Raw genomic sequence first — 71,941 nt, forward strand, 5'->3', positions numbered from 1 at the left:
TTTTAAGGAGGTATTTCCATGAAAGCAAAAGTATGGAGAAAATAGGAGCAATGATTTCGGAGGAGTAGGGCCAAGAAATAAGGATTGCCCCTGGTACATAGGGATTGCCCCAGGTAAATGGGGGCAGTTAGAGTGAGAATGCTTATCTAGTGATCTCCCTTGCTATGGAAGCCTTCAACTTATCAGGGACTGCAGGTGCCTTGGTGTTGTGTCATCATCCCTGGACAATGACGACAGAACATAAGGAGGAGTTGTGACACCTTAAAGACTTCATCATAGCATAAACTTTGGTGGATTGCAGCCCGTTTCATCTGATGCATGGACTGTAATCCACAGTTGTCCAGTGGGAAAAGGAATGGAAAGGCTGGAGTCAGATGGCAATGGAATGCCAAAGGCACAGTCTGCAACAATTCAATTAGAGCTTAAATATATGCAAAATCACCCTTCACAGTCACTGTAGTGCATGAAAGCTTGTTGTTGTTGTCCAGTCGTTAAGTCATGTCCGACCCTTCGTGACCCCATGGACCACAGCACGCCAGGCCCTCCTGTCCTCCGCTCTCTCCCGGAGTGTGCTCAGGTTCATATTCATTGTATCGGTGATGCTATCCAGCCATCTCATCCTCTGCCGTCCCCTTCTCCTTTTGCCTTCAATCTTTCCCAGCATCAGGGTCTTTTCCAGGGAGTTTTCTCGCATTAGGTGGGTATATAATATTTATAGGTATATAATATTTGAGCTTCAGCTTCAGTATCTGTCCTTCCAATGAGCAGTCAGGGTTGATTTCCTTTAGGATGGACTGATTTGACCTCCTTGCAGTCCAGGGGACTCGTAAGAGTCTTCTCCAGCACCACAGTTCGAAAGCATCGATTCTTCGGTGCTCAGCCTTCCTTATAGTCCAGCTCTCACAGCCATACGCATGAAAGCTTATGCCCTAATAAAATAAAATGTGTTCATCTATTAGGTGCCACAAGATTCTGGATTGGATTCAGACTTACTTATTTTATTCATGCATTTAAAAGATTTATAAGCCACTTATAAAAAATCCTGCCTTGGGGTTTTTAAAATGGGAAGTGGTATATACATATTTTCAAACAAACAAACAAACAAACAAACAAACTTAGTCATGTTTAGGGTTAGGGATGTACAGATTTTGTCAAATTGGTTACCTCTGCATTTCGTAGATTATCATGTGCCTTTTGTTCTGTTGTCGGCTCATTGATAGAACTGGATTTTCCCAATTTCCTGAATTTGCACAGATTAGTACTTGTGCAAATGCCCACTTGCGCATATGTGTAAATACCCCCATGCGCATTCTCATGCTTTAGCCTATGAGGGAATTGTGCATTTTTGGCTGCCTGTGTTTTTATTTTACGTAATTTTCTATGACTAAATTTGCGTAAAATTCCAGAATTTTTTTTTTTAAAGGTCCACGAGTCTGCAGAATCGATGTGATTCCATGTGATTCCGGAAAAGTTGGTCCACTGTGGAATCCATGGGTCAGATTCAGAGAAATCTGAACTCCTCTGATTCCATTGCGGATGCCTCCGATACCTCTACTTAGAGTAGATCCATTGAAATCAATGGGACAAGTTAGTCATGACTAACCTAAGGCATAAGAAGATAAGAACAATTATGAGATCAAGGAGCACGGAGGGGGCCATTTGAAGTGTCTGCAGGAACGTTGGTCTCCATGGGTGTCATGTTAGCGACCGCAGCACCTTGCAAATGAGCAAAGACATCACATAGGACTCCACACATAGGCCTCAACCTTAAGAACATAAGAACATAAGAAGAGCCCTGCTGGATCAGACCATCTTGTCCAGCATTCTGTTCACACAGGGGCCAACCAGCTGTCGACCAGGAACCCACAAGCAGGACTTGAGTGCAACAGTGCCCTTCCACTGTGTACACAGCAACTGGTGTACACAGGCTCACTGCCTCTGGTATTGGAGGTGTCTCCCACTGAAATCGGATCCACCGGCCTCCACTGGGCAGAGGTCTCCTCCTTCTACGGGAGAGGACAGGGACGGGACCTGGGACCATCTGCATGCAAAGCAGGGGCTGTACCACTGAGCTACGGCCCCTCCCCACTCCAGCGCTGAAGGTGGTATGAAAGGGAGCCCACTGTTCTGGTGCTTGCTCTCACGCCACCCTCGTCTCTGCCCAGGTTTAACAGGACCGGCAGCTGGTTCGAGTGCCGAAACCCCGGCCATGCTATTTATTCACACTGTCGCTTACAGGGCCCACGTCAAGGGTGGGCCTGGCGCGGCACCTGCCGAGGACTAGGGATGGATGAAAGTCCCTTACCTGTTCTCGAAGCTTGCTTCGCGGTGGGGGGGAGGCGCTTCGCTTCTCCGCCCGAAGTTCAGGCGAGGGGGGGGGAGGCGTCCCGCCTTGCCCGGCCAAAATTCAGGCTGGGGGGGAGGCGCCCCATCCCTCGCCGGCGAAATTCAGGCCGGGTAGGAGCGCCCCGTCTACCTGGCCGCGGAAAAAAAAGTAAAAACAAAAACAAAAACACCCCCCCCCCCGTGATAGGCTACGTAATGATTTACGTAGCCTATCACGGCTAGATTCCCAAAGTCAGCCGTGATAGGCTATGTAAATCGTCACGTAGCCTATCACGGGTGACTTGGGGGGGGGAAAGCGCGTACGCAAATGGCGGCTCCCATGGGGACCGCCATTTGCGTTCCTTATTTTGGCACATCTAGTCTACGTAAAGATTTACGTAGACTAGGGCGAAAATAAGGGCAATGCAAATAGCGTTCCCTTATTTTTGCCGTAGTCTACATAAATCTTTACGTAGACTAGACGTGCCAAAATAAGGAACGCAAATGGCAGCGCCCCATGGGCGCCGCCGTTTGCATACGCGCTTTTTTTTTTCCCCCAAAGTCACCCGTGATAGGCTACGTGACGATTTACGTAGCCTATCACGGCTGACTTTGGAAATCTAGCCGTGATAGGCTACGTAAATCGTTACATAGCCTATCACAGGTATGTGTGTTGTTTTTTACTTTACTTTTTTTTTTTGCAATGGCGGCGGTGGCAGCCGGTCGGGAGACCGGCCGCCGCCCCTGCCCCCGCCGAACCGCTGCCGAACCGCCGCCAGGACCCGCCGCTGAGAGGGACATTCGCCGAAGGTAAGTCCCATACCGGGGGGGGCAGGGGGCCGGTGGAGAATTTCCCCAACACTTTCGGGGGGCCGAATGCGTCAGCACTCGGCCTCCCGAAGATTCGTGGAGAAATTCTCCGCCAACCCTACCGAGGACCCACATCTCAGCAGGGGCCCACCGCCCAGAGCCGCCCGGAGTTGCTCCTCCTCTTCCCGACTGCAACCTCCTTGTTCCCCTGCCTCTCGCTCCGGCCCAGTCAACAGTGGTGGGGAGAAGGAGGAGCAGGAGATGCCATGGCCTCCGTGCTCCCTGGCTTTCTGCTTGCCAAGCAAGCAAGCGGGAGCCATGATGGAAGGCCTTTTCATCATGGGGCAGGAGCAAAAGCAGCTGGTGACAGTGATGGTGAGAAGGTCGGGAAAGCGGCCCATCGAAGGCGTCTTGCCCCAGGCCCCTTAAAAACCCGCAGCCAGCCCTGGTGACACAAACAGCAACTTGATGACGTCTGCCCACTGATGAGACGTATTGATCAAGAGATATAAATATGGGCTGTTTTCCCAGCCTTTCTAGCCATCACAGAACCTTGGACTGTGCGTGTACCAGATTCCAGCCTCCTGTGTTGTATAGGAGTACCGTAGCATTCTGGATGTTCCATTCGGCCCCCTGCCAGCCCACCGCCCTGTCTGCCGGACCCCTTGTCACCTGTGAAGCAACAGCTGCTCCGCTAAGAATAGGTTGCTCCCGCGAAGGGGAAGCTCACCCCACTCTGTTGTGGCTTTTAAAGCCAGCCGTGAGAGTCGAAAGCCCCCCCTTTTTTTGCAGGGGGCAAATGCAGGGGTTGTGAGGGAGCCACCCTAATTAATCATCCATCCATTACTGCTTCCAGACCTATTTTCCTTACAAAGGAAAAATGCAAATCGGCTGCCCAAGAAAGGAAAACATAGAGTGGAGGGAGGCAATAGGAAGGACCCTGGAGCCAGACATAGATTTGGTATTTAATATTTCAAGTGAAACACTCGGCATCAATTAACTTTGTCCCCATCCCCCCTTCTTCTCTCTCCACCCCACCCCCCCACCGGATTTTAAGGAAATTGCTGACTGCATCAACTAAACTCTCTAATTACTTGGCTGAATGACGGAAATTTTTAGGGCAATTAAATAAACAGCCTCCTTTCCTCCTCCCTCCGCCCCCCTCCCTGTAAGGCTTTTCATCCACCTTCCTCTCCTTTCTTGTCTGGAGCCGTTTTCTAACTTGGAAGTACGTGTAAGAGGAAAGCAAACGTTACTTTTTACTATTATGCACGTGAGACCCTTTAACATGAGGGAAGAGAACCTTTTTCCTGTTGAGGCCCACATTACCTCAGTTAAAATCTGTCGGGGAAGAGGGGAACCTGCATTCCTGAAGTGGGCGTGGCCTGAACCAAACTGGGCGGAGTCAGGGATGTGACTCTTATCTTCGTTCAGTATGCATAATTCCCCAGCTAGAGCTGTGCGGAGGTGGCCTCTCAAAATTCTCCACCTCATTCGTGGGCCGAGAAATTTGGGAGATGATCTCACCGAACTTCTCTAGGGGAAGGGGAAATTCGCCGCAGTTTCTCCCGGGGAGGGCTCCCCATAGGCAGGGCTTGTAGCACAGCTTCTTTCGCTTTTGGTAAGGGATTTTGGTGTCTTCGTGCTGCAACAGCATCAACTGTCTCGGCAGGCCGGCCCCCAGTTTGAATCCACCGCAGTGCAGCTGTGAGCTCCAGGGATGAGGTGGAGTTAATGCTTTGCCCGAATCTGACCTCCAATTTCCTGAGCTTTCTTCTCCCCTGAAAGGGGCTTCCATTGTTCTGCCTCATTCTCAGGACAGTCTATAATTTATGTCGAATTTATTGGGGGGGTGTATTTTTGAGCTTTCCTAATCACTGCAAGGCTGAGGGCGCTGTGTGTTCTTTCTCGCTTACACAGCTCTCCGTGGCTCTGCAGTGTCCCAGGCTGCCTGCACTTCCTGACCTGAAAAAGCCCTAAGGGAGGAATCAGCTTCTGATGCCTTCCACTGGGCTTCAGTGGCAGTGTAGGGAGCTGAGGAGGCTACAGGCTGCCAAAGAGATGATTGCACAATGAAAGACAGGACACTTGTGCTCATTCCTCAGCCACCTCCTAAGTAAGGTGAGACCAAGAAACCCCAAACCGACCCATGAGAATTTCTCCAAAATTTCTTCACCACTGAATTTCTTTTCGAAAGCGATTGCTCTTCTATCAAATTGAATGAGAAGGCTTGAAAAAGAAAACGTGGGAGGCGTTTTCAGCACAGCGCTATCCCCAGCATAATTCCTCAAGGTATGCAAGGTTCCCTCCATCAGGTTTGCAATTGGGGTACAGAGCAGGAACGAGTGAATCCTATCAATAATGCAGAGTGTGTGGGAGAGGGGGCGTGGCCTGGGGAAATGGGGTGTGGCCTGGGGAAAGTCCAGAGATCCAGAAAGAGAGGCCTGGAGGTCCACATTTGGCCCAGGGGAACAGAGGTTCCCCACCCCTGCTTTAAGAAACCTCCAAAGAAATTTGCCTCATCTGGGACATGGTCACAGATGATATGTTTATCACATCTTTGTTTCTGTACAGCGCCTAGCACAAGGCCGCTGGTTAGTAAATATTGCCATGGAAGTATGGAAGATTATTTGAAGCAGGTGTGCAGAACCTCTCACACCCCGGGGGCCGAATTGCATTTTGGAGGCGCTCTCGGGGGCCATGTTCTGGTGGTGGGCGGGGCTGAATGCAAAAGGGTAAAAAAATGCCAGCATATTTTAGCTTCAAGCACTTACTGACAGTAACTGAGCCTTAGGAGAGGCATTGCAACCTTTTAGAAATGGAAGGTGGTGGTGGGGGGACTGCACGAAAGCCAGGAAACAACGAAATGATTGGTGGTTGGGGGAAGGGGCTGGGCGTTTCTGGGTAATCCCAAACAGCTGGATTTGATCCCCAGGCCAGAGGTTCCTCCTCCCTTGATTTAAAGGCAGCTCCGTACAACATAATATTTGTAAATATTGCCCTGAACTATATGCTATCATGCAAATACTCTCTCTGTTTAGGAGTTCCATGGCCTGGTCATTGATGGGGAACTAATGGACACTAATGGACAATCCTGGCTGCTCTTTGTGTGAAGCCCTCTTGGAATGTACTTTGGGCCATATCCACCTGTAGAGTGAGACTCTAGGCCCCAGTCTTTGCTAGGGTGGTCATTTGCCCTACTTTACAGAGGCCAGTGTGCTCCCCGGTAGAGGCTTGCTGCTCCGATGTCAGTGGGGCGGTGAATCCGCTCCGGGTTTCAGTCAGAACCAGGCAGAACTCTAACTGTAGATTGTTCCTTTGCACCACTCCACTGGCGCTCTCTTTGAAGGTGTCCTCTATTTGAAAGATTACGTGGTCCAAGTCTAGTTTAAAGATTAAGAACTATGAGAAGGGAGAGCAGGCAGATGGGCCTTGAAGTTGCCCATCTACAGTCAGCACCTGGACTGAGCAAGGCACACAGGTCACCCCATCACAGTTTTCTGCACTGTGGTGAGACGCCCTGTATTTCTATATAAATGATTGCAATGATTTCTCAATTTGTGTCTATGCAAATAAATTAGCATGTGCAAATGTTATGCAAATCCATATCCTCTTTTTGGGGGGGTGATACAGTTCCTCTTTTTTTGTTCCTGACATGAGTCGTAATAATACTAAACTGCCTTGCACAATTTTTGGAACAATGACTGAGATAATACAATGTGACAGTAGGGATGTCGGAGAAATCTGCAACGGAACCAAATGAGTTTCATTTTCTATGCATCTGACCCACAGGTTCTGCAGCGGACAGGCATTTTCTGAATCACACAGATTCTGCAGTCTTGTGGGCCAATTTTTTAAAAAGCTTTCTGGAATTTTATATACATTCAGTCATAGAAAAATACATTAAAAGAACACACCAGCTGAAAATGTGCATTTCTTTCATTGGCTAAAGTATGAAAATATGTATGGGGGGGATTTGTACATTTGGGGGCGGGATGTCTGCATTTGCACAAGTGTGAATTTGTGTAAATGTGAATTTCCACAGATTCGGAAACTGGAAAAAATAAGATTCCATCAATAAGTGGAGAACGGAATGAAAAGACCTGACAATCTGTGAAATGCAGATCGAATGGGTTTTATTTTTTTTAACTGTACAACCCTGTATGTGAGGTGCTTTGAACCCTTCAAAAATCGTGAAGTATTACAGTCACTGGGCTGGATTCAGACAAAATTAGTCATGCTTTAGACCCATTGATTTCATGACCCATTTTCGTCTGGATCCAATGCACAGGCCAGAATGTATATTCGGTTTTAAAATCTCTCTCTCTCTCTCTCTCATTGTCATGTGTGGATATCCCCCCATCTTTCTGCCTTGTGAAGATCTTGGTGATTAAAAAATTCACTCTGCAACTGCCCTGGGAAGTGTTTGTTTACCTGGAAAGGAGATTGCGCCACCCCACCCCCATCCCAAATGTGGTTTCAACTTTCCTGTTCTACTTATACACTGTGTTAATTCTATGGAAGCAAAACCACGGATGGGCGGGAAATGTTTGGAATAGCACAGAGGACCAGTTGCTGCACTTCTACAAACTTGCATCTATTGTCTAAACTTGGAGCGAGCATATTTTTACTCCCAAATGGTACTATATATAGAGGGACAATAGCCTTTGTGTGGGTTGGTGAGCTGATTGGCAGCGAAGGTGAAGAACGTCAGCATGGTAAGGTCTCTCTCTTTCTTTCTTTCTTTCTTTCTTTCTTTCTTTCTGACAAGCTGAATTCATCTTTAAATTTAACTTTGCACTAATGTCTACCTTCTTTCCACAAGTAATTCCTTCCTTCCTTCCTTCCTTCCTTCCTTCCTTCCTTCCTTCCTTCCTGGGTTGTAGCCATGGGGTGTCCTGTGAGGGCCTCCCCCCCCCCCGGATATTCCAGGCCCTTCCTTGAATTTTCAGCTCTCATTTTCATGTCATTTCATTTATTACATTTCTATACCACCTACTAGGCAAAGCTCTCTGGGTGGTTTACAAAGATTAAACACCTTAAAAATCTATTGTATGAAATATAAACATCACTAACATACAAACATATAAACAGACAACTAGGGATGGAAGGTTCTTGTGTAATCCGCTCTGTATTTTCTAGATTGTCAGGCGTCATCCACTCCATCATTTGCTCATTGGTGGATGCGGGTGTTTTTTTTTACCCTCTCTGGAAAAGTACGCCAAAAAAATCCATCAGAATTTATCGAACTTTTGCTGGCATGTAAGATTTTGCATAGTTTTCCCAGGTCAGCATAAAATCAATGCACAGCACACGCACATACAAAAGATTGCTATACTGCAAAGGCTGAAGAGAGATGCGTAAAATGTTGTGTGTGTGTGTGTGTGTGCGTGTTTAGATGATGCATACATCACTGTATTTTTATGCATCTTTCTTAGTTTTGTATGACCAAAGTTGTGTACAATTCCGGAAAGTTTAAAAAATAGTTTGGAAGTCCATGCAACTTTGAAAAGCTGTCCCTTTGCAGATTCTGTGGGGTGGATTAATAGAAATCCGGTCTCATTTTGATCCATTGCAGATTTCTCTGACATTGCTACAGACAACACACATAAGTACACATGCACACGTGCGCGCACACACACACACACACACACAATGTTAACAATCAACAATAAGAAACCCCACATATTTTAAAAAAGTAAGGCTGCACTCCCATGATCACTTACTGAGGAGCAAGTCCCTTTAAACTCATTGGGTCTTACTTCTGAGTGGACATGTGTAGGATTCCACTGTAAAGCCCTTCAGTGTGTGGATATGCAAGGAAAATGATGTAGGTAGGATTCTTTCTGGTTGCTGGATAAGAAGTAAAATGAAATAAATAAATAGAAAATAAATAAATAAATAAATAAAACCGCCTCTGTCTTCCATTGTTTTACCCAATGCTTGCAAAGGTACTGGAATGGTTGACAAGAACTGTATATAATGCAGACGTTACTTTATTAATATTTAACACGCTTAAATAATTTTAAACATATTAGGCTACTCATATTTAGGTTCTGGCCCATTCATTCATTCATTCATTCATTCATTCATTATTTGTGACACTTATATACCGCTGAATATAATAAAATTGCTCAGTGGTTGACAATAAATGTTAAAATACATTTAAATACAATATTAAAAACACAACATTAAAAACACATCCAACTACAGTAAAACAATTCAAGGAGCACGATTAGTTTACTTACAGCCCGGGGAAAGCCTGGGTGAACAAGTATGTTTACAGGAGGGATTTAAAAGCTGTCTGGTCTTGACCCTGCAGCATGGCCTGAGGGACATGCTGCTCTGGGAAAGCGATGCTGCTGCCTTGGTTCAGCAGGTGGACACTCATGGCCTTGCTAAGGGCCTGCTGCAGTGCTGGGGGCTGCTTGAACACGTTGGCAGGCAGCCCTGATGGGAAGCCAGAGAGCACCGCATTCTGCCCTACCTTGCCTGCCATGAAGTTTGGGTCCTGCTGGGCTTGCTGTTACCGGAGGGCAGCCCCATTCTGGATGGTTAGGGTAGTGTTGTTGGGACCAAATGGTTTGGGAGTGATCTGATACAACTTCTGCTGGTCTGGGCTGAATTGGTCTGAGTATCTGGTGAACGATCGCATTTTGGGCCTGTACCCGTGGGCTGCTCAAGTTTGACGTAACCATGAGCGGCTGGGAGCCCTGTGTGGCAGACACACTCTCAAACATGGAGCTTCTGTTCAGTGTTGTCGTGACCACTGTGGGGAGGTTCTTCTGGCTGACAAGGCCTGCATTCTGTGGAGACACCCTGGATGGCACCTTTTCTGCCTCCCTAACTGCATGAGGGAGGGTTTTCTGGAGGGTGGGCGCGACCACTGAGAAGGCCCACGATCGAGGTATAGCGTGGTGCTATTCCATTCATTTTGGAATGACCGGCAAGGCCTCCTCTGACGATCTTAAAGGTTGCCTGGGTATGTACAAGGGAAGGCGGTCTGCTAGGTATCCTGCTCCCAAGTTGTTTAGGGCTTTATATGACAATAACAGTATTGTGTTCATGGTTCGGTAGCTAATCAGCTGCCAGTTCAGTTCTTTGTCTGCACTGGCTGCCCTTACACTAGGGATGGATGAACTTGCCCAAGTTGGCCTCATGTGCCGCTCACTGGACCCCTGCCGGGTGGCCGGCTGCCCTTGCTCGCCCATTTAGGCGTTTGACGAGTGCTATTAAGTCTCCACCGTGCCCGGCCTTCTCTTCTCCAGGAAAAACAAACCCATTTCTAGGCTGTGCACCACTTTGGCTCCAGAGCTGAATTCTGAGATGAAGTGGGCTGCTTCGGGCTGCACCTGAAGCGGGGCGGGATCGGCCCGAAGCAACCTGAAGTGGGCTGCGTTGCTCGGAAGTGCTTTGGCATGCTTCAGGATGATCTGGAAGCCCAGCTGCCCTTCTGCCCAGCTGCGTGCCCAGCCATGCGCCCAGCCGCCCCTCTGCACAGCCACATGCCACCCAGCAGCGCGAGCCTACTGCTCCATACCTGGATCCTCGGGACTTGCGCTGGCAGCTGTCAGTCTCTTCGAGGCAGTTGCCGCTGCGACTTCCTCTATTTCCAGAAATTGAATCCAGTGCAAATGGCGGCTGTAAGGCCGTCATCTACACAACATTACAGGGGTTTACGCCTGTAATGTTGTGTAGATGATGACCTTACAGTTGTCATTTGAGCAGGATTCAATTTACAGAAATAAAGGAAGTCGCCAAATGGCGACTGTCTTGAAGAGGCCAACGGCGCACACCCTGAGGGTCCAGGTAAGGCACAGGGGGCACATGCAGTTTGGGTGGTAGTGGCAGGGGGAAGAGCCCACTTCAGCCACCCGAATCCCACCCCGGAGCTCGAAGCAGGTCAGGTTGGACTTGAAGTGGCCTGGAGCAGGTTGAGCCCACCTCGGAAGCCCCAGAGCACCCTCTGAGGTGGGTCAGGGGGTCCCTGCACAGCCCTACCCATTTCCCTCAACCTTTCTCAGATGACTTATTTTCCACACCCTCAATTATCTTTGCTGCCGTCCTCCAAACTTGTTCCAAAATATAACAGATTAGATCCAGACTTAGTCATGCTTAGAATAGACCCAATCAATGGGACCAAAATTAATTGTGCCTAAGATGCAAGCACCATCGATGACTAACTGACAATCCCATTGATTTCAATGGGTCTACTTTAAGCATGACTAAGTTTTGATCCCTAATAATACTAATACTAAGAATAAGTATCCGTGAAGATGATGATAATTCTCTGTACTTCAGAAAATATTTACTGAAGCACCTGGAGTCTCAAGAAAGCATCTGATAAATTTAAAAGGGTGGAAGGAAGGGGGGAAAAAGCACCCGCCCCAAACCCGAATAATGATTGTAATATTCCTAATGAAAGCAACGCGAGGATGTCTATACATAAGGAAACGATCATTCTGTATTAATCATGGAGAAAAGTGCATGTAATTATGCTAAATGAACTCTGCAGGAAGGCTTCCCTCTCTCCCACCTCCCCTCGCGGCTCCCCACCTCTTACACTTTACAATGTCTTAAAGGCCTTATAAATATTACTGAGGTTTTATGGCATAATGTTTCAGTTCTTCTGTAATGCCACTTTCAAAGGATTACTGGAGACAAAACACTGCTGTCAGAAATAATGCAGTAATCATTACAAGTTGCAGGAGCCCATAATATGGAGAGGGCCGAGGAGAAGGAGGATGGGAGAGAAATTTGCAGACCACACAAACACTGCTCTAGGAACTATCGGATATCTGCAGAAAGCAGGCTAGCAGGGCCTGCTCTAGAGCTGAGGGGAACCTCTTGGTCCTGCTCTGGAAAGTTCTGGAAGAGCCCAGGATGAATCCATTCTGCTACCGGAGTAGGTGGTAGGTTCTGCAATGGATCCCAGTTCTCCAATAGAGAACGAAGTAATCTCTGTGTATAGGGATCTGTAAGGGTGTGACCCTATGCATGTTTAGATAGGAAAAAAAGGCCTACAACTCCCAGCATGCCCCAGCCAGGATGGCTGGCTGGGGCATGCTGGGAGTTGTAGGCCTTCTTTCTGTCTTAACATGCATAGGAGTGTGCCTTAAACCTTAAAAGGCAAGAGATGCTTTCACCTATGACAATGGGCAAACCTGACTTTGGCCACTGAGTGTATAGTTGCCAGGGAGCTGCAAGTAATCCAGATTCCCAGAGAAGGGCACGATGTACTGTATGTGCATGAAATGCACATGCTCAGTGCCTTAATGCCAAAGCCCTCTTTCCCCGTCTCACTCCCCTCACCCCTGCATAGTCAGCACAGACTCCTGAGACATGGTGGATCTTCATGGAGCATAGTCTTATTAACCAGATGGTCCTGCAACAAAATGCTGCAGTTCTAGCCATGCCACTCCATCATCCCACCCAGTGGAGGCTCTTGGCTCCAGTTTCGGAGGGGCGGTGATTCCATTCTGGGTTTTAGATAGAACCAGCCAGGACTCTAAAGGTGCTATCCAAGGTGTCGAGCCCATTTCTGGGAGAGGATGCAGCACCTTGGAGAGCACCTTTTGAGTCCTCACTAAAACGCAGAATTGAATCACGCCCCCTCCAGAACTGGAACCACCGGCCTTCACTGCCCTCCCCCTGCCCAAGTCAGTCATCATTCTGTGGCCACTGAGCATGCTGAGACCTCATGAGCAGACCTTATTTTTTCCTTAGTTTGTCCTTCTGCCAAGCCTGCTGATACCTCCCTCTAGTTCAGGGGGTCCCCAACCTTTTTGGAGCCATGGGCACATTTGGGAATTTGAGAAATTGCTGTGGGCGCCACCACAAAATGGCTTCCTTGGAAGATGTGGGGTTGGCTAGTCAAAGGAGGTGGTGGCGGTGGGAGAAATAGTGAGACCAGAGGCTGGGAGGGAGAAACAGCAAGGCAAAAGGGTGGAAGTGAGAGAAAGAGCAAGGCTGGAAACTAGGAGGGGGAAAACAGCAAGGTAAAGAAGTGGGGAGAGAAATAGTGAAACTACAGGCTGGGAGGGAGGGGGAAACAGCACGGCAAAGGGGTAGAGGAGAGAGAAAGAGCAAGGCAAAAGACTAGGGGAGGAGAAAAAGTCAGCTGGGGACAGGGAAGGGAGAGAAATAGTGAAGAAAGGGGTTGGGGAGAAAGAGCAAGGCTAGAAACGAGTGGGAGAAGCGGTGATGTAAAAGGGTGAGTGGAAGACAAAGAACAAGGCTAGGGCCTAAGAAAGGAGAGAAAAAGCGAATAAAGGGGTTTGGTCAAGAGAAAGAGCAAAGCTGAAGGCTGGGAGAGACAAGAGAGAGAGCAAAAGTCTGTGTGGATGGAAGAAGATGGGGCCCAGAAGCAACTCTTTCCTTCTCTTCTTGCTTGTTGAAGAGCTGATCAGTGCCAGGTTCAGGAACAGGAAAGAGAACCCTGACAGTTTTCAAGTTTCTTTTAATTAAAAATAATTCTTTGAAGGGGGCAGTGAGATGCATGGTGCCGTCGGAGACCCCCATGGGGGCCTTGGGGACCCCTGCTCCAGTGTGTGGTCGTACTGTTTTGGCTACAAAAGCATCGAGACCCAGAGCCTGAACATTGGAAACAGAAGGAACAATGGCTGTTAGAAACAACAACAGTGTAGAACACACAGGTTCAGTGCCCGTGAATGCCAGATGCTGGTGAGCTACAGTTTTCCAGCTCTACTTCTGGGCTTCCTGAAAGCTTCCTGAAGCCTGGTGGATGAGATGGACCCTTGGTTTGGACTTGCAGGGGTGTTCTTATTCAAAGAGGATCAGGCACATTGATGGAGGAGGAGAGGTCTCTCAATGGCTATTAGATACGCTAATGTCTAATTACTGTAGCTCAACAATCGAGCATGTGCTTTGCGTGCAGACGGTCCCAGGTTCAACTAGGGATGTCGTGGGCATCCGGCTCAAGGCCTGGCAGGAAATCGCCCCCTGGATGCCAGTCCACAGATCTGCATGCTTGCCCGGCTCAGCGTGCGCTGAGTCGGGCAAGTGCAGGGATTCCTGATCCCTCGCCAAGTCGCAACATGGCGGCTTGGCCTTTGTCGTAAAGGCTGCTTTTACACAAATGGCGGCCACAAAGCATCCATTTAGGCAAGACTGCAGGCAAAATGGCCATTTACGCCTGTAATCGTGCATAACTGGTTGCTTTATGGCCACCATTTGCATAAAATTGGCCGTTACGAAAAAGGCCAAGCTGCCATTTTTACACAGAACGGTGGCTCGGCGAGGGATCGGGTGGCCGTGCGCCACTCTCTGGGTGCTCGCGGACTGCCCAGCAACTTGCCACACATGGTGAGCAGGGGCAGGTGGCCACTGGGGGTTCACCCATCCCTAGGTTCAATCCCCAGATTCTCCAGGTAAGGCGTGGAAAGAATCTTGCCTGAAGCCCTGGAGTGCCATTGCTGCCAGGCAGTGTTGACAATACTGGGCTAGATGGGACAAGGGTCTGGCTCAGTCTAAGGCGGCTTGCTGTGTTCCTATGATAGTTAAATGGAACCTCCATGTTTACAAGCACTCTGCATCTGAATACCAGGTGCTGGGGAGAAAACACCAGGGAAGGCCAGCACCTTTATATCTTGCTTGTGGGCTTCCCAAAGTTATCTGGTTGGCCACTAAAGGGAAACAGGATCAGTGGAGGAAACAGGATTACGTAGACTACCCATGCCAAAATAAGGAACGCATATGGCAGTGCTCATGGGCACCGCCATTTGCGTATGTGCTTTCCCCCCCCCCCCAAAGTCAGCCGTGAAAGGCTATGTAAGGATTTACGTAGCCTATCACGGTGTTTTTTGAAAATCTAGCCGTGATAGGCTACGTAAATCTTTATGTAGCCTATCACATTTGTGGGTTTGTTTGTTTTTTACACTTGGAAATGGTGGCGGCAGCAGCCGGTCGGAAGACCGGCCGCCACCGCCGCCGAACCGCCGCCGGGAGCCACCGCCAGGAGGGACATTCGCCAAAGGTAAGTCCCATCCTGGGGCGTGACGAGGGGGGTGGCGGACCATTTCTCCACCAATTTCAGGGGGCCTAATGCATTGGCATTTGGCCTCCCAGAGATTCGTGGAGAAATTCTCTGACATCCCCACTCCAGGGTGGATACGGGGCTCGCTTCCTGATCCCTAGCTGTGAGCACAGATCTTGTCGTGTAAGCAAAGAACTCCAGGCCCCACACTCTTCCCCCCTACCCTGCCCCAAATACTTCAATAAACCAAACACGAATCTGTGCTACAAAACACCCGAACACAAAACTCGATGGCCTTGTAGGCCCCTTCCAACCCTACTATGCTGTGAAAACCCTTCCCCATTCCTGAATACCCACCAAGAGTCACTCCGTCGGCATGTGTCTTGACATCATAAACCGAGACACTTGGATTAGATTTATCATCTAATTATAGCAGAACGGGAAAAGGGAGAATAAGAAATGATCAGAGGTATGGAATGCCGTCCATAAAAGGAGAGGATCAAACGATTGTAGCACACTGGATTGAAACGGAATCCCGTGGGAGGGAAGAACGGAGAGGATAGGTGGTGTGTGGCTGTCTAGGTGGCTGCCTAGGGCAGCACTTCTGAACAGGTTGCGTGTTGGCTCACTGCCTGAAACACAGGATGGCAGAAGGGGTCTGGCCCTCATATCTGTCAGCCTCCTCAGCTATTCTTTTTAAGAAGGCTACAGGGGACGTGATTTGGCCAACATTGGTTGAAGTCAGGGGATGAGGCTTGTGAATTTGAGTGCCCCCCTCTGCCCCAGTGGTGCCGTCAGGCCAGGACTCCGGGGCAGAAGTCAAGGGCCCCACATATAAGAATCAACAGCCCTCGCCCCCCATGCAACAGGGCTGGTGAACATTTTTTGAAGTGATGCACATTAACATCCAAAGAGCCCAGGTTTAAAAATTACCTACTTGCACCACTGGGCACTGTCACAACCGCTCAGAACCCAGAATCCTCTGGGCATCCGGGGATACTGAAGAGCCAATCCCATGGTAGTGCTTTGTATATATGTCCCAGATCTGCTTCTCTCCCTCTCTGTGGGCAGCCCTCTCTTTTCCACAGGCAAAAATAGGAAAACGCTCGCAACGCACCAGTTGATAGAGAAAAACACACAATACATCTCACCCTAGTGGGGAAGATGCGACCAGGTGACCTGTGTCCAAGTGCTTATATCTAGTGCCCCTCCCTTCTTATGGTTCTTTATCTTGAAACCAGACCTGGACCAGGCAGTCTTTCAGAGAGGACAGTCCTCTATTTGGCCACCCTATATTGATTCCCAGCACCTTGTCAAATTTGGTCCAACAGAGAAGACATCTCCGAGCATGTATTTCTCACCACTCTGTTCTCCAAGGATGGCGAATGCATCTCTGCTCAGAAATCAACTGCTGTGGGTTAGTTACTCTCTCCCCCGCCCCTCGCCCACCACGGCAGAGACCTTACCTTGCCCTGAACGGCGGTGCTGAGTCACGGTGCTATCCGTTTATTTGTGTCGGTCTGTTGCCCTCATTTTCTCTGACTTCCTGACCCTGGCAGCCAGGAGAAATGTAAAGAATTCTCTCAAAGGAAACCTAGCTAAAAAAATCCCACACTAATGCAAATAAGCTTCCCTCTGCTCCCCCAGCCACACAAAAAAACCCTAAACAAAATCCTTGGCTAGCTTGGTGCGACTTCAGGTCAGTCTTTGCTTTCATCTTTACACGGTGATTTATTATTTTTGTGTATGGAAGTAACAGCCATCGAAAACCCTTAAATATTTGGGCCAGTTCAGTGTTCTGAACATTAGGGGACATGAGGAAAGAATACAGTCTCTTTAGAGGCGTTGCTGCATTTTGCATTCAGTGTGTGTGTCAGAGAGGTCACAGGAGGATTGGACAACACCCCAGCCAGGAAGCATAACTGTGTCTCTTAAACAAGAACAGACACACAAGAAACCTCCAGCTCCATCCAGATTACAACTGCATCAACTGAAGGGAGGGAGAAATTGGTTTGTTCCACATTTTAATGCAAACCTATCTCATCTACAGTTCCTTAAGGAAAGCAAAGCAAAGCAAAGCAAAGCAAAGCAGGATATGTAAACAGAAGGACACCCTCAATATTTGCAGTTCTCCGTATTTTACAATGCAGTTCAGAAATCAAATATGCCATCAAAATGTGCATACAAAAACGTGCATATTAGGGGAAAGCGAGCACAAAAAAGGCATACATTAGTGAAATCAATGCACAAAATGTGTTATATGCAGGAAAACTGCCTGCAAAAATGGGTGTTGGGCAAAATTGCATAGCAAAATGTGTACATGAGGAGAAATGCGCATAAAACTGAATATGAATTTTTGCGTAAACTTAAAAAAAATGTCTCAAGCTAATGCAGAGATGGGACAGAACAAACAGTATTGGTAAAATGACAAATGGAGAGAAACTGCAATTGACAGATGTATCTATTCCTAGTCCAGCACCACCAAGTGACTAAACTATATAATGACACTATCCACACTGAAGTGTTTCTGGAATGACAATATGCCTAATAATAACAATAGCAACAATCATAACAGAGCAACCCAGTGAAGGAGAGGGAGAATCAATGCCAGAATTGCTGCTCACTTTCTAATGAGTAGTAAACACCTGGCTTTGGTCTTAATTACGGCTAGGGCTGTTGGAGAAATCTGCAATGGAACCAAATGAGTTCAGATTTTCATGAATCTGAGCCACAAATTCTGCAGCGGACTGGCTTTTCCCCTGTCAGGTGTGTATTCCGCAGACTTGCAGACCATTTTCCTAACTTGCCCAAATTTTGCACAAATTTCATTGTAGAAAAATATGCAAAATAACAGTAAAAAAGTGGCCAAAAATGCACATTTTCCCCATAGGCTAAAGCATGAAAATGCACATTTTGGGGGCATCCATGCATTTTTGCAAGTGCAAATTTGGAAACAAAAAAATCCAATTCCGTCCATGGGTGGATGATGGAATGAAAGAAGCCTGACAATCCAGGAAACATAGACGGAATGGATTTCACACAGTCTGTACATCCCTACTTATGGCTCATCCTATTGTTTTGGCAGCTGAACTGTTGGTCATATTATGCATTTTCTTTTTAAAGAAAATCATTAGGACTTTTATTTTGGCATATAGCTTGTGTGCTTGTATTTTGCTTTAGTTTCATGATGATAATTGCTTCTATACTGTTAGCTGTCTTGGAGGCCTACTAGACTAAGCACAATCCTAACTATGTGTACTAAGAAGGAAGCCTCATTCAATTCAGTGGGACTTATTCCCTGGTCAGTGTAGGATTGCCCCCTAAAAGGTAGGCTAAAAGCGTTAAAAAAATGAGTATGTAAATAATGCATTATAATTATTCTTTATCTAACACTAGGTGCATGGGCTGCGGTGGCTTAGTGGTTAAGACGCTGAACTGCAGACCGGAAGGTCGGCAGGTCAGCAGTTCGAGACCTGAGTGCCGCGTGACAGAGTGAGCTCCCGTCTTCAGTCCCAGCTCCTGCCAACCTAGCAGTTCGAAAGCAAGAAATTGCAAGTAGATAAATAGGTACCGCCTCGGCGGGAAAGGTAGCAGCGTTCCGTGCACCTCGGTGTTCAGTCATGCCGGCCACATGACCACGGAAGCGTCTTCGGACAGCGCTGGCTCTTCGGCTTAGAAACGGGGATGAGCACCGCACCCTAGAGTCGGACACGACTGGTTGGGGACACCTTTACCTTTTTAACACTAGGTGCTGTGAATAATCTTTTCCTCATGCTTATTTTTTTACTTTATTTAAAAGATTGACATGTGTCCTTCCAAAAAGCATCCTTCTCATTGTTTGCAATAGTTTCTGTTTCCTGAATGGGTGTAAGTTTTAAAATCTTATGGTTTATTTTCCTCTTCAACATGACCATTCAAAGCAGGGGTAGGGAACATATTCTTCTGTCAAGGGCATGGGGATAATTGGTTGGAGCTTGCATGCCAATGGTGGGTCGGGTCAAAGCCTGTGGTGGGTGGGGCCACCCCCCCTCTCCAACATGCAGGACCGGCCTTAGGGGTGGGCGAGCTGGGTGGTTGCTGATGGGGGTGCCAACTTGAGCTCGGTGGCGGTGTTTTCAAATGTACTGTCTGCAGTGCTAGGGTGGCAAAAACAAATGCCTGTCACCTTCTTTTCAAGGTTCTACTTGGGTCCTAACTGCAAAAACGATCTTCCTTCAATTAGCTTTAAAGCTTCCTTCAGTTAGCCATCCCCCCGCCCCCATTTCCACTTCAATGTCATTTGCGCTAGGTAAAAGCGGTGCAGCACAGCTTGACTTCGAGGCAATATTACCAAGCACTTATCATTTCAAAAACTGTAAACTCTATAAGCATTATATAAATATTAGTGGAATAAAGCTGTAAGCTGTAAGAGGTCAGCTGGATACCTTCTTTATTTATAACTTTTCTTTATTATTTTTAAAGATAAAAGCAATGAGCATTCTAAAATAAAGAATGCTTACCGAAAGACAAGAGGCTACAAAACAAAACAAAAAATAAAAGTGAAACGCGCGATGGTTCTGCTGTGCTGCATCGTGCGCTGCCGCTGCTCAGAGTGTGGCGTTTCCAGTAGGCAAGGTGGAGCTGCTGGCGAGAATTCTCAGATGTAGCCTGTGCATGCAATAATTCTCACATTTGGCCCCCAGCTTTGTACCCATATGCATGGGTCCTTGTAGGGGGCAGCAGCAGCGCCCATAACATCACACCTGCACCAGTCCCCATAAACCCTCTCGGTGGCCCTGCAAAGCTGACCATGGGTGGGGAGAGGCACCAAAGTCACTCTTTGCCCAGGGCACTGTTTGTTGTAGGGCTAGTCCTGCAGACACCCCTTCTCTCTTTCTCTCTTTCTCTCTCTCTCTCTCTGACACCCCTTCACTCTCTCCCTCTCCCTCACACCCCTTCCCTCTCTCTCACTCTCTGACACTCCTTCCCTCTCTCCCTCTCCCTCTCCCTGATACCCCTTCCCCCTCTCTCACTCTGACACTCCTTCCCTCTCTCTCTCACTCTCTGACACGCCTTCTCACTGTCTGACACCCCTTCTCTCTCCTTCTCCCTGATACCCCTTCCCTCTCTCTCACTCTCTGACACGCCTTCTCACTCTCTGACACCCCTTCTCTCTCCCTCTCTCTGATACCCCTTCCCTCTCTCTCACTCTCTGACACGCCTTCTCACTCTCTGACACCCCTTCTCTCTCCTTCTCCCTGATACCCCTTCCCTCTCTCTCACTCTCTGACACGCCTTCTCACTGTCTGACACCCCTTCTCTCTCCTTCTCCCTGATACCCCTTCCCTCTCTCTCACTCTCTGACACGCCTTCTCACTCTCTGACACCCCTTCTCTCTCCCTCTCTCTGATACCCCTTCCCTCTCTCTCACTCTCTGACACGCCTTCTCACTCTCTGACACGCCTTCTCTCTCTTTCACTCTCTGACACCTCTTCTCTCTCCCGCGCTCTTGCCCAAGAAATCGCTCTTGCCCAAGGCCTCAACGGATCACTTGAAATTAGAATGCATGAAATTAAGCAGAGGGCCTCATGAGGATCCAGGGTTACAGGTTTCCCACCCCTGTTGTAAAGTACAAGATGGCTGTCCACCTTCGCCTGTCATTATACTAGCAGGATCTCTGGTGCAAGATTTTCTTCATTTCTCATGCTGATATCACTCCAAGATGTGAGACGTTACCCACAATTCAGACCAACCTTCCTCAGTGAGGATGGTCCTCCTCTTATGATGATTCTTCCTTTTAATTTGTAGGCCCCCAAAATGGCAAGACACAAGAAAGAAGGAGGTGGCTCGAACGTATTCTCCATGTTTGATCAAAGCCAGATTCAGGAATTTAAAGAGGTAGGTTCATTCTCATGGTTCTTGGCCAGTTCAAGATTTTTAGGGCACAATCTGATGCATGTTTAGACAGGGAAAAAATCCTGCAACTTCCAGCATTCCCTAGCCAGCATTGATGGCTGGGGAATGCTGGGAGCTGCAGGACTTTTTTCAGTCTAAATATGCACAGGGTTGCGCCTTTAGCTAATGAATGATCTGGATGACAAATACATCTTAATGACTGATGTCTTCCTGCTTTCCTTGGGTGGTTCTGTGGGTATGGCAGGGGAGTTCTCGATCCATGCTACAAAGAACACAAAAAGGTGTGTGGAGGCAGTAGTGGCTCATGAGGCAAAGCACTGTCTGTCGTTGCAAACCCCAGGATTTAAGTTTGGCTGGGGAGGCTTTGCTTGTGGTGTCCTTGAGGAATGTGGTTACCATACATAGCGGAGCCTTCTTGGTGGTGGCAGCCCAACTGTGGAACTCCCTTCCAGTAGAGATTTGTCTGCTCTCCACACTGTTGTCATTCAGGTGCCAGTTGAAAATGTATTTCTTTGTACAAGATTTTAGCATAAAGGCAAGTGTTTTCTGGCTTTAAGAGTCTCGTGTGGCTCAGAGTGGCAGGCGGCAGTAATGCAACCGAAACTCTCCCCATGACCTGAGTTCAATCCCAGCAGAAGCTGGTTTTCAGGTAGCTGGCTCAGGTCGACTCAGCCCTCCATCCTTCTGAGGTCGGTAAAATGAGTACCCAGCTTGCTGGGGGAAAGGTAGTTAGGGCCGGGGAAGGCAATGGCAAACCACCCCACTATACAGTCCGCCAGGAAAATGCCGAGGAAAAACAGCGTCCCTCTAGGGGTCAGTAATGACTCAGTGCTTGCACAAGAGGAACGTTTCCTTTCCTTTTTTTTCTGGCTTTGCACGGATGGTTTTATCGTATTTTATTGTGTATTTGTAATGTTAGACTTATGATTGTCATGGTATTCATAGGTTGTATTGTTGAAGGTTAGTGACCCTGGGCTCCTTGTGAGGAAGGATGGGATATAAAATGAATGAATAAATAAACAAAGATGGCTGAGGAGGAGAAGGAACTCATTGCCCTTGGCACTGGGTGTCTTGAGGCATGGGGGCTGCTAGTTCAGAACTGTGCAGGTGCGCCACTGTTGAGTGACTGCCAGAGGCAGGCACAGAGCATGTCATTGGAGGTGTGCACATTGAGCACTGTTAGCAAGCATGCGCTTTTGTGTGTGGAGTAAGCAGGAGATGTTGAACCCCCCTCAATCACCACTGGCTGGTGGACAATGGTTCATCTCCAGCGAACTACCAAATCTTCAGCTTCTACATGGAGGTTCCCAGAGTCCAGTGTATGTGTTGAATTTAGGGATGTTGGAGAATTTCTCCACGAATCTCTGGGAGGCCGAATGCCAACGCATTCGGCCCCCCGGAATTGGTGGAGAAATGGTCCGCCACCCCCCCTGCCACCCCCCCCGGGATGGGACTTACCTTCGGGGAATGTCCCTGACGGCAGCGGTGGCTCCCGGCGGCTCCTGGCGGCTCCCGGCGGCGGTTCGGCGGCAGCAGCCAGTCTTCCGACCGGCTGCCGCCGCCCTTTCCAAGTAAAAAACAACAACAACAACAAACGTGATAGGCTACGTAAAGATTTATGTAGCCTATCACAGCTGACTGCAGGCCAGAGACACAAATGGCGGTGGCTACAGCCGCCGCCATTTGCGTCCCGGCAGGAGAAGAACTTTCGCGGTTGGAGAGGCGGGGCGCTCCCCCCCGGCCAGAATTTTGGCGGGGAGGGATGGGGTGCCTCCTCCCCGGCCAGAATTTCAGCGGGGAGGGACGGGGCGCCTCCCCCCCCGCCCAGAATTTCAGGGGGAGGGATGGAGCGCCTCCCCTCCACCGTGAAGCAAGCTGCGGGACCAGGTAAGTGACTTTCGTCCATCCCTAGTGTTGATGACATCATCGGCATGCGCCTCTATGGTGGCCAGTTGTGAATTGCCAAAAAGGAGGACATGCCTCACCAAAAGGGAGGGTTCTGATTTGCATAGAATTTACATATGGTAATGTATATGTATAGATCCAGATTTAGACATAATTACTTAACTTAATAGCATGAAAGGCTGTGACCCTGTGTTGTATGTGCTGCCTTGTTCGGTCTGCTCTCCATGTGCTGTTGATGGGCACCTTCAAGGCCCTTTTGCTCTCCCTTGTGACGATGGTCTTTCGTCTTGAAATTGGACTTGGTCCAGACAGCCTTTCAAATAGAGGACGCCTTCAAACTAGAGGAGGATCCTCTGGCAGCCCTGGAAACAGAGGACTGTCCTCTATAATAGAGGACACACAGCCACCTGAGCCAGGGCCTAGCAGTACAGACTTGGCTCTGGGATCATAAACTTAACATCTAACAGACTGGAAAAACAATCTGATAAATGCAAATTATTTGTGAAGCATAACAGATGGTTCACAAATAACTTACAATTAAAAAACATAATTAAAGCGTGATTCACTAAATCACCAATTAATAGATTGAGGCTTGAAGCTCTAATGTTATGCCATGGTTATTAAAAGGTAGGGAAACTGCCCCTACTCGTGATGGTGGCATACACGTAATGGTATAGCAATACTATTCAATCCTGTTAGGCTGGCTGGACAGATAATGTAACGGCGTGTATTCATTTAATAATACTAATGAAAAATGAAGCAAATGAGCCTTTATCCATTCATTCGTTTTCAGAATTAAAAAAAAAAGCAAAGGGAGTTGGAATGAACGAAATGAAGCAAACATTTGATTGTTCATTTCTTCATTCGTTTTCAAATGTTTTGCACTGGAGACATTGCTTTGCAGTGAAGAAATGACTGAGAATTCTATGTTACCATTTGCGGAAAGGTCACAGCTATTAACTGGACAGGGTGGAAATTTCTAGGTTAGACAGCAGTTGGGCTGATTCTGAAGGGTGGCAGGTAGGTGACTCATCTGAAGCTTTTTATCCCTCTTGGGCGAGATTCACCCCTTCCGGGAGAGTGGAGAGATGTAAAGGGACAGTTCTCCATCTTGGAGCTTAACACTCTGTTGCATCCCAATCAGCTCTACCTTGCCTGTGCGTTGTGCTGGGATGCAGGGACTAGACAGCATCACTGGGTAAAGGGGGGCTGTTCCTGAGGGGGTGCTGTCTTTGGGGGTCCTAGTTCAGGAGTGCCTGATTCAGGGGCTCATGCCTGACATGGTCTGGTTCAGGCTCGGTGTCTGTGCCTGGGTTTAGATTCAGCACCTCTGCGGCTTGCATCGCTGGTCTTCCGGATCCAGCTGGTCCCCCTGCCCTCTTTGTGCCACCAGTGCCTGGTGGCTGCTCAACATCAGGGTCCTGGCCGCCAAGTAGTTCACTAGGTTAAGCCACGTCCAGAAAAGCGGGCGTCACCAGTTCAAGGCCCCTTGTCCTGACCGTTGAAGGCATGTGTGGCTTACCCACCTCACATATTGACTGGGTTCGCACAATACGCTAACCCACACTTAGCGATTATGGGTTGATGTTGAACTGTGGGTTGTTTGTTGAACCGTGGTTAGTGTGTTGTCCAAACCCAGGACGTTTTCTGTGGGGTGGCTTGTTAACCATGCAGTGTGGCTTATTTTTCTCAAACAAGCCACCTTGAGAACCCATGGTTTTTGTTGGGTTGTTCAAGGTGGTTAACAAGCCACACTGTATCATCAACAAGCCACCCTGTGGAAAATGTCCTGGGTTCAGACAACACACTAACCCATGGTTCAACAAACAGCACACATTCAACTGCTAAGTGTGGGTTAGCATGTTGTGTGAAGAGCCCCATTATGTCACTTGCATGGTGGATGGCTTCACATTGCTCTGCACTCTCGCCCCACGAAGAGGATCACCTGTTTTCTAAGTCTACGAACAGGGGCCAGTTGTGGGTGCAGTTTCATCTCCCTTGTAGTACCGCTCGATGCCCTACAGAAGGGGACAATGGTTTTGTTGTTGTGCGGGAAATCTGCAGCGGGCATGACAAAATCCAGGCACTGGTACAAAACCCAGATGGTGGTTAGATGGGGCTCGGCTGAGATCCAAACCTTCCTGTGTTAAACATCAGAACGGTTTGGAGCCAAGAGCATTGGCTCTGACCCAGCTCTGCACAGGGCTGAGTAGTTTAGTAGTGAGACATTGGGATGCGTTCAAGGAAATGCCTTGTCAAGAGAGATATTATATGGTTTAGGAGTTCACAATGCACAATAGTCTGGTGGTATGAAGTCATGAAGGCATTATAAAGGTTGGCTCCAATTTTCCCTAATTACCAGGGACCATCTTCATTACTGAACACAAGTGGAACATGAAACAAAATCTTGCAATGTGTCCCTACCACCTAAGTCTTAAGCAATTAAGGGCACAATCCTTTGCATGTTTAGACAGAGAAGTCTGGAGCTGTGTAGTACTGCTCAAGTCGATGGGAGGCAGGCGGATCTCGCACCAGCTCAGTATTCTGCATGTCCTACTCCTGGGAGATCACAGGTCTTTGTCACGCCATTTTGGGTTTGACTTCTTTAAAAAAAAAATTCTAATAATTCACAAACTCATATACTCCTGCATACCTAGAGAGTCAGTCCCCTGAATCTGTAGAAACTCAGTTCACTTCCAAAATGATTGGCACTCAGCCGTCTGAGTTCATTATAAGAAGGACAAATTCATTATGCCAGGTCAGACTATTTGTCCATCTAGCCCTGTATTATCTGCTCCAGTGGTGGGCAGACAGTAGATCTCCAGATGTTTTGGACTTCAATTCCCAGCATTCCTGACCATTAGCCATGCAGGCAGAGGCTTCTGGGAATTGAAGTCCCAAATATGTGGACAATTACCTTCTGCCCATCCCTGCTCTAATCTGATTTACAGCAGATATCCAAGATTATTTTTGAGATGCCAGTGACTGAATCTGGGACCATCTATATGGGCTCTCCGAATGATGGTTCCTTCCCATTTTCTTCTCCCTACCCCAGGAAAATCGCTGCCCCTATTTTTGCCTTTAAGGGATGATGACATTTTGTTAGTGGGATTTACTAGCATAGCTGTTCTCCGGGGTTCAGTTCCCTTCCCACATTCTCTAGAACAGAAGTGGGTAACCTCTGGCCCTCCAGATGCTTTGACCGACAATTCACCTGCTGGCTAAGGCTGATGGGAGTTGTAGGCCAAAACTTCTGGAGGGCCACAAGTTCCACATGGACCCATGGCCTGGCTGGAATCCGCCAGGAAAAGTGTGGTGGCCTCCTTTCCTGTGCGACTCCCCGGCTCCGGAGGTCAGGCAGGCACCAACATTGTATTGCTTCCGGTGCCTCCTGAAGACATTCTTATTTCAAGAGGGCTTCCTTGAGTGACCAGCCGCGGTTTATTAAGTTCAGGATTTGTTCCTTTTAAAATGTTTTAATAATATGGTGTTTTATCCTCTTATCTTTGTTGGTCACCACTCCGAAATCTTTTGGTGTGGAGCGCTTTATAAATATTGTAAATAAATACATAAAAAGAGTCCGACACATCTAGAGGGTGCCAGGTTGGGTAAAGCTGGAATACAGCATAGCAAGGGTAGATTAGAGCCCTCAGACACGTGAAATAAATGGTGTGGAGAGTGCTATGGCTGTGATCATTGTTATGAAAATTGGGGTGGTATAAGCATGTTGCTATGTTCATTTATGGAATTTGACATCGTGATAAGCAATATCCCCACCTCTCAACCTCTGCTGTTTGTTTCTCAATAGGCATTCACAATCATGGATCAGAATCGGGATGGTTTCATTGACAAGGCTGACCTGAGAGACACCTTTGCTGCACTGGGTAAAAAAGCACAAATGCTTCATGTACCAACATTATCTTATGAAAGGCTTTTAAAAAAGTAATAATTGTCATCACTTTTGTGTGTACTCTGTGCCAAAAGAATGAAAGAATTAAAATTCTATACCAACATACCAAAGTTTCCTGAAATTTCTTCACCTAGGAAAGAGCAAAAGTGCATCAAATATTCTCCACTTTTGCTTTTCAGGTAAAAAATTAATGATTTCAGGGAGACAGAAATATTTTGTCCAAACACTTTGATTATGGGAACGTTAGGGCTGAGCCAAAGTATCGCAGAGCCAATACTTCGGGGTGGTTTGGGGAGAGAGGTAATGGGGTGCTAAAGACCCCCCCTTTACTTTACATTTGCTTGGAAACCCTGTTGAAAGCATCTGGGTAAGGATAGAAAGAGAGAGAGAAACAGAAGTGATATCATTGTGGCAGTATACTACAACCAACCAGAAGACATGGATGATGGTTTTTTGAAACAGATGACAAAACTTCCACAGTGGCGATTTCTAGTACTACTGAAGGATTTGAACTATCCGGACATCCACTGGGAGTCTATCTTTGCTAGGAATAGACCATCCAATAAATTCTTGACTTGCCTTGATGTGACGTCCGCTGTCAGAAGGTGGAGGAAAGAATTAGGGGATCTGTGGAATTGTGGACTTAATCCTGATCAAGAGGGAAGAACTGGTTGATGAAGTGAAAGTGGCAGGCTCCTTGGAGGAAAGTGACCATGTCATCTTAGAATGTTTGTTTCCAAAACAAAATAAGTGGGGTAGGACCCCAATGGCTAGGAATTCCAAAGGAGAAAAGAGTTCAAGAGGGTTAGGAGATTCTGAAAAGTGAAATACTGAAGGCAGAATCACAAGCTATTGCAATGAGGAAAAATGGGAAATCTAAAGAAACCTGTAAAGCTGCACAGGAAGCCCTCTGATGAACCACGAGTTAAAAAGAACATGTGTGAAGGTTTGAGGCCTACAGAAGCAAAGAGAAAAAAGGTCAGGCTTAAGAGGCCTGGAGATTTTTGTTGGGAGGGGGTAACCCTGAGAAGAGTAGTTTCATTTCTCCACTAAGTTTCATTTCTTCAGTTTTGAAGTAGTACTTTCAGTTTTGAGGGTATATATAAAGAGAGGGAGAGAGCCAGTAAGAGTCAGAAAAACCAGGCTGCAGCCAGAGCAAGAGCAGGGACAACTAGAGCCTGAAGTGAGAGCAGAGTCTGAAGACTGAGAAGGAAGAAGCAACCTAGAAAAGTCTAAGGACAGCTAGCGTGGAGGTACTTACGTTTTGCAACTTTTATTTTCTGTTCATGCCTTTTGTCTCACTCACCTCTATTGTGCACATACCTTTAGTTGTGATGCGTATTTGCTTTAAATTTACCAGTAAACTGTTGTGGTTAAACCCTGTGTCTAGAGTGTCACTCACCCCTCGCCTACAGCCTAAACCCCATGTTACTGGGAAGGGGAAGTTTAAAAGAAGGACGGTGGGACTTTTAAGGAGGCAAGGGATCCTTAAGGAGTTGCTCGGGGGTCCAGATCATAAGTGGAACCTTGACAACATATATAAGAGATAGGAGGAAGGACATATAACTAGGAGAGAATTCATTCGGTTCACATTTTAAAGTGACCTTACTTAATTTTGCACTTTTTAATTAATACATGAACTGAAACCCAGTTATCCTTCAACGTTTTGCAGTTTTCTGAATTTTGCAATGGAGTTCTCCAATCAAAAAACTGCCCACTGGTTATGGCAAAACCAGTCGCTGAAGAGGGTATTTAATAGAGCATCGGTGATGTCTTCTTCACTGTATTCTTATGGACTTCCATAGTATATAACTGAATCAACACTGTTATATCACAGGTCGCATGAATGTCAAGAATGAAGAGTTAGAAGCAATGATCAAGGAAGCTCCGGGTGCCATAAACTTCACTGTCTTCCTCACGATGTTTGGTGAGAAGCTCAAAGGTGAGGGCCAAGCTGTGTCAGAATGGTGTGCATGCAGCATGAATCCCTCTCCTCACTAGGGATGTACGAAATCCACTTACCATTCCGGTCCGGGGCATCCGCGCGAGGGAGGGGAGGCGATCCGTCCCTCCTCCCAGAATCCTCCCCAGCCACGGAGCTGCTGGCCAGGCCCGGCCGCAGCTGGACTTCCATCTGCTGCCAGTCTGTGGCCGCAAATGGCGCCCAGCATAGCAGATGCCATTTGCTGATTTGCGTCTCTGCTTTAGCCGTGATAGGCTACATAAATATTTACATAGCCTATCATGGCAAAGAGCAGGGACGCAAATGGCATCTGCTATGCCAGTCGCCATTTGAGGCTGCAGACTGGGACAGCAGACGTAATTGTATGGGGATAGGTGGCCGCCTCCAAACTTGGAGGCAACCACCTATCCAGTGCAGGGCAGGAAAAGCATGGAGGGGATTGCCGATTTCATCTGTCTAGCCCACCTGTCTTTGCACGAAGGCGGAACGGGGGAGGCAGCTGCCGGATGACACATAGGATGTGTCGTACCGGCATTTCTACCTTCCCTGCCCCGGAACGCCCGGTTTTCACCACTCTGCACTCCTCTTCCAAGCGTGGAGTACAGGGACAATCCAAGTTGCCTGCAAGGCAGCGCGGGAGGGGAAGAAGGTCAGTTTTCCAGGAACCAACCATGGAGCGTGGGCTCCCAGGTCGGTTCCCAGAAACCCACATACCCTATGGCCGTCTAGCTGCTGATTACCGGCCATAGGGTTGCTCCCTAAATCTAGCAAGGTTTCGCTCTTGGGGTCCTCGGCTGCAGATAACTTGATCCAAGCTGTAATCACCTCTTGTTCACATCACTGTAATGTGCTCTACACGGGGCTGCCCTTGAAAAGTCCGGAAACTACAGCTAGCCTGAAACGCAGCAACCAGACTGTTGTTTGGCATGCATTTTGGAGACCTGGATCCCAGTTTGTTTCTGAGCCTAATTCGAGATGCTGGTTCTTACTTCATTTATTACATTTATATCCCGCCTTTTTCCTCCTTAAGGAACCCAAGGCGGCTTACATTCTCCTCCTCCTCTCCATTTTATCCTCACAACAACAACCCTGTGAGGTGGGTTGGGCTGAGAGTCTGCGACTGGCCCAATGTCACCCAGTGAGCTTCCATGGCCGAGTGGGGACTAGAACCCGGACCTCCGGGCTCCCAGTCCAACACTCTAGCCACTACGCCACACTGGCTCTCTTATGAAGCCCTAAATGGTTTGAGGCCAGAATGTGTGAAAGACTACCAACCTCCTATAATTGAACCTGCCTATAATTGATAACCTTCGTTAGAGGCCATGTCTTATGTCCCAACACTTAGAGAGGTTAGGTTGGTGGGCACTTGAGGCGGGGCCTTTCCGGTAGTAGCATCTCTGATTGTGGAACTCCCTCCTTAGGCAGTTTTATATAACACACAGTTTTAGCTGCATGGCTTGGGTCATTGTTTGGCAAATGACTGGTTGTCAGTGCAATAAAACTGAATTGAACTGAATATCACATATATGAAACTCAGTGTGTGTTAGGATGTACATTGCTGGGAATTCCGTTCTGTTTAATCTCAACGGAATTCCACAGCATTTCCGTTTGTGTAAGCAGCGGCAGGCTTCAGATTTTTTTCTGTCCAATTCTGGAAAAGTTTCGTGCATTTTTTCAGGTTCTGCCATTTGTGCATTTTTTCCCCCAGATCTTGAAATTTGCACAAATGGTGTTACAATTCCTAAAACATTTTTTTTTAAAAAAAAATTGGCAATCTTGTACAAGTGTGCACGACCGCAAGTCCATCTGTCCGTTGTGTTGTCCCGCAGAGGCATATTCCTCTCTTGCAAATATCCTTGTCAGTTTTGTCTTCTCCACACACCATTTAGCCCAGCAAAGCCATATTCAATACTTGTCAAACAACTTGGCAACCAACCGCCCCCTCCCCTCAGGAAATGCAGGATAAAATTGACAAGTTCTTTGATAAGTACAGAATTTGGCTCTGCTGGGCTAAATGAAGTAGTATGTGGAGAAGATGAAACTAACTGTCCTGCTTTGACTGCAGGGCTAACACAGAAGCAATGCAATGAAGCCAGCAAAAATTCAGGCATGCAGGTTTCTATCCAGTGGGGTTCGGGCTAACACAGGAGTGGTCCAAATAACAGAGAGAGGTCAAAACGCGAGCATGCAGTCAGATAAGTGGGATCAGGCCCCATCACAGTTGGTCCAGCTAACCAGCAAAGGTCAAAACATAGTTAGCCTGTCAGATACTTTACATGGTCCATAGCAGAGTCAATAAGGAGTCCAAAGCTCAGTAACACAGAGCATCAATCACAGGCAAGGTCCAGGAGGTAAGGTACCTGGCACAGGAGCTGGAAGAATGGTGTTGTTCCAACACTGGCTAGGTCTGCAGTGAAGGCTTTTATCCCCAAAGCCTGCTGAGCCTCACGCAGAGCTCAGCTGCAGTAATCAGAGCTCCCTGTTCAGAGCCCTACTCTTGAGGAGTCACTTTCTCCTGAGGAGTCTTTCTCTGCAAGTGAGCACTCCTTCTCACAGGGGCCCTACTGGCCTGTTGCTTGAGGTGATGACACTCCTGGTGGTCAGGGGGCTGTTCAGTCTGAGAGGCAGCGTCCCCTGGTCCTGACAGGAATGGACCTGCAACCATCACCTCCAAGGCCCCGGGCTCCTGCTAGTCTGGCAGCAGTACCTGATTTGGGGTGCCCTGGTTCTCTGGGGGCTCCATTTCCTCCTCTGAGTAGGACTCAGTGCTTATCAATGGGATCTTCTCAAACTGGGGAGAGCTAACAAGTGGGATACCGCAGGGCTCAGTCCTGGGCCCACTGCTCTTCAACGTTTGTATTAATGACTTGGAGGAGGAGGTGCAGGGAATGCTGATCAAATTTGCAGATGACACAAAATTGGATGGGATAGCTAATACCCTGGAGGACACAAACAAAATTCAAAGTCATCTTGATAGACTGGAGTGCTGGGCAGAAAACCACAGAATGACATTTCATAGGGATAAATGCCAATGGGATCTTCTCAAACTGGGGAGAGCTAACAAGTGGGATACCGCAGGGCTCAGTCCTGGGCCCAGTGCTTTTCAACGTTTGTATTAATGACTTGGAGGAGGAGGTGCAGGGATAAATGCCAAGTTCTGCACCCAAGAAACCAAATGCACAGTTACAAGATAGGGAATACGTGGCTCAACAACACTACAAGTGAGAAGGATCTTGGAATTGTTGTCGATCACAAGCTGAATATGAGCCAACAATGTGATGTGGCTGCAAAAAAGGCCAATGCTACTTTGGGCTGCATTAATAGAAACATAGCTTCCAAATCCCGGGAAGTACTAGTTCCCCTCTACTTAGCACTGGTTAGGCCTCATCTGGAGTACTGTGTCCAATTCTGGGCGCCACACTTTAAGAAGGATGCAGACTAGGGATGGCGGAGAATTTCTCCACGAATCTCGGGGAGGCTGAATGCCAACGCATTCGGCCCCTCGAAATTGGCGGTGAAATTCTCCGCCCCCCCCCCCCGGGATGGGACTTACCTCCCTCGAATGTCCCTCTCGGCGGCGGGTCCTGGCGGCGGTTCGGCGGTGGTTCGGCGGGGGCGGCGGCCGGTCTTCCGACCAGCTGCCGCCGCCGCCATTTCAAAGTAAATGTAAAAAAAACCAAACACACACGTGATAGGCTACTTAACGATTTACGTAGCCTATCATGGCTAGATTTCCAAAGTCAGCCGTGATAGGCTACGTAAATCGTTACGTAGCCTATCATGTGTGTGTGTGTTTTACTTTTTTCTTTCGCGGCCGGGGAGACGGGGCGCTTCTCCCCGGCCTGAATTTCGGCAGCGAGGGATGGGGCGCCTCCCCCCCAGCCTGAATTTCGACCGGGTGAGGCGGGGTGCCTTTCCCCCCAGCTTGAACTTCGGGGGGAGAACCGAAGCGCCTCCCCCCCACTGCGAAGCAAGCTGCGGGACCAGGTAAGAGACTTTCGTCCATCTCTAATGCAGACAAACTGGAGAGAGTTCAGAGGAGGGCAACGAAGATGATCAGGGGACTGGAAACAAAGCCCTATGAAGAGAGACTGAAAGAACCGGGCATGTTTAGCCTTGAGAGGAGAGGACTGAGGGGAGATAGGATAGCGCTCTTCAAGTCCTTGAAAGGTTGTCACAGAGAGGAAGGCCAGGAACTCTTCTCGATCATCCCAGAGTGCAGGACACGGAAGAATGGGCTCAAGTGACAGGAAGCCAGATTCCGGCTGAACATCAGGAAAAGCTTCCTGACTGTTAGAGGAATACGACAATGGAACCAGTTACCTAGGGAGGTGGTGGGCTCTCCCACACTGGAGGCATTCAAGACGAGGCTGGACAGCCACCTGTCAGGGATGCTCTGATGTGGACTCCTGCACTGAGCAGGGGGTTGGACTCAATGGCCTTGTAGGCCCCTTCCAACCCTACTCTTCTATGATCCTATGACTCTCCAGTGGGACCATGACACTGACAGCGATATTTACAAGAGGGGAATATGCCTTTGCAGGGCTCCCTACCGGACAGGTGGACTTGTGGCTGTGCTCATGTGCACAAGATGGCCAATAAAAAAAATTATGACACCATTTGTGCAAACTTCAAGATCTCCCCACAATTGTGCAAACCAATGCTATTAAAAAAAAACAAATCTGTGTATCGACTTGCTACAGATCGAGTCGATGCCAGCAGGGGGAGTTGGAATGAAATCCGCAGGGCCAAATCAGGAAAATCCATTGGGTTTTCATCCTCCAAATGGAATTCTCCTATATCCCTGATGGCGGGGTGATGGATGAATATGAGAAACAATTATAAATAATATTGCTTAGGACATTTCACATGAAGCTGACCAGAATAATGACAAAGCCGAAGGTCAGGCTGCCGTCTAGGAAGAGAATGATGGGACTTCAGTTGCTAGGTTTGGACTGATATCCTGTCCGGCATTGTTCCTGCTCTATAACCCTAAGGGCTCAAGATATTTTGTTGCCTGAAGCAGAGCCCTAATACTCCCACCCTACCCACAGATAAGGCCAATGCTTTGAACAGTAGACTAAAAATGGGGGGGGTGGAGTCCCGTAACATTTTACAGCAGGGGTGTAGATCCACAGCACTGGGTCTACATCTGGCCCACCTGGGATTGCGATCAGGTCTTCCAGGGTTGCACAGCTGGCCATGTCCCCTTGACCATGTATTCCTGCTCTTTGCTTTCTGTTCTTTAACTAGTTACCAATCCATAAGAGGACCTCTCCTCTTCTTCCATGACTGCTAGCTTTGCTCAGGAGAGGTGAGGGGCTTTGTCAAACACCTTTTGGAAGTCCAAGAAGTAAACACCGGGTGGAATCCGACAGGATGCTTACACCTCTGCGGATTCCTTTACACCCCACCAATTCCCATCTGCAAGCAGGACCTGCTGCTTGTGGCCGGAACATTTAAAACTTCCAGGGCAACTAGAAATGAGTAAAAAAGCTCATTTCTGGAACAAGCAGGTCAGCAGAGCTTGCATAAGCGGAGCTCAACCTGTCGCTATCGTGAAAGGAATGTTTCCACTCATTTCTGGGCTTCGAAGTGCTAAATCTCTGTGGTGCACGCGGTAGGTCCCACTCATGCAACAGAATCAACAGGACCCACCATTGGCCAGCAGAATCAGCAGGATGCAAGAGAATTGGCAGAGCTGTAAGTGCCCCTTTGGATCCTGCCCAGTGTCTACATGATCATCCCAGTCCGCATGCCCTCAAACAACTAACTCTTAAAGATTAGTGGGACAGGAATTACCTTTTCAGAAGCCATGTTGATTTTTATTCAGCAGGGCTTGTCCTTCTATATGCTTACAATGTTATCTTTAATAATGCTTTCCACCAGGCTAACCAGCCTGTAATTTCCAGGATTCCCCCTCGATCCCTTTTTAAAAATTGGGCTGACATTGCCCATTCTCCAGCCCATCAGTACAGAAGCTGATCTTACGGACATGTTACATATTTTTGGATGACATCTTGTCCTTCAAGTCAGGCAGCAAATATCTTGGGACAGCCCTTGCCTGTGTTGGTGCCCATACTCTCCTCCAGCGCTCTCTTTCGAGTTGCTTGTATGCCTAAAATATCTTTAAAAAGTCATCAGTGTTGGAGAGCTTCCCTCCCGGCACCCGGGCACCCTCACTGGAGAAAAAGAAACAGCAGCACTGTATACTCTGTCATCCTGCTTGACTTCCAGCTTTGAAGGGGAATTCTCTGGCATTCCCTATTGATTAGCTGGTGCATAAAGTGGTCTCTTTGATCATGTGCAGCATCTCTGTGTGGTATACAAATTGCATTTCTTCCGACTCTTTGTAGAACAGAGACCCATGTGGCTGGCATTAACACAAAATGCCTTTTCTTTTCTTTTTTCTGTTGCTTAGCTGCTCATCTGGCATCAGGATATATATATATATATATATATATATATATATTTGTTCAAAGTTCCCAGCTTATTCCAAGAATCCCAGCCCTGTTCCTCCTCTTCTCTCCCAAACCAAACTTGGCTGCTTTAATTGATTTCTAGCACAACTAATTGTTGTGCAATAAGGAAATCGCCTTTCTCCAAATTCACACTGTGGTCCTTGGCTTTGATAGGAAAGGACTGCAAACTTGCAATTGCACCTTCCTTCACCCGCTCCATTCTTTGTTGTGAAATTGTGTGACAAACCTATTTTCTTTCTAGCTTCGGGTCAATTAGAGAATTAGGCAACGTTCTTTAAAAAAGAAAAGAAAAAGGGTGTTTCATGCAACAAGTCCAGCGAAAAGGGCATAAGTAGCAGAAACTCATTTTCTCACTTAATCAAGTGAGACAAAGGGAAAAGGAAGGGCATCTCTACCCGGTGGACTTAAAACAGGTGCTCGTCTGCAAAGCTCTGCTTAATTTCAGGTGGGCACTAAACACATTTTTATTCTGTTTAGCTTTTAATGGTTTTTAATTTGAGATTGAACTTCCAATCTTCCTGGTTTCGTAGCTCCTTTTAAAACTGGTATGTTGTTTAAATGTGTTTTTGGGTTTGATGTTTTGTTTTTGGATCCCCTCTTTGGGCCTCCTGTTAGGTCTGAAAGCCAGTTTATAAATATTTTCATAAATAAATACAATAATAAATGCATACCCTCAAATGTTTTCACAGATGAAAATATGGACATCCCTGTACCACCCTACTTCTTATATTGGAAGTAGGGATGTTGAAGAAATCCACCAACCAGTAGATTCCACAGCGGAGTGGCCTTTCCCTGTCAGGTGGATTCCACGGACTTGCAGGAAGTTTTTCTAGCTTTCCCAATTTTGCGCACATTTTGTCATAGAAAATTACACTTCAAAAAAAAACAACAACGGCCAAAATGCACATTTCTTGCATAGCCTAAAATGTGAAAACACACATTTTGGGGGGATTTTTGCACACTCTGGGAACATTTGTGCATGTTCGCATGTGCGAATTTGCGCAAACGCACAATTGCGCAAATCTGGAAATTAAAAAAAAATCCGATTCCGTCAATGGGCAGACAACAGAATGAAAAGCTCCTGACAATCCATGAAACACCGGAGGAATGTATTTTACACAGTCCGTACATCCCTAATTGGAAGTCACTGTTTCAGCTTCACTGATCTTCTACCTGTATTCCACTGATTCATAAACAGGAACGTGATTGATCTTTTGTTTCAATATACACCAGAAAATGCTAATTGTCATACAACAGGTTATCAGTAGTTCCAACATATGCCTCAGTAGCTCCGGTTTATATGGCATGTTTTGCACCACATGGTTGCCTTAGGTTGCAATCCTATATTCACTTACCTGGCAGTAAGTCCCATTCAGCTCAGTGGGGCTTACTTTTAAGTAGCCATGTACAGGATTGTGCTGTTGGTGTCAACTTTTTGTGATGCATTTCCTCTTTTTGGACTAGGGGGTGATGTGTAAGTGGCCTTACCTCCCAAGGCAGGCGCCTCCAGGAAGGGCCTTTCAGCAGGATCTTAAGAGCCAGGCAGGTTCTTGTAGGAGAAGCTGATACTTGAGAAATTAGACATGGCAGAGTAGCTGTATTTGTTCTGTCTGCCCTCTTCACACAACAAGCAGAGAGATGGGGGTGGAATGTCCATCACAAGCTGCCTCTGTACAGAGCACCACCTTAGAACATAAAAGCCACGCTGGATCAGACCAAGGGTCCATCTAGTCCAGCACTCTGTTCACACAGTGGCCAACCAGCTGTCGACCACGAACCCACAAGCAGGGCATGAGCGCAACAGCACACACACCCCGCCCATGTTCCCCAGCCACTGGTGTACATAGGCTCACTGCCTCTGCTTGTGGAGGTAGCACATCGCCATCAGGACTAGTAGCCTTTGATCAGTAGATCAGTAACCCTTACTGATCTACTGCAAACGTACAGAGATCTACTAGGTCAGGGGTGGGGAACCTGTTTCAGAATGAGGGCCTAATTCATTGTAGAAAAGATCTTGGGGGCTGCATTCTAGTGGTGGGTGGAGTTGGGACCAAAAAAAGGTGGGACCAAAAATAGACACACCCCCAGCATATTTTAGCTTAAAGTTCTTCCCGCCAGTAATGAAGCCTTAAGACAAGCATTTGAACCTTTGAGAATGGGGAAAACACTGCACAAATGCTTGGTGGTTGAGAGGGAAAAGGGGTGGGACAGGGGGAAGGGCATAGCTATCTGGGGAACCCCAGAAGGCTGGTTGGGACCTCAGGAGCACTGGAGTTGGGTCAGAGGCCTGAGGTTCCCCACTCCTGGCCAAGTTTATCTGTAAGCTTGGGCTGGGCCTGTCTCTGGGTAAACTGGGGATTCTGATCTCCATGAGTGGCTGCGGTGGAGGCTGGTGGCTCCAGTATCAGTGGGGTGGTAATTCCACTCTGGATTTCAATCAAAACCAGTCAGAACTCAAAAAGAGCTATCCAAGGTGCAGAGAATCTGCTCCATGTTTCAGTCAGAGCCAGTCAGAACTTTAAAGGAGATATCCAACCTTGGAGAGCTCCTTTAGAATTCTGACTGGTGCTGACTGAAACCCAGAGTGGATTCACTGCCCCACTGATATCAGAGCCACGTACTCCACTTTATCTCCTAATTGTTGGTGAGGTTGTAACACTGCAGGTTCTTGGATTCACATGTGGTGGGAATGCTCCAGGGTCTATGTGTTCTGGTCTCAGATTTTGGGAATAATCTCAGACATTATATTTCACCCCTGACCCACTACCTGCGTTATTATCCATTTATGACAATGTTGGTAGAAAAATAATTTATAAGGCCTTGTTAAACTTCTTGTTAGCTGTGGCCCATTTAGAAATTACTCAGCATTGGAAGTCGACTGTGGGTCGACTTTACAAGGTTGACTAAGAAAGGTTTGGCAAATAGCTCTGGCACAGTATCTGATGCATCATAGCAGACTTCTTCGAGGACGTAGCAAAAGGGACTGTTTTATTGAAATTTGGTCTCCCTTCTTTGAGTTTGTGAATAGAGGTGTTCCTGAATACACGCCCCTGGAGACCCAAACGTCCTTTTGGAAGGATTTAGTTTACTGAATTTGTTGGTACCATAGAATATCTTTAAATTCCAAAGCTGGAATTTAATTATTTTCTGTGAGTGTGCATTGCATTTATATTTTTATGTGATGAGTTTATAATATGTTGTATAAATATTTAAAATAATTTTTTTTAAAGACATCAAAGCCACCAGCTCCACTGAGTAACTGTGATTATGAATACAATCATAGAATAGTAGGGTTGGAAGAGGCCTATAAGACCCTCAAGTCCAACCCCCTGCTCAGTGCAGGAGTCCAAGTCAATGAATCCAAGATACAGGGGTGCTGTTCTAGGTCAATGCAGAAATGGAAAACGTGATGTTTCATTAGTGACCCAGGAAGTTGGGAGTGCAATGGGGGTGATGAGGAGTGTACGTGACAATATTCTTGGGTAGCACTGGCATGGCAAATGGTAAAAGCTGCCCTCTCGTTACATCGCAGGTGATGATTGAAAAGTGACAATTAAAAACCAAATGAGAGAAACAAACAAATAAAATCTGGCAGATGGCATAGTGGGCTTGCATATGGCACAATTCACACATTCACTGGCTAGTCCTCAAGTATATAGTTATGGAATGGAGAGAAATCAAGAGATGTACATGCATGCACTGACCAGCAGATGCATGCACAGAAGAAGTAGTTGAAATATAAACATCCAATTGTTCCCCTTTTAGGCACAGATCCAGAAGAGATCATTTTGAACGCTTTTAGGATTTTCGACCGGGAAGGAAAAGGTTACATAAAAGCAGACTAGTAAGTCGTCGTTTTTTTTTAATCTGTTCCCCGCCCTCCCCTTTTAATTTTGCTTCAGTCAAGTTTTCATCTTGTCGTCAGTTAATTGCATTTAGGGATGGGCAAACTTACCCTGTCCGTGCTGCTTGCTGTAGAAAAATACACAATTAAAAAACAACAACCCCACCCAAAGTGTGCATTTCCCCCATAGGCCAAAGTGTGAAAATGCGCACTTTGGGGGATTTGTGCACTTTGGGGGGGATCTGCGCATTTTTGCATGTTTGAATTTGTGCAGATTTGAACTTGCACAAATGCGAATTTGTGCAAATTTGTACTTGCACGAATGCGAATTTGTGCAAATCTGGAAACGGAAAGGAATGCGGTTCCATCAATGGGCGGATGAGGGAACGAAAGGCACTGGGCAATCTGCAAACACAGATAGAACGGATTTCACACCGGCTGTACATCCCTAGAGAGAAGGAGATATCCATTCCGTGGTGCTTCACCTGGAGACCTTGGCATGCGGGCGGGGCGGAGGGGAGGAAGAGTGCAACTCCTTCTCTCCCTGCCATGGCCTTTCAAAAAACACCTCCCCATAGTTGCTATTTCCGTTTCAAGAGAAACTCCCATTGGAGTCAATGAGGACTTTCCTTGAAAGGCACATGGCAGCTTTAGAGGGATGGTTTGTTTTTTTAGGACCATGGCAGGGAAAGAAAGTCACCCCGCAACCTCCCCTCCCTACTGCCAGTAGTCCTCAGGGATCCCTAGGGCTGCTACTTACATAACAAAAAAATGTGCACATTTCCTGCATTCATGCAATTAATGTCGCATCTCGTTTGGTCCTGAGAGAGTAGGAACAGAGGCCACATTTGAAGAATAGAAGAGCCCTGTTCAGGTGCTCTGTTAATGCAGGGCGGGGAGCCTTTTTCAGCCTGCGGGCCAAATTCAATTTCAGAGAAGCTCTCCGGGGCTGCATTCCAGTGGCGGGCAGGGCCTGAGATAAAGGGGGTGGAGCCCATGGCAAAAGGGGTGGGGCCAAAACCACATAAAATATCAGCATGTTGCAGCTGAAAGCTCTGACGGCCAGGAACTCAGTCTTAGGAGATGGATTTCAAACTTTTAGAATGGGGGGGGGAAAGCTACACAAAAGCTGGGGAACCACCAAATGATTGTTGGCTGGGGGAGAAGGGAGTATGGTCAGAGGAAGGGATTGCAGTCGGAGGAAGGAGGTGTGGTCACTCAGGGGAAACCTCAGCATTTTGTATTCATGTAGGCTCCCTGCGAGGTGTAGAACCCCTGCTTTCTCAAGCGTCTACATCTCATGGGGAGCCTAGAAGGGTAGAAAGGGCTCCCCGCATCAGACATTCAGTGTTGGACTGGGAGTCGGAGATTCTAGTCCTCACTCAGCCATGGAAGCTCACTGGGTGACTTGGGGCCAGCCAGCCAGATTCTCAGCCCAACCTACCTCACAGGGTTGTTGTTGTGTGGATAAAATGGAGAGGAGGAGGATAATGTAAGCTGCCTTGGGTTCCTTGCAAGAGGAAAAAAGGTAGGATATAAATGTAAGAAATAAACAAACAAACGAACAAAGGATGTAGCATGCTCACTCTCCCTTTCGCATGCTCATTGAACACATTAACAGAACACCTTAATAGGCCTAGAGGGGAATCTAAATGTAAGATATATAAACACAGGATTTTCCTTGCTGGAAAAAATCACACCCCCCGATACCTCACCAAACACCCTCCCAACCAAACCTAGCCAATTCACTAGACAATGGCATTGATTCATCACCACAACAGAACATAATGTTTGTGTATTAGACCCGAGGGTAATGTCGATCATTACAAAACCAGCCATTAAATCCATTCCATGACCATATTTTGATGCTCAGCTTCTATTCATATACTTCCAAAATTTCAACATTTGACTCTAATAATTTTTTCAGACCAGCTCACCCATCACTTTGAAAGCCTTGCCCCTTTCAAGATGACGGTTGCTATTAATTAATCGTGCTTCTCCATATTAAAAAAAAATGGAGGGGAAAAAGGCAATAGCAGAAGAAATCCCCCACGACTGGCCATGCTTGACCTTTTAATAAGAACCTTCATCTAATTAACATCCGTTTGGGGGCATTTCAATTTTTCCACTGCGTGTTTTCACTTCTTGCTTGGAAAGTCATGACTCATTTCGGAGTCTTGGAACTGATTTTGCATGCGATGACAAAGTTTTCTTTCCCCATATGTGTGTGTGTGCGTGTGTGTATATACATACATCAGTCATATATACCCTTCTATGCTGTTTAAGGTGAGAAAGAGATCCAGCAAGATCCTTAGTCATGGGTAAAAAAAATAAATCCTGGCACAACGTTAGGAAAGGTTTGGATATTCAGGTCACAAAGTTCCATTGCCACTGATGATGTTTACTCACAGGTAAAAATGTGGAGCCCAGAGTTGCAATGATGTTCCTGAAGTTGTCCAGCAACAACAGACTTGTTGACACCAACAGATTTCCACAAATTTGCACCAACTGGACTATGATGGAAATTAGCGATATTTAAACTTTGGACAGTTTTCCCAAACAACTTATTTCTAAGGCCTGGGAAATCTGATTTCCTCCTCTGCCTGTCTGTGAGAGGTGTGCATACACAAAGGTGGTGCCAAGGGTAGGCATGGTCAGGAACCTGCCAAGGGCCCATACCCCAACAGGGGCCCACTGATAAGAGTCCCCTGGACTTTCTTGTCCTCTTCATCATTGCTACCTGCTTGGATTCACTGCTGCACTGACATCAGAGCCACCAGCCTCCACTGCCAGGATGGAAGACCAGCAGACGTCCCTAAAGGGTGGTGTACAGTTTTCAGTTAGATTAGGACTGTAGTGCTGCAGAAAGGGAAAGGTTAACCTGAATGGATAGAAGTTCAGTGGTAGAGCCCCTGCTTTGCATGCAGAAAGTCCCACCTTCAATCCCAGGCAGCATCTCCACGTAGGGCAGGAAAAACTCCTGCCTGAAACCCTGCAGAGCCGGTGCTAGTCAGTGCCGACAGTAATGGGCTAGATGGACCCAGGGTCTCACTCAGTATAAGGCAGCTTCCAATGTTTCTATGTTCCCTTAAGTGATTACTCCCCCGTCAGCTGCTATTTGCGTAGCAGGGGGAAAGTTGCACCTGCATGTTTTCCCTAAGGGGACAAAGGCAGCCTTGTGGAGCAATTTAAATCAGGAGAATGGTTTGAGGGAAGGTTCAACCCATGCTCGTGTAGTACCATGGTCCTGATCCAAGTCAGGCTTCTCCAAGGGTACGTCTAAAGAAACGTAGGGATGGGAGAGCCAACAGTGGATCTTCCAAAGTTCTAGTCGTAAGACTGCAGAAGGCATTTGATGGAACGATAAACGATCCAAGGCTCCGAGACATCAGTGACGATACACACAGCCCCGCAAATTTCTTCTTGAGGCTGCCTTGCATGCCAGGCCATGTCAATTAATAAAACACAACTGGTTCCGTAATTTTGTTTTAAAAGTAGCCTTGTAGGATTTACTAGGAAACAAAAGAATGAACCAGTTTTTTATTTTTATTTTTAAATATCGGAACTAGCTGATGTTGGCCATGACTGATACCATCTTATGTTCCACATCAAGGCTAATGGGCAGGCCCTGGTTTGTGTAAATCCAGCTTGAATGCCTGTGATTTTGTTCTTTTTGTCCTCCCACCCCACCATTCCGAAGAAACAAATAATATGGGACGCAACAACAGCAGAAAGTTCAGAGCTTCTGAGTTCGGAAAATCTGAATCTTTGTTTCTCTATAAAATAAATACTGGAAACTGCTGGGTTCTTTACTCAGTCCTTCTTATGTGTAATGGTGCCAGAGGCTTCTGAGGCTTATAATTATATTTGATCCTCCCCCATTCACCATCCCACCCCACACCCCTCAGCCCTAGCCTCAAATTCTTTCCAAAAACACTGCATGCACGTGAGTGGAAGATGCCAACAACACCGGTCTCTGTGTTCAAAAAGAGAGGGGCTGGAACGTAAGCTTCTTCGGGAGCATAATCAACACAGGCCTTTGAGGCACCTTAAAGACTGACACATTGATCGTGGCAGAAGATTTCATGGAGTGGCCCCCCCTTCATCAGATTCATCCTCTGATATAGCCACATGGTTACGATGGGGTGAAAATGTAAAGGGTGGGATGAAAATTCTTTCTTTCTTTCTTTAATTTCTATACCACCCAATAGCCAAAGCTCTCTGGGCGGTTCACAGAAATTAAAACCAACAAGCACACAGAAAAACAATATAAAATATAAAAACATTAAAACCACAATATAACAATACAGCCAGAATAAAACCTGTGTAAAACCTAGCAGCAATGCAAAGCTTTAAAATACAGATTCAAAACAACAAAGCAAAAAGTCTAGAAAGCTAAAATGCTAAAATGCCTGGGAAAATAAAAAGGTCGTCACCTGCCACCAGAAGGAATACAACGTAGGTGCCAGGCGAACCTCTCTAGGGAGCTCATTCCAGAGCTGGGATGCCACAGCAGAAAAGGCCCTCCTCCTAGTAGCCACCCGCCTCATTTCCTTTGGCAGGGGCTCACAGAGGATGGCCGCTGAGGATGATCTTAAGGTCCAGGCAGGCACATATGGGAGGAGGCGATCCTTCAGATAACCTGCTCCCAAGCCGTTAAGGGCTTTGCACTTTGAATCAGGCCCGGAAATGGACTGGCAGCCAGCGCAGCTGGGAAGGTACTGGCATAATATGAGCTCACTGGCCAGTCCCTGTTAACAATCTTGCTGCCCTATTTTGGACCAGCTGAAGTTTCCGGACCATTTTCAAAGGCAGCCCCACTTATAACACATTGCAGTAATCCAGACGAGAGGTTATCAGAGCATGGATAACTGTAGCTAGGCTCTCTCTGTCCAGATAAGGGTGCTTTTGCTATACCAGCCTAAGCTGATAAAAAGTGCTCCATGCCACTGAGTTCATCTCTGCCTCAAGTGACAGTTCTGGGCCAAGAGCATCCCCCAAACTAGGAACCTGATCCTTTAGGGGGAGTGCAACCCCTTGTCATGTTCAAAATCCCTTTTCAACATAAGAGCGCTGCTGGATCAGACACAGGGTCCATCTAGTCCAGCATTCTGTTCCCACAGTGGCCAACCAGCTGCCCGTGGGAAACCCACAAGCAGGACAGGAGTGCAACAGCACCCTCCCGCCCATGTTCCCCAGCAACTGGTGCACATAGGTCACTGCCATTCATGCTGGAGCTAATAAATAGCCATCAGGACTAGCTTTATCCTTCCTGAATTTGTCGAATGCCCTTTGAGAGCCGTCCCATATCTTCTATGCCCTTTATTATGCGCTGTGTGAAGACGTCCTTCCTTTGGCCTGTCCTGAATCTCCCACCAATTAGCTTCATGGGATGACCCCACTGGGCCCTAGTATTATGAGTGAGGAAGAGAGAGTCTCCTTGTCCAATTTCTCCACATCAGGCATAATTTTATAAATCCTTTTCATGCCCCTTTTCTAAACATAGGCTAAATCTACACAGCTGCTTTATAGCGGCATTGAAGTGCATTGATAACTGTTGGGGCACATTACACATTCGATATCCCACTTCAGTAGTGTTCTTCCTCCTTTTTATGCCACATTATCCAGTATACCGCAATTAATGTCATTGTGTGTCCTACAAGGAATAAATGCGCAAGAGGGATATAGCGTTAACCATGATGGGATCGTAATGATATGACACAAGGTGTGGGTCTGGACTAAAACTCACTCAGTGTTGTAATACTGCTTGGAAACGCTGCAGGAGAAGCAAGAGGTACATTTCATGCATACAGTGGTCCATCCAGACCACTTCCCTGCTTCCTTGGCAAGCCACATACCTCTGGGCACTTTATTTATTTAAAGTATTGTGATCCCACTCCTCAGCCAAAAAAGGCTCCCCGAGTGGCTTACAAATCAATTAGCAAAATACGGTCCCTGCCCACAGGCTTACAATTTAAAAAGACACGACACACAAGGAAAAAGGGATGGGGATGGAAGAGGAAAAATTAAGTAGCCAGCAGGACTGGAGGAATAGCCCTGTTTCCCCTCTCATCTCGGGGGGGGGGGGACAATCCAACCGGAGCAGGCCCTGATGTTCCCTTTGCAACTTACAAGCAGTCCATAAAGGTGATCCCACCTCTGTTACTTGTCTAGCAATGCCTGTTTTTTGCAGGTACACTACCTCTCCCATGGAGGCTCCATCTAGGTATCATGGCTAATGTCCACTGATAGACTTCTCTTCATGAATGTATTGAATCTAGGGATGTCAGAGAATTCTGCCACGGAATTTGGTGAGGCCGAATGCCAGTGCATTCGGCCCCCCGAACTCCGTGGCGGAATGGCCTGCCACCCCCCCCGCCCGCCCGCAGATCCCCGCCGGGATGAGACTTACCTGGGGTGGATGTTCCGGATGGCAGCGGCTCCAGCGGCGGCTTCAGCAGCGGCAGCTGGTCTTCCAGCTGGCTGCTGGCTGCCGCTGCCACCGCCATTTGCAGTCTGTTCCCCCCCCCATTCGTGATAGGCTACGTAAAGACTTACGTAGCCTATCACGTCTGGGTTAAAAACAAAACAAAACCACGTACGCAAATGGTGGCGGCTATGGCTGCCGCCATTTGCGTTCCTTATTTTTGGCCGTCTTAGTCTACATAAATATTTACGTAGAGTAAGACGGTGAAAATCAAGGGGAACGCAAATAGCATCCGCTACGCTATTTGCGTTCCCCTTTCTTGTCTTTGTCTTAGCCTACGTAAATATTTACGTAGACTAAGACAGCCAAAAATAAGGAATGCAAATGGCGGCGGCTGTAGCCGCCGCCATTTGCATACACGTTTTTGTTTTTTGTTTTAACCCAGATGTGATAGGCTACGTAAAGTCTTTACGTAGCCTATCACAGCTGAATTCAGGGACGCAAACGGCGGCAGCTATGGCCGCCGCCATTTGCGTCCCTGCTAGCCAGCGGCCGGATGTCTGGCTGCTGGCGGAGCTGGCCGGCGGCTCCGTGGAATCCCCGCAGAGCGGAGCCAGCCGGCCAGGATTCCAGGGGGAGGGACAGAGCGCCTCCACCCCCCAGCGGAACCTGGCAGAGCCAGGTAAGCGAGGTTTCGTACACCCCTAATCGAATCCCCCTTTTCAAGCCATCTAGGGTAGGGGCTATCATTCCTTCTTGTGGCCATGAATTCCATAAGTTAATGATGTGTCACGTAAAGAAGTCCATTCAGACTCTACTACCAAAGCAATTCTATTCAGATGTCTCGCCCAAGTAGCAACTCCCAAATTTATCTCAACCGTTTGTCTGAGGTGAAATTTGATGGTAAATTCTAGTTATAGCTAAGGCTGGCCAACATTCCCTCTCCTTTTTCATGCTACCATTCTTCCCTCGCCGAAAATGGAGAGATGGTTTCTGTCCATTTCTGCATTGGTGGAAGAATCTCGAAGAACATTTTGAGGTGGGAATTGCCTTAGCATACTTTCCAGATAAAGCAGTTGAGGGTAGGTTTATTTATTTCTCTCTTTTTTCCACACTTTATACCCAGTTTTGCCCGCCGCGTTTAGTGTCTCCGTTCTCCTCAGTGTTCTGACTTCCTTCCGGCCGTGGTGTTGTTCCTGGGCAAAATCACCATGGAAACCACACCGCTGGAAAGAACTCAGAAGAATGCTGCAGAAGACAGAGAGGCTCGCTGGCCACTGATCGCATTTGGCCAGACTTGTTTAAAAGCAGGGCCACAGAGCCTTTTTTTTCTATTGAGGACCACGCACCCTTGAATAGGCATTCCCAACCTCTTTGGGCCAGTGGGAACATTTGGAATGCTGAGGTAATGTAGTGGGCACTCTCACAAAATGGCTGCCTGGGGGGGCCTTGCCCATTCATAAAATGGCTGCCATTTTATGGGCACGGCCGTTCACAAAACACTCATTTCCCAGAAGGCAAACTGGTGAGACTAAAACTGTAACTTCCCCAAGTACAAGTAACGTCCCAACAGCCTCAGTTCAAGCAGGCAGAGGTGGGATCTGAGCTCCAAAACTCAAAACCCCTTTTCTGAACCCAAATAAAGATGGTGTTGGAGAGCAGCATGCTAGCTTGCCAATGAATGTTTTTAATTTTTCTTTTAAATTAAGAAATTTAAAAAATCAGGAGGGACTGGGAGCCTGGCAGGCGTCCAGAGAAGTGTCTGCAGGCACATGTTTGCCCACAGGCACTATGTTGAAGACCCCCAGCCCTTGGGGCTAATCTTTCTGACACCCACTTTCTCTCCTCCTCTCCCTCTCCCTGCCCAGAAAGGAACCAATTGCTCTTGGTTGAGGTCTGGGTCGATCATTTGCAAAGGGCCTTTGAAATCGGGGGTTGGGGGGTTGCGGGGGGGCTAGGTGGCCTTAGAGCTGCAGGCTGCTCTCCCCTGTAAAATTTAAAATGCGGGGGAAAAGAGAAAAGTCTTCCTTCAAGTCAACCACTTAGTCTTGTAAAGTACTGTAATCCAATCCCCACCCGTCAAGATTCTCAGACGTTCGTCTTGCCCCAGCCTAATATTCAGGACATTCTTTTCATCCCCCCCCCATTGCTTTCTTTTAAAAAGAAAGAAAAGAAAATTCAACACTGCCTTATAACTGTGGTGCTGCATGGAACACAGCAAGTACCGGAACGCCTACGTCTTCGCCAGTAATGGACCTGGCGCTGTATCCATCCTTGATTACTTCACAGCTACCAATTTCCTGTTAGTCTCAAGCCCGGCACACACTGATAATTCGACCTCATCCCCGGGCCTTCGTGTCGTCACCCTGACATCGGTTTATTTTCTTTTATTTTGAACAGCATGAAAGAAATGCTCATGACGCAGGCCGACCGATTCACTGCGGAAGAGGTAAGGTTTATGTCCTCCGTACACACCCTTTGCACAAACATGACGGTTTTTTGATTTGTCAAGAATGATTTCCATTGGGGGTGGGGGGCATTTGGTAGCTGAGACTTGACATCAAGAGTGATGCCAAACCTCCATGGGAGTCTGTGGGAGGCAAACATGAGAAAAACCATTCCGGGTTAGATTGGTTAAACTTAGGGATGTCAGAGAATTGCGCCACGGACTCCAGTGAGGCCGGATTCTTTAGAATCTGGCCGCCTGGAGTCCGTGGTGGAACAGTCTCCCCCCCCCGCCACCCTGTGGAATCCACCCAGGACGGAGCCTACCTGGTGGTGGAAGCGGCGGCGGCAGCGGCTGATGCAGCGGCAGATGCAGCGGCGGCAGCTCTGGCTCGTCTTCCGGCCACTGCCAGACTGCTGCAGCCACAAATGGCAGCCATCGTAGTGGCTGCCATTTGTGTGGCTGCCTTTTGCCGTGATAGGCTACATAAATACTTACGTAGCCTATCACGGCAAAGAGCAGGGGCTACGCCATTTGCACCCCTGCTCTTTGCCATAATAGGCTACATACGTATTTACGTAGCCTATCACGGCAAAAGGCAGCCACACAAATGGCGGCTGCTACGATGGCCACCATTTGCGGCTGCAGCAGCCCGGCAGCGGCCGGAATTCTGGCTGTGGCCAGTCCTGGCTGGCGGCTTCAAGGAGTCGCCGTGGAGCGGAACTGTCCAGGGAGGATTCCGGGGGGAGGGATGGAGCGCTTCCCCTCCTCCGCGGATGCCCCGGAACGGAGCCAGGTAAGGGTTTCGTACATCCCTAGTTAAAGTGGCATCAGAAGGTGCCATTTAGAGTCAAACTGCATGTGAAGGTTTGAGGCCTACAGAGGCAAAGTATAAAGGTCAGGCCTAGAGGCCGGGAGTTCTTTGTTGGGAGGGAGTATCCCTGAGGGGAGTCGTTTTACTTCCCCGGTTAAGTTTCAGCTTTGTTTCCCCAGTTAAGTTTCATTTCTTCAGATTTGAAACAGTACTTTTGGTCTTGAGGGAGGAGGGTATAAAAAGAGAGAGTCAGAAAGACCAGAGCAGGGAGAGCAGAGTCAGGGAGAGCAGAGCACAAAGGGGGAGCAGGGAGAAGCTGCCTTGAGAAGTCTGCATACAGCTAGGGTGAAGGAGCGTGCATTTTGCGACTTTTATTTTCTTTTAATGCCTTTTGTATCACTCAGCTCTGTTGTGTAAATAGTTGCGATTTTCTTGCTTTAATTTACCAGTAAACTGTTGTGGTTAAACCCAGTGTCTGAAGTGCCAGTCACCCCATGTCTACAGTCTAAACCCCATGTTCTTGGAAGGGGATGTTTAAAAGAAGGAAGGTGGGACTAAAAGAAGGAAGGAGGCACGAGATCCTTAAGGAGTTGCTCAGAGGGTCCAAGTCATCAGGGGAACCTTGACACTACACATGACCTTCACTGCATAGTTCTGCCTGTGCGTGTTGGATCCCCACCCCAACTCACACAAATTGTCACTACAAGGGCCTTGGTTTGGATTGGGACCCTAACATGGGGAATGGGGGGGGGCTTTAATCCTTCCCCCTCCCTACTGTGTTCCTGAGCCTGCAATTTGCATTGCCAAAATAAGGTCCCATTTGTTTCAATGGGACCTTTCTTTTTTGAAATACAACCCCTCCCCCCACTCTAGGATCCTAATTTTTTTTTGGGGGGGGAGGTCCTCTGCATGTCATTAAGATCAAGTGTAGTTTGGTCCTTGCATTGAAGAAAATAAAGAACAGAATAACCCTGTTGGATGAGACTAAAGGTTCCATCTAGTACAGCATCCTGTTTCCAGCAGTGGTCAGCCTGATGCCCTCTTGGGAAGCTCATAAGCAAAGCACAAATAAAGGCAGTTGTCTCCCCTGTCCAAAGCAACCTTCCCCAAACTGCTGCCCTCCAGTTATGTTGGACTTCCCTGCTAGCTGGGAATGATGGATGTTGTAATCCAGCACATCCAGAGGGTGCACTGTTAGAGCTGGCTGGTCCAGAGCATCTGCTATTCAGTAGCATACTGAAATCTACATGGAGATTCCATTTTGCGATCATGATTGTTAGCTATTGATAAATCTATCAATAAGTGTCCAGATGTGGGTGACACAGGTGGTGTGGGGTCTGGAGACTTAAGCACATAAGAAGAGCCATGCTGGATCCAACCAGGAGTTCATCTAGTCCAGCATCCTGTTAAATAAAATAAATAAAATAAATTTCATGTTAAAAAAAATGCACTAGGCGTGACTTGAAGGACGCTAGGGTCTGTCGCAGAGTGAAGTGGGAAAAGTTAGGGGAAAGGCTCAGATGCTCCACCCGGCTGGCCACTCATGGAAGCCAATGTAGGAGGGAGCCACCTTTAGGGAGGACCATCCCTGCGAAGCTAGTCTGGCCAAGGAGTTCTTGCTCAGACTGCTGGCAACATCTCTAACTTCCACTTCTTCTCCTCTATTGATATTCATAGATGTGTGGATTAGCTGGTTCTATGCAGTCTGGGAGTTTCCTAGAATCTGAATTTGTAAGGACACTAGTTGTTAACTAATAAAGTAGTGAGTCTGAAGCCTGGTATCCTGGAGTGTGTTGATTGTGAAGAGGGAGGACGAAGGAGCATGACATAGGCAACTTCCCACACTGCATCATTAATTTATGGAATTGGTTGCCTCAAAATGTGATGATGGTCCAAAGCTCTGATGGCTTGAAAAAGGGAACAGGTAAATCCAGAAAGGACAGGTCTATCAGCGTGGTAATGACGGTTTTGTCCAGCATACCAGTTGCTGGAGAGCAACACTAGGAGAAGGCTATTGCTTCCTGTAGGCATCTGCTTCCAGATGGAGGCATCTGCTTCCTGCTTCCCACTCCAGGAAGCAGGATGCTGGACTAGATGAACCTTTGGTCTGATGATCAAGAGCAGGGATAGACAATCTGGTGCCCCTCCAGATGTTTTGGACTACAACTCCCATAATTCCCAGCACGGCCAAGGGTCAACGATTATTGGGGTTATGGAGGGCACCATCTTGCCTATTCCTGGAGGGCACCATCTTGCCTACCGGTGATCTAGATTTGTGCACAAATGGCCTCTTGAAATTCTCCATCCTATTTGTATGCAGAGACATCTCACTGAATTTCTCCAAGGGAAGGAAAAATTCTCCAATAGTTTCTCAGGGGCGGAGCCCACTAAATTATCTTTCAATATGCCAGCATACCTGGCCATAGACTTCCTCCCTAGCTCAGCAGAAGCGTTGTTTCTTCCTAGCAAGAGCATTGAACCGAGTCCCCAAAGACCTGAACCAGCTTAGTTTTCTGTGAGTCCATGCGGAAACAACTCACACGGGCTTTTTCCCTAGATGCTGCGCTTTCTGAGCTTTACTTCCTATGCATATTCCTCAGATCAAGCAGACATTCAGCGCTTTCCCTCCAGATCCATCTGGTAACCTTGACTACAAGAATCTTGTTTACGTTATCACACATGGGGAGGAGAAGGACTAACAGACGCTGAGATGATCCATCAAGAGAAAGTTGTTTACCATCGCCTCTTCGATACATGCCTCAGCTTTGGAGCCAAAGTCTGTAAAACAATCTGAATGAGATTAAAACCATTATACTAAATGGTCTTGGGGTGCTTTTTAAAAAAATAAAAGCTGAAGATAAAATATTGTGTTTATTTCCATCCTCCCCCTCCCTCCCTTCCCATATTCTCATTTTCTGTTGTTTTTCTTGTCAGCGATATATACATGGAATGTTCTTGATGAACGGGCTCTTTTATGACTTGTTGACACTTCTAATGTTCACCAGATGGTTTACTGGCCAGCGTGATGTTCCTTAACCTCTTCCCTTTCCTTTATTAAACACCAGGAACCCTCTCGTTTCCATCACTTGGGGGAAAGCCTTTGTTAAGCAGATGTAATTCTATTTATAAATCTTAGACTGGGTTTAATTTGATCCAAGGCTGAGTCCCCGGCCAGTTTTACATTCGAAGGGCCAGCTGAGAAACCAGTAAATTGGAATAATAATGATTGCATTGTTAAAATAAGAGGTATCTCTCAATCTCTGCTAGAAACGGATGCTCTCATAATAAAGAGCCTTATAGAATGCCAGTAAAAAATGGCTTGCAGTATAGATATGTTTGTGGCAGGTAGGGATGGACGAAACTCCCAATTTCAGTTGCTCTCAAATTCTCACTTTTCCAGTCCAGTTCATCCCGAACTCTGAGAATTCTTCCAATCTTAAATTTGGTTCATCCCAAACGTAGAGATTTTTTTAAAAGAGAAAAAAAGTCTGCAGGAACATTTGTTTGCATTTTTGTGTGCATTTCTCCTAATGCATGCACATTTTGTGTGCAAATTTGCCTAATAGACACATTTTAGGTCATTTTCCTAATATAATGCATTTTCAACATTATTGTCAGTAACATCTCCATTTTTGGGAGCACTTTCTGCTGGTATATGCATTTTTGTATGCCTTTTTTGATTGCAGAACTCTATTACAAAATCTGGAGAAAGGCAGCTTTGGAGGATAACTGAGTTTCTGTTCGCATATTGGTTTGAAAGTGTGAAATTAATTCATTTCCTGAACTCACGGCATTACTCTCCTCCCACGGGGGTGGGGGACCTATTTGGATGGCCTGCCCCAGGAGACTGATGGAATCCTATGAATTTCTGACTGCTCTTGGGAATTTTCCAGTGGAGAGAGCTGGTGATCCAGCTGAGGCCCTAGCCTCACAATGGAACAGTGAGATGTGGAGGGCCATTGACTTGATTGCACCTGAGTGCCTTCTCTGGCACTGTGGAGCCCATTCTGCTCCCTGGTATACCGGGGAGCTGTGGTCAATGAAACAGGCTGGATGTTGGCTAGAGAGCAAATGGCGCAAGACTCGAAGTGAAGACAACCGAGCACGCTCTAGAGTGCATACTCGTGCCTACTGCGTGGCAGTGCAGGCAGCGAAGGAGGTTTATTTTGCTGCCTCCATTGCGTCCTCAAGTAGCCATCCAGCGAAGCTCTTCCAGGTGGTCTGGCAGTTGTTAACATCTTCTCCCATAAATGGGGCCCTGGCCCTGTCGAGGACCTGCTGTGACCTTTTTGCATCGCACTTTGAGGACAAAATTGCTTGTCTCCGCAGCGAACTTGATGCTGTTGTTAGCGCAGTACCAGTCGAGGTGTCTGATACCACCATCTGCCCGATTTTGTGGGATCAGTTCCAGTTGTTACAGCCTGATGATGCGGACAAGATGCTTGCAATAATGCGACCGACCACGTGCCCTCTTGATCCCTGTCCCTCCTGGCTAATAAAAGCTAGCTGACGGGGTATGACTGGGTGGGTCCAGGGAGTGATAAATGCTTCTGTATGGGAAGGGGTGGTCCCTGCCATCCTTAAGGAGGCAGTAGTGTGGCCACACCTGAAGAAGCCCACTCTGGACCCAATGGTATTAGACAACTACCGCCCAGTCACAAATACCCCTTTTCTAGGGAAGGTACTTGAGAGGATCGTGGAGGACCAACTGCAGGCACTCTTGGAGGATACTGATTATCTAGACCCATTTCAATCTGGGTTTCGTCCTGGTTACAGGACTGAATCAGCCTTGGTCGCCCTGATGGATGACCTTTATCGAGAGAGGGACAGGGGGAGTGCAATCCTGTTAATTCTGCTCGATCTCTCCTTGGTTTTTGATACCATCGACCATGGTATCCTCCTGGATCGACTCCGTGAGATGGGTATTGGAGGCACTGTGTTACAGTGGTTCCGGTCCTACCTATGGGGCCGATTTCAGAGAGTAACATTGGGTGACTATTCCTCGGCCCCTTGGCAATTGAGCTATGGGGTGCTGCAGGGTACCATCTTGTCCCTAATGTTGTTTAACATCTATATGAAGCTGCTGGGAGTGGTCATTAGGGGATTTGGAGCTAAATGCCATCAGTATGCTGATGACACGCAGCTCTGTCTCCCTGTGTCATCTGAATTAGGACAGGCTGTGCAAGTCCTGAATCAGTGCCTAGACTCAGTAATGGGCTGGATGAGGGCCAATAAACTGAAGCTGAATCCCGGCAAGACGGAAGCCCTGTGGGTGAGTGGTTCCTGGGTCCGGGAGGTAGGCTCATTGTCCGTTCTGGATGGAGTTGCACTCCCTCTGAAAGATCAGGTCCGTAGTCTGGGGGTACTCCGAGATCCATCATTGTCGCTGGAGGCCCAAGTGGTCGTGGCGGTTCGGAGTGCCTTTTACCAGCTTCAGCTGGTTTGCCAGCTACAGCCTCTCCTGGACAGGGATAGCATGACCACGGTGGTACAGGCATTAGTAACCTCAAGACTGGATTACTGCAATGCGCTCTATGTGGGGCTGCCCTTAAGGCTGATCCGGAAGCTGGAGCTAGTGCAGAATGCAGCAGCTCGGCTGTTGTCGGGAGCTGCCCCTTTTCAGTGTGTAAATCCTCTGCTGAGGGAACTGCACTGGCTGCCTATTCGCTACCGGGCCAGGTTTAAGGTATTAGTACTAGTGTACAAAGCCCTAAACAGCTTGGGACCAGGATACCCGAGAGCGCGCCTCCTTCTTTACCAACCTGTCCAGTCACTGAGGGCATCAGAGGGCATGTTCCTGGTAGTTCCACATGGACCCATGGCCCGGCCGGAGTCCACCAGGGAAAGAGCCTTCATTGTGTGGAATTCCCTGCCTTTGGAGATCAGGCAGGCACCAACATTATGTTCCTTCGGCGCCTCCTGAAGACGTTATTTGAAGAGGCCTTCCTTGCATGACCAGCAGTGGTTTGTTAAATTCCACTTTATTGGGGTTTGTATTTTTAGAAAAACATTTTCTTTTAACCTGCTGTTATATTCTTTTACTGTGTTGTTCACCGCACCAAAATCTTCTGATGTGGAGCGGTATATAAATATTGTAAATAAATAAATTAGGGAAGTTTATATTAAAATGCGAACCGAACTAATTTCTCCCCCACCCGTGCTGGCAACCATTGGTGATCTCTTCCCACCCAGTCCAACGATAGTTAAAACGACTGCAATGGGAAGTCCTATGCATGTGAGGCTTGTTGCTTTTTCAGAATTATGTCCTGGTAGGCATGGGAAAAAAAACCTCCAACTTTCCTCTGTTTGTTTTATTACTCCATTAGCTCACCTTTCTGTCTTAGGGGTGCTTTGGCTTGCGGCATTCTCACCATGGTTATTAGGAAGATTCCATGCCCAGGCTTCCAGGGAGAGATGTTTCTCCTCACCCCTACTCCAATCTCTTCTAGTTCCCCCAGGATGTCTTCAGCTATGTTTTTTGACTGAGCTACTAGTTTTGTAGATTTTGGGTATGAGGAGCATTGCTGGGCCTGGGCTCATGGGACCCCAGACCCAAATCTATTTCCTAAGGAGCTGGATCTGTTCCCGAGAGCCCAGAGTGTCCGTTGTGCCAAGGAAAGTTTCTTACTTAGCTTAGTCAGGGCAACCGTAGGATAAATAGCGCCCTGGGCGAGGTGTGCTTTTGGTGTCCCCCTGCCCCCATCAACATGGTCAGCTTTGCAGGGCCACCGAGAGGGTTTATGCAGGTGTGATGTTGGGGGCACTGCTGCCCCCCCCGCGCACGTGTAGAAAGCTGGGAGCCACATGCCAGAAGTATTGTATGCATGGCCACATCTGAGCATTCTTGCCTGCCTCTCCTCCTCGCCCTGAGATCAGACAAAATGATAGCGTGACTTCCAGCTGATCTTTTACACCTTACGGCTTTATTTTATTATTATTTATGTAGTGCTTATAGTGTTTACATAATTTGAAGTGCTAAGTGCTCGGTAACCTTGTCTCAAAGTAACACTACGTCCTGCTGATTTCTACCTAGTGCAAATGACACCAAAGTGGAAATTGGAGAAGAAACAGACTTTAAAGCAAATTGAAGGAAGGCCATTTTTGTAGTTAATACCAAGCCACCGGTAGAACCTTGAAGAAAAGGTTACAGACACTTGCTTTTTGCCACCCTAGCTCACTGAAGACAGTACATTTTTTAAAAAACCCACAGCCACTGAGCTCAGCTTGGTGCCCTCCTCCTTGACCACCCAGTTCGCCCACCCCAAGGCCCGCCCGGAGCTGAATTGTCATGCAGGGGATGGCTTTCAAGGGCATTGTAGCTGGGGAGGGAAGGGTTAACTCTCCCCTCTACATATGCTACAACACCAACTCACCCCAAGTCTCTGCCTGCATGGCAATTAAGCTGAGGGGGAAAAAAACCCTTTCCCATTGTTTTGTGATGATCTGGAACAGAGTTCGAATTCTCTGAGGAATGTATTTTATTTGAGATTATTTGGGTGGGAATTTAATTGGCTAGTTTTGCCTCCTGTGAAACTGAAAAAGATCCTAGTAAATATGGCTACATTTGCATATATAGATATAAATCAGCACATGCTAATTTTATGCAGATTCGGGTCCTATGGGTCTGGGCCCCAACTCTTGTAAGTGCTTAGCTACACCCCTGGCAGGGATGATGTAGATCTCATTTGTCTTGATTTCAACAATGCATTTGACAAAGTCCTCCATGCTATTTTGCTTACAAAAGTGCTTGAAGGAACTGGATATATTTAGCCTGGATAAGAGAGGTGGGGGTGGACCATGACAGCACTATTCAAATACCAAAAGGGCAGTCACAGAAGAGAAGGCAAAGACTCTTGCCAAGACAGCAGGACTGGATCGAATGCACTTACATTACAGGAGGGTAGATTTCAATTAGAATGTGCAAATCTGCAAAATGTGAGCTTGCCAGAGTTCTCCAAATTCCATCTTGAAGCTTGTTCAGATTCAAGTCCATATCAGATTGTGAGCTTCTGTCTCCACACCTTCTGCATGAAAATCTGTGCATTTTTATATGTATTTTTCTGAATGTACGCATCAATTGTGCGCATCTTTGAAACGTACACATTCTTCTCCCATTGCTTCAAGCATATTTGTGTGCATTTTTCAAAAGTACGCATGTTTTCACGTGCATTTTTCAAAGTATACATGCTGTTGAACACATTTTGGGGGTCGGCAAATCTAGTGATGTCTGCTGCCAGTAAATGCTTTCTGGGCTTCCTGGATTTCCATGGCTCCCCTGACTTAGCTTGGATTTCTAAGCCGCAGTTTGGGTTTTAAAAATTTGCGTAAAAAGGTATTTGCACAAATTACGCAAATTTCAGCTGCAGTCTGAGCAAATTATACAAATTGCATTCCTTCTTTGCATAATTTGCACAAACTATGGCCAAAATTAGCACAATTTGTGCAAATTGTGACTGCAATTTGAGCAAATTGGTTTTTACACTTAAAAAAAAAAAAACCCTGAAAATTCATGAAGTTGCCCAACTCAATGCAGGTTGAGTTGGGCCAGCCTGCAGGAAAGCAAGCTGAAGTCCAGGGGGCCGAGCTGATGAAAACTCAGTGAGCTCCACCCCATCCAACCAATAGGTGTGTCAGAGGAATCCATCCAACCCCTGGATGGATTCCTCTGACACACCTATGCAAATCACATTGCAAGCTTGGAAATATATGGACTTTGACCACATGTCACATCCATGTCCGTGTTCAGTCTGGTGTCACCTCCTGATCAAAAATGAACTGAAAAGAATTTCTCATACATCCCCAAATTTTCAGGTGAACATAGGAGAATCTATTTGATGACAAGAGCACTTGGACAATGGATCCAATTACCTGAGGGTGGGGGCTCTCCCTTGCTGGTGGTCTTCAAGCAAAGGCTGCACAGCCATCTGTTGGGGATACTCTAGCTTTGGATTCTGCATTGAACTTAGACACATAGAATCAGAGAGTTGGAGGCACCCTTGTAGGCTGTCTAGTGCAGCCTACAAGAGTGCCTCCAACTCTCTGATTCTAAGCGTGTACCAAATTTTAGCCTTCTGTTAGTCTTGGGAGAACCATCACAATGAATCCATATCAGTATCTGGAGAAACAGTGAGCTCCAGATTTTGCCAGACTGTGCCCTTGACAACCTAAAAGCTGGAATATGGTGTACAGTTCTGGTCACTGCACCTGCAAAAGAACATTGTAGAGTTGGGAAAGGCATACAAAAAGGCAACCCAAATGATCAAGGGGCTGGAGCAACTCGCCTATGAGGAAAGGTTACAACTTCTGGGACTGTTTAGCTTAGATAAAAAAGATCATAGAATCATAGAATAGTAGGGTTGGAAGGGGCCTACAAGGCCATCGAGTCCAACCCCCTGCTCAATGCAGGAATCCAAGTCAGAGCATCCCTGACAAATGGCTGTCCAGCCTCGTCTTAAAGGCTTCCAGTGTGGGAGAGCCCACCACCTCCCCAGGTAATTGGTTCCATTGCCGTATTGCTCTGACACTCAGGAAGTTTTTCCTGATGTTCAGCCGGAATCTGGCTTCCTGTAACTTGAGCCCATTATTCCGTGTCCTGCACTCTGGGATGATCAAGAAGAGATCCTGGCCTTCTTCTCTGTGACAACCTTTCAAGTACTTGAAGAGTGCTATCATATCTCCCCTCAGTCTTCTCTTCTCAAGGCTAAACATGCCCAGTTCTTTCAGTCTCTCTTCATAGGACTTTGTTTCCAGTCCCCTGATCATCTTTGTTGCCCTCCTTTGAACCCTCTCCAGCTTGTCTGCATCCTTCTTAAAGTGTGGTGCCCAGAACTGGACACAGTACTCCAGATGAGGCCTAACCAGTGCTGAGTAGAGGGGAACTAGTACTTCCCGGGATTTGGAAGCGATGCTTCTATTAATGCAGCCCAAAATAGCATTTGCCTTTTTTGCAGCCACATCACATTGTTGGCTCATATTCAGCTTGTGATCGACGACAATTCCAAGATCCTTCTCGCTCGTAGTGTGGTTGAGCCACGTATCCCCCATCTTGTAACTGTGCATTTGGTTTCTTTTTCCTAGGTGCAGAACTTGGCATTTGTCCCTATTAAATGCCATTCTGTTGTTTTCTGCCCAGCACTCCAGTCTATCCAGATCACTTTGAATTTTGTTTCTGTCTTCCAAAGTATTAGCTATCCCTCCCAATTTTGTGTCATCTGCAAATTTGATCAGCATTCCCTGCACCTCCTCCTCCAAGTCATTAATAAAAATGTTGAAGAGCACTGGGCCCAGGACTGAGCCCTGCGGTACCCCGCTCGTTACCTCTCCCCAGCTTGAGAAGGTCCCATTGATAAGCACTCTTTGAGTCCGATTCTGTAGCCAACTGTGGATCCACATGATCGTTGTTTCATCTAGCCCACTTCGAGCAAGTTTGCTCATCAGGATATCATGGGGCACTTTGTCGAAAGCTTTGCTGAAGTCGAGGTATATGATGTCTACAGCATTCCCACGGTCTACAAGGGAGGTGACTTGATCAAAAAATGAGATCAGATTTGTCTGGCAGGACTTGTTTTTGACAAATCCATGTTGGCTTCGAGTAATCACGGCATTGTTGTCAAGGTGCTTCCAGATGGATTGCTTTATGATCTGCTCCAGAATTTTCCCAGGGATTGATGTCAGACTGACTGGTCTGTAGTTCCCAGGTTCCTCCTTTTTACCCTTTTTGAAGATAGGGACAACGTTAGCCCTCCTCCAGTCATCTGGCACTTCCCCGGTCCTCCATGATTTCTCAAAGAGAATAGACAGCGGTTCTGAGAGTTCTTCTGCCAGTTCCTTTATTACTCTAGGATGCAGTTCATCTGGCCCTGGAGATTTGAACTCATTCAAAGTAATGAGGTGTTCCTTGACCATATGCCTGTCGATCTCAAGCTGCAATCCTGCCCCTTCAGCCTGTACTTCGCCTTTGCCAGGGGGGTCATAGACCCTCTTTTGGGAGAAGACTGAGCCAAAGTAGGAATTGAGCACCTCTGCCTTTTCTTTGTCATCTGTTATCATTTTGCCATCCTTATTTAATAGCTGAACAACCATTTCTTTCCTCTGCCTTTTACTATGCACGTAGCTGAAGAAAGCCTTTTTGTTGTTTTTAGCATCCCTCGCTAACCTCACCTCGTTCTCCGCTTTAGCCTTCCTGACGCCATCCCTGCAATTCTGTGCTACCTGCCTGTACTCTTCCTTTGTTACTTGGCCTTCTTTCCACTTCTTATATGTGTCCTTTTTTGTTTTCAGGTCATCCCTAAGCTTTTTGTGAAGCCACATTGGCTTCTTCTGTTGTCTTCCACCTTTTCTTCTTGTTGGAATTGTTTGTGATTGTGCCTTGAGAATTTCCTTTTTTAAAAGTTCCCACCCATCTTGGACTCCTTTTCTCGCTAGCATTGTTTGCCATGGGACCTTACTGATCATTGTTCTGAGTTTATTAAAATCAGCTTTCCTAAAATCCAGGGTACGCGTTTGAGTACACTCGGCTTTTGCTTCCCTTAGAACCAAGAACTCAAGTACAACATGGTCGCTTTCCCCCAGAGTTCCTGTAACTGCTACTTTATCCACTAAGTCATCTCTGTTGGTTAGGATCAAGTCAAGGATAGCCGATCCTCTAGTTCCTTCCTCTACTTTCTGTAGGAGGAAGTTATCCGCCACACAAGTCAGGAATTTCCTGGAGGGGCCATCATCTTACAAGATGAGTAAGGGGAGGCAAGATAGAGGTGTACAAAATTATGCATGGTGTGGAAAGTGGAAAATGGTAGAACCGGGGGTCACCCATGAAGCTGGGATTCACGACAGATAGAGGAAAGGACTTCTTCACATAGCCCATGAAGTATGGAATTTGCTACCACAAGATGTATTGATGGTCACCAATTTGGATGGCTTTAAAAAGGGATTAGGCAAATTCATGGAGGAGAAGGCTATCAATAGCTACTAGTCCTGATGGCTCTATGCTACCTCCAGTATCAGAGGCAGTATGCCTATGCACACCAGTTGCTGGGGAACATGGGTGGGAGGGTGCTGTTGCATGTCTTGCTTGTGGGTTTCCCGTCAACAGCTGGTTGGCCACTGTGCGAACAGAATGCTGGACTAGATGGACCCTTGGCTTGATCCAACAGGGCTCTTATGTACTGGCTTCTCTACTCACTCACGAAGTCCTCCAGGTATTACAGATTCCAGGCTCTACACCCCTTGCTCTGCTCCATGCCCCTAACTAGATGGATTTATTCTTGCAGTGAAAAGCCACCCCCCCCTGCTGCTCAACTAGTCCTGCATGGTCTGTCAGACCACCACTCAACAAACGTTAGCGAGGCGGGATCCAGAATTACACTCTGTATTTGTGACAAATGCTGTTCCAGATGGCAATTTGAAGTTGAGATTTAAAAAAAAAATCAAAATAATATGAAAAGGGGAAAATAGCCATCACTCAAAAATTGCTGATTTCTGCCATTTCAGGATATGAGGTCTTGGCCAACTTAAATATTGTTCCAAAACTCTTTTTACTGACTTGATTATTTATGTATTCCTCAACCATCATTGCAGAATTCATCGCTGGTGTAAGGTAGACAAAAATGCACCATTCACTTGTTCAAGAGACTACTGGGAAATGACTGGATTTGAAGGTTGAATTCCATAGGTCCTATATCCATTTTATTGTGTAAAAACCATCATGGCTTCCACCCAAAGAATCTCGGGAACTCTAGTGAATCTGATGAAAGTGGTGAGAATTCTGCCAGAGACTGGGATCTGGAGCGTGCTCCCGAATGCAGCAGCATCCCTTGACTCTAACCAATAGCCCTTTTCTTTTGGATGTCTGGATTTTGCGAAAACCATCCCGTGTGTGTTTTGCAGATTGTGTGGTGTCTTTCGTTCCAGTGTCCATTCACAGACCGATTCAATTTTTTCCCTGGTATGCGGAAAAAATGTGCAAATAATTCCATATGAGGGTTTGCAACAATTTGCGGAATTTCTGTTAGTACCTAACATATAGCGTATTGTCCTCCCTTCCATTCAGCTTTTCCCTGTGTATATTTTCTAGAATGGCATATGACTCAGCAGAAACATATTTTCCTATGAATAAGTTTGTGGAAATTTCAGGAAAGTAAATAGAAAAAGAAAAAAAAGAATCCGAAAGTCCACGGACTCTGCATGGCCTGAGAAGGCTGGTCCACATCAGATTCCATAGGTTGGATTCTTGGAAATCTGAACTCATTTTAGTCCATCTCAAATTTCTCCAGCATCCCTACCCTTTCCTCTGTAGCCCTGTTTGCCCCCCCCCCCCGCATCTGCTCAGGAGGGCTGGGAACTCAATGGAAGAGTAGGGGGCTGCAGGGGGTGAGGGACTTGACAAAATTTGCCTACCCCCTTTTGCCGGCAGGTCTTCCATTCGTGGAAGCCTGGTTAGGATCCAAGCTAATGATCTCCAGATCCACAGAACCTCATGGTTCTACAGCTCTCAAGGTGACCCTGGAGGAGGGAATGAGAATATAAGAACTTCAGAAGAGCCCTGCTGGATCAGACCAAGGGTCCATCTAGTCCAGCATTTTGTTCACACAGTGGCCAACCAGCTACCGACAGGAAACCCACAAGCAGGACATGAGTGCATCAGCATCCTCACCTCTGTTTGATCTGCTTGATGGGATTTTGCCACTGTCGTCATGCCTGAGGAAAAGCAGGCAAAAATAAGGGGAAAACCCCAGACACAAACAGAAGCAACCTCCGTTGCTTCTGTGGACTGACAGCACCATGGGAGTTCTGGCGATGGAGATTGCATCTTGCCCAGAAATAGGTGAGCTGGGAAGAGATGGGATGGGGGGAGGGAATGGTCCCGTTTATTATTTATTTGATTTGTGCTCTGCCTTTTTACCAAGAAAATGGCACTCTAGGCATCTTAAAATCACAGATAAATAAAAACTCAATTAAAACAATAATATAACAGATAAATTAAATACAATAATAAAGCATAGTAATTAAAAGGCAGTTTTTAAAACTTACACAGAAATTGATTGCAGGTCAGGTGTGGTGTCTGGACAAGGTTGTCTTCAACTTGTATCTCTCCCATATTTGCACATCCTTACTTCCATCTTTTTTCTTGCTGGAAAAATAATCTGTTAAGGATAGGATGTCAGAGAATTTCTCCACGAATCTCGGGGAGACAGAATGCCAGCGCATTCAGCCCCCCGAAATTGGTGGTGAAACGGTCTGCCCCCCCCGCCCCCCCAGGACGGGACTTACCTTGGGCGAATCTTCCTGGCGGCGGCAGCTCCGGCGGCGGTTTGGCGGCGGTTTGGTGGCGGTTCGCCGGTGGCGGCTGCAGGTCTTCCGACCGGCTGCCACCGCCACCATTTCCAGTTTAAAAAAAAAAAAAGTGATATGCTATGTAAAGATTTATGTAGCCTATCACGGCTAGATATTTAAAAAATACCGTAATAGGCTACGTAGATGTTTACGTAGCCTATCACGGCTGATTTAAAGGGGGAAAAAAAACACGTGTTCCTTATTTTGACACGTCTTAGTCTAGGTAAACATTTACGTAGACTAAGACGGCGAAAATAAGGGGAACACAAATAGTGTAGATGCTATAAATGCTATAAATATTGCATTCATATTTATAGCATTAGATGCTATAAATGTTTACGTAGACTAAGACGTGTGAAAATAAGGAATGCAAATGGCGGCGCCCATGGGCGCCGCCATTTGCGTATGCGCGTTTTTTTTCTTTTAAATCAGCCGTGATAGGCTACATAAACATTTACTTAGCCTATCATGGCTGACTGCAGGGACGCAAACGGCCGGCCAGGATTCGGGGGGGGAGGGACGGAGCGCCTCCCCCCCTGGCCAGAATTTCGGGGGGGAGGGACGGAGCACCTCCCCCCAACCTCGAATCAAATTTCGTTAAAGGTAAGTCACTTTCGTACATCCCTAAGGATAGGGGTGTACGAAAGTCACTTACCTGTCGTCGAAGGCCGTTCGCGGTGGGGGGGAGGCGCTTCGTTGCTCCCCCTGCGAAGTTCAGGCCGGGGGGGAGGCTTCCCGCCTCGCCCGGCCGAAATTCAGGCCAGGGAGGAAGCGCCTCGCCTCGCCCGGCCGCGAACGCGAAAGTAAAAAACAAACAAATAACGCCCCCTGATAGGCTACGTGACGATTCATGTAGCCTATCACAGCTAGATCTGCAAAGTCAGCCATGATAGGCTACGTCAATCGTCACGTAGCCTATCACGGGTGACTTAAAAAAAAAAAGGCACGTACGCTTATGGCGGCCCCCATAGGGAGCCGCCATTCGCGTTCCTTCTTTAGTCGCTGTAGTCTACGTAAATGTTTACGTAGACTACGGCGAAAATAAGGGCAACACAAATAGCGTTGCCCTTATTTTCGGCGTAGTCTACGTAAACATTTACGTAGACTACAGCGACCAAATAAGGAACGGGAATGGCGGCTCCCTATGGGGGCCGCCATTATCCGTACACTCTTTTTTCTTTTTTCCAAAGTCACCCATGATAGGCTAAGTGACGATTCACGTAGCCTATCACGGCTGACTTTGCAAATCGAGCCGTGATAGGCTACGTGAATCGTCACGTAGCCTATCAGGGGGCGTTTTTTTTTTTCTTTCATTGGAATGGCGGCGGCGGCAGCCGGTCGAAAGACCGGCTGCCTCTCCCGCCTTGCTCGAACACCCGCCGAACCGCCGGCCGGACCAGCCACCGGGAGGGACATTCGGTGAAGGTAAGTCCCGTCCCGGGGGGCGTGCGGGGTGCGGGGGGGTGCGGAGGATTTCTCCCCGAAACTTGTTCGGGGGGCCGAACACGTTGGCGCTCGGCCCCCCGAAGTTTCGGGGAGAAATTCTCCACCATCCCTAGTTAAGGAAGAAAAGATCACTGTACAATGCTTTTTGATGGATGGCACTTGGAGCCCTCCATTAGAACATCAGAAGAGCCCAGCTGGATCAGACCCAGGGTCCATCTAGTCCAGCATTCTGTTCACACAGTGGACAAGCAGCTGTCGACTGGGAACCCACAAGCAGGACATGAGTGCAACGGCACCCTCCCACCCGTGTTCCCCAGCAACTGGTGTACATAGGCGCACTGCCTCTGATACTGGAGGTAGTATACAGGCATCAGGGCGGGGGCAATGTTGCAGTTAGTTAGTTCATGGGAATTTGGGCTACAGCTAGCCTTTGGATGTCTATAGCCTACAGCGTGGTTTCCTGTGATGTGTTTGTTCTGCTACTTCCCTTCATTCCTCTCTCTCTCTCTCTCTCTGACCTCCTCTATTGATGGGGGCAGTTATGTTTGTGCTCTCTGTCTCTCTCTCGCCAGTGTTACAGAACACAAATTGACTGAAGAAACGCCTGTTTTTGGAAACTCTACTCTGTACCTGCATAATATATGCAAGCATATTGTGAGTAAACGATTTTATTTTTCCTTCACTGAAGAAGGGTGTGGTCTCCTTTTTAGCCTCATGTGTATGTGGGACTGGTAAACACTCATTCTGTTCTGCCTTTTTGTTTTTAACTGCTAACTGCCTTTCTCACAGGAGCCATCAATACTACATAATTCCCATCAATATTATCTGCTTAAAACAGGGATGGGGAACCTTTTTTTGTCTCAAGGTCCACATTATTTCAGTTGAAATCTATCTGGGTCCACATTCTAGTGGGCATGGCCAGAAACCAAAGTGGCCAGAAGTATGGATGTGGCTTTTCTCTTTGTTCAGTCAGCAACAACAACGAAAAGAGATTTGCTTCCCACCTCCAAACTTATGCAAGGTTCCCTCCATCAGCTCTGTAGCTGGGGTAATAGAGTAGGATGGAGTAAGTAATTTCAAGAAGCCAGAGCGGAGCCACTGAGGGGGCATGGCTTGGGGGAAGTTCAGAGATCTGGACTGAGCAGTCTGGAAATCTGCATTTGGCCCATGGACCAAAGGTTCCTGACACCAGGCTTAAAACTAGGCCTGGTGTCCTGTGGGGGGGAAGGAGATGAAAAGAGTACAAGAAGGAGAATGGGGGAGAAGGAGACAAAGGAGTCTACTTTTGTATTGGAATGGTTTTTAATGTACTCCCATTATTTGCAAGCTAACAAAACAGGTTCTTTATTGCTTTATTTATTTATTTATTAAATTTATTAATCTTTATTGCTGGAATAATACTGCACTAATGTGAAAGGAACTGGGAAAGAAAAGTTCAAGGGTGGTGTCTTCCCCCGGTCCATAGTAATACATTTAACCCCAAAATGTTCAGAACTCAATGGTCAAATTACTACCTCTGCACTACACATTTATACAAGTATTTATTTATTACATTTCTTTATTGCCCAATAGCTAAAGCTCTCTGGTAGTTCACAGCAATTAAAACCATAAAATATAACATGATAATGTATAATATAAAGGTTTGAATGTTTAAAACTACAGTATAAAATAAAACTATGAAATAGTTCTGTACAAATGTGTTTATACTAATTATGTATCATGTCTCCTCCTGCCTTCCTTGGCCAATCCTGAGAATTGTTCTTTACTGCAAGTGCAAAGAATTGCATTAGAGATCCATACTCACCCACACCCCAAAAGCAGCAAGTCCTGGGATTCTCTAGGGACAAAAAATGATTGTGAAACCAGTATGTATGCACTGTAGATACACCTTAAGAAACACAGACAGCTTTTCTACATGAGGCTGTTAATCTGCTGTATCTACTTTCGGTTTCATCGCAGAATTGAGCTCAGAGCACTACATGAGGAGTGTTTCCTTTCCTGCTTTTCCACTACATAACCTCTAGGTGGCACTGTGGTATGGTGGAATTGTGCAAATACACAAGAGAAAATTACACTTTCTTTCAACATCAGAAATAATACCCCATTTTCCCTGCTCTAAAAAAAAAAACTTGCCAAAAGTACTGTTTACAAACAGAAGTGAAACTGGAGGGTCACGATGCAAAAAAGCGTGAGTAGGGTATGATGAATGCACAATAAATGCCTCTTGCAGAAAAGATCAGAGGGAGAGAAAGTGAAAGAGAGGCATATATGTTAAGGAAAAATTAAAACAAGGCTGTGAACACCACAGGCATGAACTGGCTAGCGAAACTTCCCTATTCTTTTTTCTGTGTCACAGGTTCATGGCTTAATTGGAGCCAGAATCACTGGCCAAAATCCAGCCATTCTACTATGGGATTGTCAGGCTACGAGTCTGCAATGGGTCTGGATCCTGGGAGATACCAGCTGGGGATTCAGCTTCTGCCTTTGTGTCAAACTCTGGCCAAAGGGAAGAATTACATAAAAAACAGTAGGACCAGCTCTGTAATGATAATAGGAAACAAAGAGTTCAGTTCATTGGGTGCATGGAGGGAAATAATTCTGGAAAACACCCACCAGGGAACTAAAGCTTAGGGAAGCTGCATTACATCACTTTTTGCTAAAGTTTGTCCCAACTTCTGTTGCATCATGTTATAAAGGTCACAGTAGCAAATATTAGCCTAGAGTTCGAAATGTGACCCCTATAAAAGCTTTCGGATCAGACTTTTCTCACTGTTCTGAACAACGGGAAGACTGACGCTCTGTTTCCTGCGCAAGAGAGCAGAGTGGAGGGTCACCACTTGGATCCTTACCGCACATCCCATAGATCTCCAGTACCAGACCCACTGTGGGCTTGTAGGTTTGATTGATGGGAGATTCAGCACAGATCAAAGGAAGGACGTCTTCACACAGTGCAGAATTAAACTATGGCATTTGCTACCACAAGGCGTAGTGATGGCCACCAATTTGGATGGCTTTAAAAGGAGATTAGACAAATTCCTGGAGGAGAAAGCTATCAATGGCTCATAGTCCTGATGGCTCTATGCTACCTCCACTATCAGAGACAGAATGCCTATGTACACCAGTTGCTGAGGAACATGGGCGGGAGGGTGCTGTTGCACTCATGTCCTGCACTTGTGTGGGTTTCCTGTGGGCAGCTGGTTGGCCACTCTGTGAACAGATGCTGGACTAGATGGACCCTTGGTCTGATCCAGCAGGGCTCTTCTGATGTTCTTATGACATCCACGTGGGGAATCTGCAGTTCTGGACCCAGGCACATGCTCTTCCTGACAGAGAATTCTGTTCCCATCTGGAACGCAGAAAGTCTACACCAAAAATTACCCCCCTCCAACTTCAGACTGTTCAGATTGTGAATTTTGAAGCCCACACCCCTGCTTTCTGCCTTGACTCTGTGTGGGGCCATCTTCTCCCACAATCTTCAGGAGTGTGTGTATAAAATGCTCCTACCACTCTCTCATAAACACACTGGCTAGGTGGTGGGGGAAATAATCAAGCACCCATAATGGAAATGCTGATGTAAGACCTGTCCGAGCAACAGTGGCTATTACTCAGCACGGCCCCCAAACTGCCTTTTTTGGAATGGCAAATGTTATAAACGGCCTGAGTTTAATTGTCTACCTTCACAAGCTTCTAAAGTAGGGACATCAGAGAATTCCGTGACGGATCTCAGTGAGGCCGAATGCCAGTGCATTCAGCCCCCCAAAATCCATCGCGGAACGAAGTCCCCGCCCCCCCACCCCATGAAAGGTGTGCGGGACGAAGTCTCCGCCGCCCCCACCCCATGAAAGGCGCGTGAAACGGAGCACTTACCTGCTCCCGTCCACGCTGCTTTGCGAATGGCGGCCGTCCTGCGCTTCCTCCTCTCAATGGCTATGATAGGCTACGTAAATACTTACATAGCCTATCACGGCTAACACAGGGCCGCCATTTGCATCCCTGCGGAGGCCGTGATAGGCTACATAAATACTTAAGTAGCCTATCACGGCGAGGGGGGGGGAAACCCAGCGTACGCAAATGGTGGCGGCTACCGCCATTTGCGTACGCTGGGGTTTCCCCCCCTGCTGTGATAGGCTATGTAAATATTTACGTAGCCTATCACGGCTCACTACAGGGATGCAAATGGCAGCAGCTACGACAGCCGCCATTTGCATCCCTGCAGGGCTGCCCAGCGGCCGGATGTCCGGCTGCGGGCTGCCGGAGCTGGCCGGTGGTTCCGCGGTTTGGCTGTGGAGTGGAGCCGGACGGGCAGGATTCCGGGGGGAGGGACGGAGCGCCTCCCCCCCCCACAGATGCCCCTGCACGGAGCCAGGTAAGGGATTCGTACATCCCTACTCTAAGGTAGCCATCTGCCAGGCGTCAGGTTTTCAAGTGCTGTGGTCGAGAGACTGGTGCTGGGGAGGGAGTTGGTGGTGGAGGCATGGTTTCTGTCCACCTGTCCAATTTTGCAAGCCATCGCCCTGATCCACATAAGCACTCGGAGACGTGTGCTGTTTCAGATGACATAGTGAAAAGACAAGATGGCCGCCTGGTTGGTCTGCTTGCAAACAGAGAGCATTTGCACACACGCCCTCCAGTGCAACTCTTTTTCCTAAATTGGGGGGGGGGACAGGACCAGACACGGCCCCAATCTAGAGAAAGAAACAGCACAGGAGAGGCACTGGTATGTGTAGGCTGAATATTTATTTATTTATTTATTTATTACATTGCTATAATAGCCAAAGCTCTCGGGGTGGTTCACAATGATGAAAACCACAACATACATCATAAAATACAATATAAAATGCAAAAGCTTAAAACTGCAGTATAGAAGTACAAACCACAAGAAAACCTAGCAGCAACGCAGAGATTTAGAATACAATAACAGATTTAAAATGACAGAGCTAAAAGACTGAAATGCCCTGGGAAAATGAAAAGGTGGCAGGAAGGAGCACAATGGAGGTGCCAGGCGGGCAACTCTGGGAAGCTCAGTTATATGGCGATAATACTATTATTCCTTCCAAGGAGCGCAGGTTGGCATCCACGGTCTCTGACATCACCCTGCCGCATTTGTCCTTGCCTCACATCTGCTGTGGAAGCTTGAGCAAAGAGCTGTTAATCCAGTCTAGGGCTTTATATTGTCCAGGCCCACAGCTCAGGGCTAGAGCCCCTGCTTTGCATGCAGAAAGTCCCAGGTTCGATTCCTGGCATCTCCAGGTAGGGCTAGGAAGGAATCCTGCCTGAAACCCTGGAAAGCCATTGCTGCCAGTCAGTGTTGACAATACTGGGCTAGATGGACCCAGGGTCAGACACAGCAGATTCCATTACCAGAGGCAGTGAGCTGATGTACACCAGTTGCTGGGGAACATGGGCGGGAGGGTGCTGATGCACTCGTGTCCTGCTTGTGGGTTCCTGGTTGACAGCTGGTTGCCCGCTGTGAGAACAAAATGCTGGACTAGATGGGGGGTTTCTCCATGACAATGGAAGGAGAAGCGAATGGAGGATTATCCGGAATTTTTCAAGGGATCGGCTTTGGTGCGCTTGTGTTCATGCAGGGCTCCAGGAGCGAGTGCACCGCACCAATATAAGTTGCTTCACAGAAGATACTTTCAGGGGGAGGGGTTGGAGTGGCCATCATCTGAGTGGCAGGGGCTGCTCAACCAATAAGAGAGTCTCCCCCCCTTGCAGGCTCCCCCCCCCCACTTTCTCCGTCAATAAAATCCTGGGAGGTTTCCTCCAGCATCTTCCAAAAAATCACTCACCTTCTCTCTCCCCCCCCCCACCGTACTTCCTTAAATCAAGAATCATCACAGGAACACAGGGTTCCCTTTGCCTTTAAGCTGCTGAAGCTGTGAACAATCTCCTTCTGTCTCTCACTCTTTCTCCCTGCCCCCCCGGCATTACTTCCTTCCTTAAATAAGCAATCATTATAGGAACACAGTGTTCTTTCCGCCCTGCTGTGATGAATCGAAACTTCAAAGCTTTGACGCTGAGGCTGTCTAAATGCGTCATTTTGCTTCATAGGCATCTAGTAAGTTTGGGAGTGCGCATTTCGGGAACAAGCCTCATTAATCACAATGGGAGTTACTTCTGAGTAGACACACATGTTTGTGCTGGGAAAGACAGGGAGGGGAAGCAAAGGGATGGGAAACCAGCCTCCTTTCTAACCTGATGCTGCACAGGAACGAAAGTGTGAATTAGTTACTTCCAAAGGGAATAAACCAAACAATGGAGAAGTGCAGCTTTGAGAAAGCGCTTTACAGCCTTTAGGGAAGCAGTGCTTTAAAATGTGCTATTTCAGTTGAGGGGGATCTCGGTAAATGCTGATGTGCGCATTCAGAGGACAAGCCTCATTGACCACAATTGGAGTTACTTCTGAGTAGACACTAATTGGTTTGTGCTGGGAAACACAGGGACAGCAAACACCCCTTGCCCAGGATCACGGTGAAAAGCACACCCCTGGACAGGGCTAGCATACCCAAAGTAAATGTGGGGGTTGAGTCACACAACAACTATACCACGGAGAACCCGACTTAAGGACAAGAATCGGACTTCAAGCAGTCTCAGGAAATCTGTCTTTTCCATGCTAAGCTCTGGGGTTGCTGCTGGATGACCACGACGTCATGTACCCCTAACGACCCCAACACGCAGCCGGCTCAGAGTAAATTGCTGGTGGAGACACACCCTTGGTCTCCTTGTGTTCTGATATGTTCCTTTTAGAGCTGTGTGCAAATGGCCTCTTGCAATTCTTCACTTTGTGGGCTGACAAATCTGGGAAATTCTCAACTGTTTCTCACAAATAGGGCTCCCGACCGGCAGGGCTTTGTAGCACAGTGTCTTTCTTTTTTGGTAAGGGTTTTGGGGGCTTTCGTGCTGCAACAGCATCAGCCCTCTTGGCCGGCCAGCCCCCAGTTTGCATCCACTATGACGCACGTGGGGGCAGTGTGATGTCCAGCTCCAGGGATGAGGCAGAGTTAGTGCTCTGCCAAAACTTGTTCCCCAGTTTCCTGAAAGTTTTCTCCCCCACAATGAAAGAGGCTTCCATTGTCCTGCCTCATTCAGGATGTTTTATAATTTATTTTTTTTGGTGTTTTTGAGCTTACCTCATCACAGCCAGCCTCCCAGGCTGCCTCCATGTCCTGAGCTGAAAAAGCCCCATGGGAGGAATTAGCTCATGGTGCCTTAAACTGGGCTTTGATTGAAGTGTGGGAAGCTGAGGAGGCTACAGGCAGCCAGAGAGATGATTGCACAGTGAAAAACAGGACACTTGGGCTCACTCCTTGGCCACCTCCTAAGTAAGGGAAGCCTGACCCGT

The 71,941-nt window shown here is 47.3% G+C and overlaps 1 protein-coding gene across 1 annotated transcript; it reads left to right on the plus strand.

The window, feature by feature from the left end:
• The first annotated feature begins 7,690 nt into the window (after window positions 1-7,690).
• MYL10 (myosin light chain 10) lies at window positions 7,691-51,654 on the plus strand. The gene is made up of 7 exons (XM_084822999.1): window positions 7,691-7,853; window positions 20,918-21,007; window positions 26,739-26,814; window positions 28,678-28,782; window positions 39,051-39,129; window positions 47,957-48,005; window positions 51,417-51,654. Exons 1-7 carry the CDS (start codon window positions 7,851-7,853, stop codon window positions 51,513-51,515), a joined length of 501 nt encoding a protein of 166 aa, XP_084679125.1. The 5' UTR covers window positions 7,691-7,850; the 3' UTR covers window positions 51,516-51,654.
• The last annotated feature ends 20,287 nt before the right edge of the window (window positions 51,655-71,941 follow it).

Source organism: Heloderma suspectum, chromosome 16 (genome assembly GCF_057233095.1).
Source record: "Heloderma suspectum isolate Gila_16-S chromosome 16, 16-S_ref, whole genome shotgun sequence".
In the NCBI taxonomy this organism is placed as follows: Eukaryota; Metazoa; Chordata; class Lepidosauria; order Squamata; family Helodermatidae; genus Heloderma; species Heloderma suspectum.

Bases quoted from the DNA above. Each gene is read 5' to 3' on its own strand.
- MYL10 (XM_084822999.1), top strand. The intron at 28,783-39,050 runs GTGAGGGCCAAG...TTCCCCTTTTAG, and splicing joins GTTTGGTGAGAAGCTCAAAG to GCACAGATCCAGAAGAGATC. The intron at 39,130-47,956 runs GTAAGTCGTCGT...TATTTTGAACAG, and splicing joins GGTTACATAAAAGCAGACTA to CATGAAAGAAATGCTCATGA.